The sequence below is a fragment of the Oreochromis aureus genome, linkage group 6 (genome assembly GCF_013358895.1).
Source record: "Oreochromis aureus strain Israel breed Guangdong linkage group 6, ZZ_aureus, whole genome shotgun sequence".
Taxonomy (NCBI): Eukaryota; Metazoa; Chordata; class Actinopteri; order Cichliformes; family Cichlidae; genus Oreochromis; species Oreochromis aureus.
Genome location: NC_052947.1, coordinates 37,736,063 through 37,806,097, shown reverse-complemented (window position 1 = coordinate 37,806,097; position 70,035 = coordinate 37,736,063). Strand labels below are relative to the sequence as shown.

The following is a 70,035-nucleotide window of genomic DNA, read 5'->3' as shown; positions in this document are numbered from 1 at the left end:
GGTTAATCAGTGATTCCTATTCAAAATGCTAATTGCAAACTTCAGAAAGTTTAGGGTCTTCAGGTCCTTGATGTTGTGTTTTGCTTTTGTTGTTCTTTTTGTTGTTGTTTTTGTTGTTCTTTTTTAAAAACTTCCTTTTTTAGTGCAAACTGAATATTCCCATAGAAAACGCTTTTAGAAACAAAAACAGACTCGATTAAATAAAAGCCTAAAATATAGAAGTCTTAACTTTCAACTTTGACTCCATAACTTTGCATTTAAAAAAAACAAACAAACAAAAAGAAAAAGAAAATATTTGTGAAGTGAAGAAAAAATATCAGCATGTTTAGCATCTCTGTGTATCTATAAGGCTATGCAGGTCCTAGCTGTGTTTGTGTATATGAATCAAATTTAAAATAGCGACTCAAAAACCAGCGTGCCCCAATACTACTAACTCAAACGAACTGACCTACCTAAACGAGACAAAGGGAAAACTTAAATAGTGGCTGATCAGCCCACAAGGACACAAAAGGGGTACAACTCACTAAAACCGCACTAAAACCAACAAATTCTATCCCCCCTCCCCCCATGATCCAGAGTTGTGGTATGACCCAATTTGCAGGTCTCCATAAAGGGTTGCTCCGCCCCTTTTCCACCTCTTAGCTCATCAACCAAGGGGCTGGGAGCAGCAGCTACTGAGAGACTAAATCATACACATAACACGATAAAATAAAATGTGCACACTTATTTTAGAATACAGTAAACCAAAACCAATTCTTTTTTACCCTGTAAATTAAATCCTATATTTAAAGGAAAAACAACTATGTGTAGTGTTATGTATAAGTCTATTGTAGCGCTGTGATGTTTGATAGATGTTACCCAATATGTGTGGCTGTAACTTCAGCCATCACAACAGTAAAAGGCAAACAAATGTGCCCAGGTCCTGTTACAGTCTCAGTTTTCCTGTCATTTTTAGGGGGGATTTGGAGCCTAAAGCTCAGGACTAGACATTTGTGTGCAGCCACTTTAATAAGGCACCAGGTGAAAGATGTTGGCTCTGGTTCACATACTATTATTTTCATTTGGTGCATATGATACACATTTATACAACTGCAGAACATAAAGAATCACTTATAGAAATCATAAATAAAAACTGGAACGTTGAAAAAAAACATATTCATATTCATGTTTTTTTTTTTCTTTCTCAAAGCAACAGGGAACCACCAGAGATGGAGACTACGTGCAGCTCTGGAGCCTTAGGTTTCTGACCATTGTTCATACTGGATTAATGCAGCTGCAGCGGGTATCTGCATTAATGGTGTTCCCTGTGTCTGCACCATAAATTGCACAAAAGACACCGATGTGACATTACACATTATTTCTGGGCACAGTATTGTGAAGCCTCACCATTAGAGCTTTGGCCACTGCCAAAGCAGAGAGTGAAATGATCACATAACCAAGCTTGGTTGGCAGGTGGCATAAACAGTATAAGGGCAAAACACAAACACAGGAACCGGTTGTTTAAAGGTTCCTAACAGATGAATCAAATATTAGAACATCGGTCTTTAAGAACGAACTGCAAACGTCTTGGCTGGTCTGTGCCACACAGCAGGCTTTATCATTGTTTATCATGTTTTCAGGACATACAGCACTGTAGGAATCTTTCATGAGACAAACCCTTTTTAATCTGTTACCCAAATAACCCAGCTAACAGCGAGCATTCCTACAACATTTGCAAATGTCAGCTATCCATTCGAGTGACATCTTTAAGAAAGCATTTTGATCTTTACCATTTCAGATATCGTCCATGTAAAAGTTTAAATAAGAGACAATATTTTGTGGGGGTATCAGATAATTTTTAATTTTTTTTATTATAAAACATCCCTTTAGTGTTATGTGGTAATACAGTTTCAAGGGGTTACTCAGAGCAGAGATGTTAGAATGTTAAACTGAAGTAAAAATAGCCATTTTAATAAAAGATCGACATTCTTCTTTCTCTGATTCATTCATTTCAGATGTACTTTTTCCACTAGCTGGAGGACTTTGAGAAACTACTAGCCTCAGCAGTGTTGGGGAGAAAGGGGCAGTAAAATACGGGCTATCAGTTATATCACTTTTGTCATTTCAAGAATATATTTATTTATGTTTTGAAAATATATAGTTTTAAGATTAACATTTAAGAGAAGAGAAGTTCTTTCTCACTGGTTTCTGGATGGGCCTCTAACTGTACATGGACCCCTGGGAACATGCCTTGAATGCCCACTGGATAATTCACCCAAGCTCTGGCCCGCAGGAAGTCTCCTAAGAACTAAAATGAGTTTGACCCCCCGGTCTAGTCCACAGACAGTGGACAGTGAGCTGCAGTGCTCAGCTTCAGCCACCAGAGTGCAGGATGCACCGCAGATTTGAGGAAACTGCTCTTTTTGTCGTCAAAGTCTTCTCATTTTAAGTCAGCTGAAGCCTTCGAATTTTAACCTCATGTAAATAAATAAATAAATAAAAACTGAGGAGCATACTGTCCTGAGTCACCGAGCTGGTGACTGCAGTGTGTTCACGTGGCTCACGATCCTAATTTGAAGATACTTTAAATGTGCCTCTTCGCTATGACTCCATTTCACAGGAGCTTAAACTTTGACCCCCAATAGCTTTCCCTGCTTGAGCAGTCTGTCCCGTGTTTTGGTCAAGTGGTCGCCATGGTGACCCATTCCCACGACAGCCACGTAATCGGAGCTGCCAGGCAGGTAGAACAGGTAACCGTGGCAAGCAATTCAAGGCAGCAGGTGTGTGTGAGAGAAGGCAGAGCCCGAAGGGGAGAACAGACAAACAGAAAGAAGAAACGGAGACTAACAAAACCCGGAAAGATCAACACTAATTCGTGACTCTGTGAGATAATCAAAGAAAGAAAGGAATAAAAGTGGAGGACGAAAAGCAAACTCAGGCCATGGAGGCCACGGTAGACGAGGACGATGGGACGTTCACTAACATCTCTCTGGCAGATGATACAGGTAATGCACTTCTTCAGATTTAGCCCTAACCTGTCCTTTATTTCTATTTGCACAAACAGCTTTTAGCCTGCAGCCAATCGACCAGATTGTAAACGTCGGTCTGTCAGTCACAGTTTTACACACATAGTCGCCACAGGAGCTAACCCCCCTCTATCAAACTGATTCCAGTGTGCAGCTCTATATGTTTTGAAATTAAAAAGTTGCTTAAAAAGAGCTTATTGTTCAAAAGCATGCGCTCTTTGGGTTTCAGGTGAGGTTATGTTCTGATTATTATTATTATTATTATTATTATTATTATTATTATTTTTAGCTGGAGCAAACGGTCAGAGACCGTTGTTTTTAATGTTACAAGCATGTGACTGAACAAAGGGTAATAAGGTAGAAACAATACCTCGCAAAGCCACAGTGTTTATATGAGTGTGTGGCATTACTGGCTGGGGTGTGGCTCCTTACTTCTCGGATTTCAGACTCTCCAATTGTTACTAATCTTCACTATGTACACATGAATCTCAAACTATAATTTTTTATTTAGAGTTGAAGTAAGTAGTTCGAGAAGGGCATGTAAGCAAAGAGAATAGACTCCACAGACTGTAAATAAAGATGGCTGCAGTCACCTTCAGAATCACCAACAGGTTTGTGAATTCCTGCTATGAAGCCCGGACTTTGAAATCCCCAGAATACTTATTGTGGAAGTTGATGCACTAATTAAATGGCCTGTGGTAAATGGCCTGTATTTGTATAGCGCTTTCTAGTCCCTAAGGACCCCAAAGCGCTTTACACAACCTGTCATCCACCCATTCACACACACATTCACACACTGGTGATGGCAAGCTACATTGTAGCCACAGCCACCCTGGGGCGCACTGACAGAGGCGAGGCTGCCGGACACTAAATTAAACTTTAAATTAATTTGAACAGTTATTGTCTTGTTAATATATGTGTTACTATTAAGGTACCAACATCAGCAGCTGTCTTACAGTTCAGTTACACAGTTTAGCCTGTTAGATGCTGCTCAGCTGCCTGTGTCAGATCACAGACAATATATAAGATGTCTGTAGCTTCTGGTTATGGAAAGTTTTGTAATCACAAGCCATTAGCCACTGAGTGTGTAATTTCACAGTGAGATCCATCCCTTGCTTTTCACATTCAGTTCTGAAACACCAAGAATCTCAGGCCTTCCTAAATATAATCTGTGGTCTGTGTGGTCTTTACCCACTTGCCAGTCAAAGCAGATACACCCTCAATTATGCAAACTGGAAACCTTAGTTGTGTTGTGTTTCCTCTTACAAATCCCCTCTAAAGACTCAGTTTCCTATTACCTAATAATCCTAGAATGCTACTCATAAAGACCCCGGAAGCCACACACACTCCACAGAGCAGAAAGGAACGCACAGGAGGATGGAGACAGGGTAAACTGGCCTCAGACAACTGTTGGCTGAGGCAGCAGTGCCCCCACAGGGTTTGGGTTTGGCTAACAAGCAGCAGCATATAGAGCTCTCAGAGCGGGTAGAGAAGTACAGAGGCCACAGGGGTGCCACACACAGACAGACAGACATGCAGGCATGTAATCATGCTCACACAGGTCAGATAACACTTCATTCATGCATTCACACAGAAAACTATAGATGTGCATAGATGTGTGTGTGTGTGTGTGTGTGTGTGTGTGTGTGTGTGTGCTGGGTTTTCTACCAGACGGAAAAGCACGAGCATCTGTTAGGAAAGCTGTGTGTGTTCAGAGCTGACCTGTCTCATTGTTAAGAAACAGGCTATAATTCAGCCGGATGGTGCGGCAGGAGGCTCACGTGATGTAACACTTATTGATTAGAGCTAAACGGCTAAAATATATTACATCTGGTTCTACATATAAAACCCCACACTTTGGTTGAGTGAGTCTTCTTTTTCATTCATTTATTTATTTTATTATACTTAGACTACATGCTGATTGGGTTGGTTAAGGGCACAGTCCCGGCTGGCTTCATGCCTGAAATCAAAATGGCAGGTGCCGTATAAAGTGGATTAGTGGCCTTGTCGCAAACCCACATAAAGGTATTTTGCGAGTCTAAAATCGAACTAATTCCAACATATTAAATAAAAATGAAAATATGATAAAAACCCACGAAATTCAACATTTCTGTTACATCACGAAACCGGAAGTATAGAGACGTTCTGTATGTGGTGTGTTGCTCCCCCTGTCGGTTGGTGTGGTAACACACACAGCGATGTAGCTGTCATCGTCATCCTCCTCCTCCTCCTCGTCATCATCATCACAGCTGTGTGTCTGTTTGCAGGGTAACTCCGCTAATCGGAGAAGACTTTTTTGTTGCTTTAGGTGAGTTCATACTCCTACATCTGCTGTGTTCCTAAATTCGAAGTATAAAAATTCGGGACGTATTTCTTTCTGAACTTAAAACTAGCCAACAATTTGCTTGTAGCCGTTAGCTGCTCTTCGCCCGGTGACACGGTGTAAATTTTATTTGTCGGCGAAAATTTAAATATCAGACAGACCAGATCGTTTTTTTTTGGTTTCTTCTTATGATGCGTTTAAACGTATTTGGTGTTGGAAGTAGTTAAGTTTCAGATTCCTTGGCTTGATTGACCACTGAGCTAGTTAGCTCACGGAGCTAATGTATCTACGCCCATTATCGGACACGTTTGTGCTGTTTTGGCTTGTGTTGTCGGTGAAAACTGCCTCCAGCACCTTGTCCGATGTTTCGGCCGTGGCTCCGAGTGGGAATCGTGATGTACTTGGAGGTGGAGCTTTGTGTATCTGTATGTGTTTTTTAGCTAAATGCTATGCTTTGGCGCTCATTGCTGCTTAATCGTTGCTTCAGTGTCAGCATCGTTTCGATTATTGGACGGCAGACAGGCGAACTAATGAGCGCCTTTATCCAAAGCAGCATTTGGCTCCTAACGCGCGTTTTATTGATGCGGTATGACCACAGCACTCTTAGCCTGGGTGCGGTGTGTGCTCCCATCATGCTATCATCACTCACTCAGACACGGTAACGGTTACCAAATCCCAACAAGGCAAACAAAATGACGCTATATTCACACAAACTATCAAAGTTACTTTGTTGATCAGTTAAATCAGTGATACAGTGTATTTAATTTGAATCAAAATTTCCCAAATTCTCTATAGTTTATAATAACAGTACAATAATAGTAATAAATGAAAGCTAAACATTGCTTTTAAGGTCTTATGATAGTCTTTATAAAGCATTCCCCGTATTAAAATAACTGTAACTGTTATTTCAGCTGCTGGTGTACTCATTGTAATTTTAGGGATGAGCTGAGTACATACTCAGTGTGTAGGAAGGTTAAAAATGCTGTCATCTTGATTCAGAAAAATCCTTTTTGTGTCACTGTTTGGTCTAGAAGTCCAGAATTACTGTAACAGTTAAGGCACTTAATCTCTGCAGACTATCAGTAAATGAGTGAGCTCTTTACTATTATGTAATAAATAATTTAATAGGTTTATTAAGACAAAGGCATCCTGACAAGAGTGCAACCCAGTCACAAGCCAGTGCTCCTAGTGTTGGTCTCAAGCCTGGATAAATGGGGAGGATTGTGACAGGAAGGACATCCCGCGTAAAATCTTGGCCAAATCAACAAACACAGGTTCTCATGTTGTTGGAAAACAGGGTGCTGGTGGATTCTGTGGTACTACTGGCCAAAAACATAGGGATAGGGAGAGATAGAGCGAGATGATCTACTGTAGTAACCCAGTTTCATTGCTTTAGGATTGGAATAAACCTGGCTTTACATTGCAGGGTGGAACAGGTCTTGGTTCATACCTCAGCTTGTGTTGTCAGGAGACATGAACTAACAAAGTGCCAGTGAGTGGACAGTATAGCTTCAAAGTTATGTCACAGTGATTCAAGAAAATTTAAGATAATGATATTTATGACAATATAGAAAACTACCCAGAAGCAGTTTCAGTATTTTTCAGCACTGTGACTTTAAACTTGAAGGGAATTTGTCTTCTATTGTAATGATCACTGATATCTACTGAAATGAAATTCATTACAGTTTTTGGACATATTGCCCAGCAGTAAGACTGAGAGTAAACAAAAGGGGGAATAATTACAGCTGGAAGTGTGTCATCTGTAGAGTATATAATAATCAACCTAAACTTTAATGTTCAGTGATTCTGCTAATAATTAAAATCACGGTCTTATATAGACTTTCCATTATATCCTCCCCATATGAACCTTGTCCGTGTGTTCTGTAGTGTAAGTAGGCCGCCCTGCCTGACACACCAACTCTACTGACATGAAAATGTAAACACTGATGGCACCATATTTACCGTTGTTTATGAACAGAGAGGTGGATTGTAGCACTGCCTCTTAAATATAAACTCCGTGTTACAAATCACAGCTATAACGGCGCTCTTTTTTGTCTCACAGTGGACGGTGGATCTGCAGCCCTGTATACCAAACAGGAGAACGAGCTTGTCACCATGAACTGCGACATAGATGGTACGTGTGGGTGAAACGGTCTCCCTCAGGGTTAGCTTGTGTAGAAATACTACTACTACTACTACTAATAATAATAATATGATAATAATGATGCTGACGTGTATTGTTGTTATTTCAGGAGACATGGAGAATCAGGTGGAGGTTGAGGAGAAGACGAGGTTGATAAATCAGGTTTTGGAACTTCAGCACACACTGGAAGGTAAAAATAAACAAAACAAACCCTCTAACACACAAATTAAATTTTACCAGACGGGAACAATGACCTCATGGATGAAACACGCTAAAATGATACAGCATAGTGCACATTTTCTGGTTCTATATCAGGAAACTTCCTCTGATATCCGAGGACCTTTCACTTTTTTTGTATGTACATCCTGCTAAAACAGATTCTATAAAACCCCCCAAAATCACATCTGTTTCTGATTTAACACGCTGGCCGTTTCTCTCTGTGCAGCTGCCTTTTCTCCTTTTACATATTCTTTCTTACTGCATGAGCTGTAAAGCATTGAATGTAGATTTCAATAAATCAAAAACTGGTTTGGGTTTAAAAAAAAAATCCTCATAGAGGAAAAAATACAGAAATAATTTACATAAGTCACATGTTGATCTTTTAGTGTGTATTCTGGGAAAATTCTACATCTAAAGCTTTAAGATTAACACTACTATTCCATTCTAACCATAACCATGTGTCTGGGCATGTCTGCTTAGACAGCTTCCCCAGTGACCCAGGCCCATTTACAACGTGGATGGATAAATGCTAATCTACTAAATACTAATAATTAAGTGATATTTGTGTGACAGAAATTATACAGGGGGTCAGTAAATGCTGAGAAAGGGGACCTAAGGGGGAAGAGTACGCCTTTTAGCTGCCCGTTTCCTTTTTTGTTCCAGACCTGTCAGCACGAGTCGATGCAGTCAAAGAGGAGAACCTGAAGCTAAAGTCTGAGAACCAGGTCCTCGGTCAGTACATTGAGAACCTCATGTCGGCCTCGAGCGTCTTCCAGACTACCGACACCAAGAGCAAGAGGAAGTGAGTTACCCTCAGTAGAAAGCTGGAGTCCTGGGCCAGCAGCTGGGAGAGGAAACCCATCATGGAGACGTGGAGAGGGGTTTGTTTCCTCAGCAGATATGGGAGTTTCTTTAACCACTTACCCAAGTCAAACTAACAAAATAAATATCAAATAACCCCATAAACGGACTTATAGATGTAAGAAATATGTGTATATAACATTCATTTGGACCAGGGCTGTTTTTCATCAGCTTCCTCTAAATACTACAGACAAAGTAGATGTCACCCCTTTAACTCAATAACAGTAAATTAAGAGGTTGAGGGACTTCTTACCTCGAGTTTGTCCCTAATGCTCGCTGTCAATCCGGTATGTGTAAAAAACAAACAAACAAAGCTGTGTTTCTGTTTGAGGCCAGTTCTGATTTCCTGCGGATGTCCCGCCTTTGACGTGTTCTGTTTAAAGGTGACCCCAAAACAAACCACAGATATTACAGATCCTCTTTGACCATGAACCTCATTATCAGCACTGGTTTAATTTATTTATTTTTGTAAAGTATTTTGTACGACAGCTGGATCTGTTCAGGTCTTGGATGTCATCTTGTCTCTGTAAAGCACGACTGTGTTCCTCCACTTAAAAGCTGGCAAGCTGAACAGTATTATGCAGAGTGTATTTGGCATGTTTGAGTGATTTCTGTTTATGTATGGGTTTTTTTGTTGTATGGTTTTTTTTTGTTTGTTTGTTTGTTTGGCAGATTAGCATATCTACTGAGATGTCAATAATTCAATACTCACTGAAAAACAGACTGTATAAAGTTACCAAGAACTTTTTTTAATCAATAGTAGGTGGATCCAGGATGTGCAGATACCTTTGAAAGCTTGTTAGCAATATAAATAAAAGCACAGATACTAAAAGTCTTGTAAACTTGCACTCTAGTACCAGATTTTGTCTTTATTAACTTCACTCAAGTCGAATTTTCTGTGTTTTTGCAGACCTGTGAACCTATTAGTGCGTGTTTGGTCCATATAATTCCAAAGGCCACTGGATAAATACTCTAAAAGTTGCATTTGTTCCCTGCCTTCCCCTTTAACTGCAGGAGCAAAAAGCTGCAAAGAGGCCTGGAGTGTTATCGATCCATTAATCCAGGCCTGCAAGATGGATTTGATCGTAAGATGAGTTGATGTACTCGGAGGGGGGAGGGTGCGCACAGTGTCGTCTTCTTCAGATAAAAAGGGACGAGAGGGGAGGGGCGAAGTGAAATTTACTCTGAGCAAAGATTTAATTTGCTTTTAAAATGAATTTTCCCAGTTATCCCAAACAGTAATGTGTCGTTTGTAAAGTAAGGAATTGGGAAGGCTAGGGGAGGCAGTGAGTGCTGTACATGCTGTAATTTAGTGATGTTATTTTGTACAGTTGTACAGTAGGATTTTAATTTGTTTCCAGCATGCTGCCTGTGCCCTGCCTGCACACGTCCTCGTATCATCCTGTATGTAGACGCTCTGCACCTTTGCCTTTAAACTCTTTCTGTTTTAATAAAATCCTGAGATCGAGCCTCTCGCTGGTTATTTTGTCACCTGTACAACCTGAAGTCTGTATATTAAGATGGACATAGCCACTGTGGCATCCCCCCATTGGTTGGTGCTGTGTTTCTCAGACAATAGAGCAGGGATGTAAAAATCATTTGACATCATGGGCTACACACACTTACACACTTAACTAAACATTTAACCCCTGAGACGTCTTAATATAAGACACAAGAACAATTTCAGCATTTTGTCTCAGAGTTTTTTTTATATGATAAATGTATAAAATTACAGAAAAAGTTTATTGCCCCGGTAGTTCATGGCCCAGACTGACGGGACTCCAAGTTTGTTTTCTTTTTCCCGTCTGACCAGATGCAGCTTTCTGCACCATCTCTTCGACGTCCTTATCGCCGCGTTGCGTTCGTGTGCTAAAAGAGTAATCATTTCCTTGTAATTAAAACAGATTCTGAAGTACAATTTCACTAACTCATCTACACGGGCATTTTATAGAAGGCTTTAATCTCAACTTTATTCTCAAAATGATCAATTTTTTTTCCTGAAGTGACCCTAATACTTGTTCGAGTGTCGTGCAGTTTATAAAACAAAGTTTTTATTTCACAGAAAAACAAGAACATGTCATTTATTTGTTTATCTATTAGTTAACTACTAGGTTTATGAAATTTATAAAGCTTATAAGAATACATAATAAATACATAATAAATATAAGAAAAGTTCTAAATCTCTGCACTCCACATTTTCCACAGGCTTCCAGCTGGACAAGTTGGAGTCTTTGCTGGGCCGATTCTGCCCCCCGGGCCTTGTGTTTGACACCCCTGCTGTAGCGCATGGCAATAAGGACTGTAGGCGAGTTGAATATGACTTAAGAACAGAAAAATATCTGAAAGCATTCACTGAGTCATCACACTGATTTCAATTTTATTTGTATGGATAAAACTGGGGGGGTAAGAATTTTCTTTGGTTTGCCATTTAGATAAAAAAAGGAACCACAGGGATATAAAAGCCCCAAAATGAGCGTGTCTACCATCAGCATTTGTTTGAGCTTTGAGAGCATCACCTAGTCCCCTGCCCATCAGCTGTTCTGACTTTAACACACTGTATACACAGCGCTCCATCGACCCCCAACAGCACCACGTCTGAAAAAATCCAGCCTTGCATTCTGTGCTGTCTCCATAATCAATTATTTACACAAACTGTATAATCAAATTCCTAATATTCATTGACAGCTTTAAACCAGAGATGGTGAGTGAGGCCTCCTCTAAAGCATATCCTGCTTTATCATTATTTTTGACTTTTATAGGGACCATTCATTTCTAAACTATTGAAGTCCATAAAGTCATCATAAAAGTGTTTACAGAGGGCGTATGCATCTTTGTCCAGTCTGAATAAATCCCAGAATAAGTTTTCTTATTAAATAAGTTTATTTTCAAGAGCAATGTACAATTTGCAAACAAATGTAAACAGGGATATCTGCCAGTGTGTGGCGAGAAGGTGAACTACAAAAAGCTTGAGACAGTAATAGAAAACAAATGAGTGTCACATCTTCCCCAGGCTGCAAACTAGATCTGGCCTCCGGCTAGCCGGGATAGATTCTGGGAAAGCACTGCTGAATGAAACATGTCCTCACAGCTTTTTGTTCTGTCTTCCAACTGATGGCTGAGACTTTAACTGTTACTTATTTTTGCTCAAAGCGCTGACAGTTTCACTTTGATGTCACAGACCTTGGCTCAAAGTAAGCACGTCAGAGGCATTTAGTTTCAGGAAATCTGCCTCGAGTCATTTAAAACACTGCAATATTAAATTTATCTGTACTGCAAAAGAAATTACAACCAAAAACAATAAATATGGTAACCAGTGCTAATCCTCAGTTCTTAAATGCTATAACTTAGTATAAAACACATGAAAGGAACTAATGCTCATTACAAACTAGCTGAAATCTAAACAGAACATCCATTTTTTTTATTTTTTAGAAGAGGTAATCTTTAACCCTAAGCTGAGGCGAATTTGTCTGTCCTGAAGCTGTAGTAACATCTCACACAGCCTTCCTCACAGCCCGGCGTCCTCTCCTGCTCTTCAAACCCGAACATTTTGAAAATCTGCCAAACAGTGTCCTTGAACACGTTCTTAAACAAAGAAAAAGGACACTGAGAGAATGGAGTCTAACTTGAGAGAATTAGCCCCTACGATATGCAGTAAAAATGGGACGAACAACGTACAGGCGCTCTCTGCTGCTCCAAGAGGAGAGGATGTGATGGCAGAAGAAACACGGTGAGCAGGAACTGTAGTGGAGGAGGGGCGGGGCTCTTTTTTCATTTTAGGGCTGACAAGCGTTTCGACAGCGATGGCTTATAGAAGGAGAGAAGGATGAAGTAGGTGGATGGAGGAGGAGGGTAAACAGCTAAATGCACAGACTCTCTGGGGAGCTTATCTGAGTAGACGGGAAGAGGGAGAAACAAGACGAGGGGATGGTACAGGATGTGGTGCGGGTGGGTGGATGAGGAGGAGTGGATGGGGCAGCCGGTGGGGTGAGAGCAGGCTACCAGTTAAAGGAAATGCATGCTGCTCCGCTCAGGGAGGAGGGAGCAGCGGCGGCGGCAGAGACGACCCTTCCACCTCTTCCCCGTTGGGGCAGAAAGGAGACAGCAGGCATGACGTTTGCCTCCTCAGTCTTTCCGTACCCTCCTCTTTCTCACTGCTTGTTTGTGGCTCTCTTCGGCAACGTCTCCTTCATCCTTCATCTGCGGGACAGAAAGCGAAGCGTCAGGTTTGATGCTGGAGCTGTAAAACAGCACTCGTGCAGCTGACACGTTATTAAAATGTTAAAAGCTTTACGAGGTGTTGGGGGACATGTCAGGTTGAGAGTTATTGGGCAGTTTTGACCATAAAGCCCGTCTTGCAAACGCAAACGACAGTTCCCAAGTGACCTGTAAGATTAAAGTTTTATTCTAGTGGCTGTGTTACAATTCTGCAGCAATGTGGAGTTTCAAGGTCCAGATTTGGTTAAAAGGTGAAGAAACAGGTGGTGTGTACTGTATCAAAATCTCTGTTCTTTGTGTAGCTAAAAAATAAAAAACCTGTCAGATGTATCGATCTCAGCTGAAGTGAAGTTTGGAGTTTGAGGCTGTTTGGATTTTCATATTTTGCCCCCTTAGGGTTACTGCTGCTTGCACTGCTCTGAGTGAGGACATTAGCCCCTCATTAAGGGATGCTTTGGACTCATCTCATGAGGGAAACTGTCACCCCTACTGGCCCACCTCTACTGCAGGATATCTATAAGGGCAAAGAGAGCCCCAGACAGCAGCAGACTCGAGTGTGCCGATTACAAACGTGGAGACGGGCTGAGAGACACCCTGAGTGATCCAGAGGCAAACAATCCTTCCACCAGTTCAGCTACGGAAAATCTTTTGGATCTACTTTCTCTAAAAACGTATTTTGATCTCATTTCAGTCATCTTGTAAACAGAGAGTGAGCTTGCGCTTTTAGCAACACAGTGAGACAAATCAAAACAGTCACTGCATTAATGGCTGTAATTCCTCCACAATTTACGCAACTGTTTCTGTTCAACCCCTTAAATTGAAGCTAAACTTAAGTCACATCTTGATAGTTTCATTTTATTCTCTTCTGGTGGTAAATAGAAAGAAAATATGTCAAAGACTTGAGAAGTTCCCTGATTGCACAGCTGTTAATTTTTTATCATTTCCCCCTGTTGAACAGAAGACACCAACCTCATCTTCTAATGTTCTCCCTGGAGCTTTGCTTTCCTCTTCTCCTTCCTCCTCCTCCTCCTCCTCTTCTTCTTCTTCTTCTTCATCATCACCCTCTACATTGTCCCCTCCTGCTTCTGCATCCTCCTCAGCTTCTTCTGTTGCATTAGGAAAAAAAACCCAAAGAGGACAGTAAGGGGAGAAAATATGATCCAGAACAGTGCAGTATAAATGTATCCATAGGTGAATGTGTGTCACCTGCAGCTGGTGCTGCTTCTGTAGCTTCAGCTCCTTTGTCTTCCTCATCTACTGCTGCCTCCTCCTCCTCTTCCTCCTCCTCCTCTTCTTCCTCTTCCACATCAGCCTTGGGCGGATCCACCTTTTTGTACACGTAGTTATCATCCGATTTCTGGGATGCAAATACGAGACATCACAGCAAAGTCAGGAAGCCACACCTATGATCTGAAGTGTAAGTTAATAATGTTTAGCAGGCTCTTGGTACCTTTGGCCAGCAGAAGAGCACGAGCAGTCCCACAGGCAGGCCTACTGTCAGAATGTAGATCACCCAGAGCCACGGCCGCTCCTCTGCTGCCATCATCAGCTGAGCGAAAATCCCTGGCTGTTGAGATAGAGGGACCAGAGACAAAGAGTAAACCATGAGAACTTCTGCACAGAAACGTGACAGCTCTGTGGTACGTCACACGCACACAGCAACCCCGCACACGTGCTGCTGACCTCGTTAGCACTGGCCACCAGTTTCTTCAGCCCCCAGCTGTCAGACGCCCAGCGGTCAGCAACCTCCTTGTGAGAGGTGATAATAAAGTTGTCAAAGTAGATATCTGAGGTCATGGACCACAGCTCCAGTCCCAGAGCCTTGAATGGCGTCATCCTGAACGGCTGCAGGTCCTCAAAATAGTCTGGGTTAAGGATCTTACGAGGCTTCCACACTCCCTTAGGAGACAACACAAAGCATGGAGGATACAGTCAGAAGGACCCACAAATACAAATATACTGGCCATTGCTGTTTTACTGATAAGATGTGCTAATAATACAAACATCACGGTTTTAGCTTTTGTCTAGAGATAAAAAATAATAAATTAATTTAAAAAAAAAAAAAACAACTATGAAAATCCTAAAGTACCAGCATTGCAGGGGCCAACTTGGTGGACACTGACATAAATTTAAGTTACGTGTATAAAACCACAGAACAATATTTACCTGATAGTTAGGATTGTCCACCAGGGGGGCTTTCCACTTGCCCTTGTACTGAGGATTGTTGATCATGGGGCGCTTCCACGCCCCGCAGCCAGGAGCCGTCTCACAGGCTGGGTTAGGGATCTGCGGCGCCTCCCATTCTCCATCCATCTCCTCGTCCCTAAGGAAACACAGCGACAAGCTGTCACCCTGAACCATTCCTCATTCCAGTTAGCATGACTGTAAGACCAGGGTGAAAGAGTTTGTTTACCAATCTTCTGGTTTCTCTGCATTGGGGTCAGGGACAAACTCCGACTCATCATCCAACCAGCCCTCAGGCTTCAGTGCATCAGGGTCTTCGATCTTTGCAGGTGCATCCTCATCCCTTTGTTACACACACACACACAGCAGGATTTGTTATTTGCTAATATGTTTTTACATTTCAGCTCTTCTACCCATAAAGACCCCATCTGACGACCTCCGCTGTACTCCTAATGTTGACACCCAATATATATCAATAAAGATTTGGTTTAAAGACCAACAAAATAGTTTCTGGATTTGTTCAAGCTTAGCTGCAAAGACAGAGACCAATGAACAAAATGGACAGAACTGAACTTTCAAAATAAAAGCAAGGAAGAGTTTTCTGCCTGTCAATTGTGGATGGTGTTGTTCTGACAGACAGCCAGACTGAGAATAACTGAACATTCTCGCTCTTCAGTTCTAGCCTCAACTTGTGTGTCACTCTGTACACTAGTATGGAGGCTATAGTCACCAGTCATCGGGCTTCACAGCCTCTGGGTCAGGAATCTTGGCCCTCTCGTCCCAGTCGTCTGGCTTGGAGTCATTTGGGTCGTCCATCTCTTTGGGCGGGTTGACTGGAGGCACCATGTCCTCCAACAGGTTGCCACGGCTCACGCTCGACTGATCGATGAACAGCTCGTAGCTATTGTCCGGGTTCAGGACTGATGACAGACAGAAGTGAGGAAAGTAGAAGAGTAGAGTGGATTTTAATGTCATCTGATGAAATCTGAGTCTTACTCCAAAATGAGATCATACTACAAAGCAACAACACCGAGTGCTAAATCTCTTCAAATTAGCTACATACGCAGCGTGTAGAGGTGAGTCTTCTTGTCAGTGTAGAATTTCTTGAGGTCGACGTCGGCTCTCTTTGCGTGCTTCTCCTCCATGTCTCTGTTCAGAGGATTCTTGTGGCGGAAGATGAAGTGCAGCTTGTAGTCCTCGCCACATTTGTCCGGTCCAAACATGATGGTGTAGGATGTACGGTCATGGAACTGCTCCTGTAGTGCAGAACAGAGAAAAAAAATACTTAAGCATTTGGTGGATTAGAGAAATTCACCCAATTCTACCACAAATATGAGATTACAGCACAGAAATCTGGAGGTTTTGCTAATTATGGTGGATTATAGAATGTATACAAACCAGGTTGAGACTGCCAGTGTCCGAAAGCAGTTTGATGTACGCTCCACCACAGTCAATACCATCTTGGAAATTCACTTCATACCTACGACGCCACATAACAAAACTGTTTAATGGGTCCAGGTTGCTACTTCTCTACATAACGAGGGACAAAGTGTGAACTCACTGAATGACCAGAGGTTCATCCTTGAACACAAAGGGCTTGTCCAGCATTGCAGAAATGGCATGGTGTTTAGCCCGGGACTTCAGCACCAGGCCCTGGTCTCCTGGAACCTTGTTCTCCTTCAGCTGCTCCACAGCCCACTTCCCTGCAGCCACGGACACGGTAAATGGACAGTAACACTTATTATTATGGACGATTCTCTCTTTTAAACCAGTCTGAGTTGTATTTTTACTGCCACAGCTTTTAGTCCTGTGGGTTATATGGTAACGTTTTTCATAAAAACTTTCTGGGATGTGTGGTGGTGCTCGCTCTGTGTCAGACAGCTTTAAGAGGACCAGTTTCTGGCTCAGGTATCGTAACCTCATGCTACAGCAGTTATGTTGCCAAATGAAGTACAATTAGTACCAAAAAGAAAAGGTGGCCAATACTATACAAGTTAGACCAACTATTATAAATATCATCATAATTTAAAAGCACAATTTCTGCAGGTTTTAAGAGGTTAAATTTAATAACTGACTGAGCGAATTGTCAGTCAGTTATTAAAAACTGCCAACCAGTCCCATTGGTTAGAAAATTTGTTGTGAAGAATCAAGCATTTTTGCCATTTTGCCGATATGAAAAGATGGAAGCAGAACTAAACGCAGAACCCAGAGAAGTCAGACTTCTTCTTGGAACCACTGAAGTCGCCCCCTGTTGGCCATTAGAAAAAAAGGCTGGTTTAGGTACTAATTTGAACGCTTACATATGTTACAATGAGCCTGACTAAAAGTGTGGTTTGCGTTAATTGTTATAGGCTTAATTGCTGTGTTTTTTTGTTATTTCAATACACTTGCGTTACTTTGAATTCAATGCAACTTAAAATAAGATTTTCAGACCTTTCAAACAATGGAATCATGCATGAGGAATATGTGATGTGAGGAAAACACCCACATGCATCTTGAATAGGAGGAAGAGAACAGCAACAAACCGTCATATTTGGCGATGTCACCATCCGCGTCCTCCTTCACTGTTTTTGACAGCTGCCATCTGTGGAGATCAACATCATGAAACACTTCCTCTCACACACACAGAAACACTCTTTGATCCGCTAAATCTCTGTGGGAGACCATATAAGTTTGGGCTGTATTTTGGAGGTTTGTGTGTTAAGCAATACCTGTCCAGTGAGCCATCATCAAATGTCTCTGCAAAGTACACATCTCCAGTGGGAACAGGAGTCTTGTATGTTACCTGGTGATATAATAAAGGATACAATAAGAGGCTTTGCAGCCATCAAAAAATCTTCTGATTCAATTCCTTTTACTAGATTTCCTGATTTGTTGCTCTGCTCCAGACCTGGAAGGAGACATTGGAGTCAGCATCCTTCTCACTGGCTGTGCTCTTGCTGTGCGTCTCTTTAACCTGCTCTCTCTCATCCTCCGCCATCAGGACCTTTAACTCCTCTTCATCTAAGCCCATATCATCATCGTCGTCATCAACGACGACGTCCGAAACATCGGCCTCCGACTCCTTCTCGTGGGCCGCCACAGCTGCCACAGCCAGGGCGGATAGAAGCAGCAGCAGGAGCCACGTCCAGCCTTTTTCCAATTTCATCTGTAGCAGGAGGGTTACAGAAGTGTGAGATAAGGGATGAGCATGGTGTTAGAAGCAGAGTAAAAAGGGGCGCGGGAAGGGGGATGGGAAGAAGAGGCAGGTGTGAGTGAGATGGATTTTATTTATGGAGAACAACGGGGAGTGTGTGTGTCGTGTCAGGGATAAAAATAGAGGAAAGACAAGTGGGTGAGAGTTAGAGGAAAAAAAAAAAAGACTACAGACATGGAGGTTACATTAGGACACAATCCTACAAGATCAGGGACGTGTATCCTTAGATCATGACTCTTAAAATAAAAAAAATCTGCACATTATCTGCTGTGTTTTTCCACCAGAAGAAACGCACCAGACTCCTTAGGAGCAACACCTCTGCTTCACCACACATCCTTTAATATCTTTCTTATTTTTCGCAGCACACGCACAGTATGAATACGCATTTGAAACCTAAACAGTGGCGATTTAGCATGCTGAACATCAGCTTCAATAACCTCCCATTGATCAGCCCACACCCGCTCGCTCTTGTTGCGAGCAGCAGGAAATGAAAAGCATCACTGGAGACAGCGCAGCGGCATGCTTTCCCTTAATTCCTAATTAAGTTTAATTCCCAAACTGGTGTTGTTCTGTTTGCTAACAACAGAGTGCAGGAGGATCAAAAGGATTGTGATGAACATACGGGAGAGATGATGAAAGAGCACCATAGTGAAAAAGCTGTCTTATCTTTAAAGGCATTGTGCTGTTGCTCATGTGTTTGCATCTTTGGACTGAAAGCGAAGCTCAGTTTGAAAGAGAGCTCGACATTTAAAAATCAGGTAAATTTGATGGGGTGGAACCATTCTGTTTTATCACGGTTCCATCTTCCCCTGTTGTGACAGCCATGTGGAGATGCTAATGCCTGGTTGAAGTGCGCTGGTCTGGTTAAAGGTGTGATGTTTAATGAGCGTTGAGTTAACGGGTAAAGTGAAAATATAGCAGGATAAATTAATTTATTTTCCTTCATGAACCAGTGATGAGCAACAGATCAGGCTTACGGTAAAAATAATAAAACTGAATAGGAATGCACCAAAGATATGGCCCAGATCCTCACTCAAAAAGCTGGATGGGATATCCGCAACAAACAGCCCATAAACAGCCCAGTACTATGTCCTGTATTTACGCTGAAGAGCTAATTTAGACTGGGGGAAGTTAACAGCAAAGGTTCAGCAGTCTGGAGGTATTTCACACCTTCAACATCAACTGATTTTCTTCACATGTTTGAATATGTTTTTTACTCAACTATAAACTGTGGTGCCAGGATTAAAAAGCTTAGCAAAGACTCATTTGTTTGTTTACTATATCTCTGTACATTTGTTCAGAGGGACATTATATTTGGTAGAAGCTAGGAGGACACTGGTTCCACTGTTGTGACTTGTTGTGAAACACTTGATGCACCATTTCAGCTGAACAGTAAAAGGTCTCAGACAGAAAGGAAATGGAAAACTACCACTACAAATACATTAAAAAAACCAAACATCGTTTGTCTTGTGCCTGCTGTCATGCATTATTCTTCTCACTGAAATAAACAGTGTAAATTTCTAAACTAAATGATCAACTATTATTAGCAAATTATAAAATCTTGTATGAATGTGCCTAATTTTATTTTAAAACGTCAGTATATCAGTGTTAAGTTGAGCCTGATGTTGCCTTAGCACCGAGAGAATGATTCCTAGTTTCTTCCTCACAATGACAAATACAGCTTAATCGAATACTGGCATTAGATCAACACTCTATCTGCAGACTTGTGAGGTCTTGGAACTGGAAAAATTTGGATTGGAGCATCACTAGGTGTAAGCCACTTCCCCACTGGCTTCCCTTTTCAAACCAAGGAGCTACACCCATCTTTTATTCTGTCTATGGTTTGGGGATTTAGGCTTCAGGTGTCCCAACTTGCCCTGTCATGCTTAATATACAAAAATGCGGAGCTGACACCTCTAATACCCTGCAAGGACACATCGACCATATCTTACCTGGTGTCAGTCTATCAGTTATGCAGGTAACTCCCCCCTTTAGCAAACAGATTTATTAGTGGACATAATCTAGTACTCAACAGCTGTCATTATCTTTAACCCACAGTCAAGCTTCAGTCCTCCTGCTGAAGTGTGCAGGGGCTACATGCCTTATCAGCATCTGGTTGACGCTAAACAGCGCCAATGTGGCATTTTTCTATTTATAACCATTGTCATAACATAAGTTTACACTGTAGGAATAAAAAAAAACAACTAAAAAATAAAAGGTCACAGGCGCTAACATGGCTGCCACCAAACACAGTAATGTCCAGGCTCTTTCAGAGAGCAGCTCTGGCTGCAGGAGCTGCTCGGCTAGCTGATGTTAGCGCGCCAGTCACAAACGGCAAACGTTAGCACAAGATAAGCTCAGCCAGAAATAAACTAACGGGCTCGTACCAGGAGCCCGCTAATTCAACACACACTGGTGTTTAAATTGGAAGATGCTAATGATTAATTTGAAACCAAAAGGCCGCCGAATATCGCATTCTTCGGTTGCAGAAATGAATGAACAGCAGCGGTTAGCTGGCTACATTAGCAGTGATGTCGCACAGGGAGGATGGAGAGAGATTGAATGAGCGCAAACAAACCTTTGCGCCTTCTGGATATCACGGAGAAAAGAAAAAAAACTCCGTCGATGAAAACTGCTTCTCCACGCAAAAACACGAGAAGAGTTTTGTGGGGTGAGCCCGCTGAATACTACTGGGATACAGTCGAGGAGAGCACGGTTATCTGCTGCAGGAGATGGACCGTGGATGACAGCTCGGCCCGGATAACGGTGCGCCGCTGAGGACAGGTTCCTTTGCGACTGAGCATGCGCACCAGGGGTAGTTGGAAGCGTAAAGGGTGCATTCGGGCACCGCAGAAATTAAGAGCATAGCGGTATTCATAAGTATGAAATGACTGAAAAGGAACACTCAACATTAAGCACATAACTAAACGAATCTTGAATATTTAAAAAAAAAAAAAAGTAAATGAATTAATATATAAATAAAACAGCTTACAAATTACACAAATGAAAAAGCTTAATAACATAGAAAATTTAGAGAAAAAAGTAAAATAAACAAGTTCAGAGCTCTTTCTTGTCTGTCAGGGTAAAGGTCAAGCTGAAAGATGATGTGAAGGAGGAGTCTCCATGAACTATGATTTGCAGATTAACCTGTGATCTGAGAGTAGGGAGGAGTGAGAAGAGAGTCTGAAAGGGTGGAAGTATTCTCTGGAGTGAAGAGGAATGAAAGTCGGGAAAACCAAGACTAGAACAGGGAGGCAGACCTAATAGTGAAGACAGAAGAAACCAAAGCTAGTGAAGGCAGATTAGTTTAAATATAACATATAACATAATTTCCTCTTGAATGAATAAAGTATTTTAATTCCTGGAGTCAACCATGCAAAGCAACACACGAAGAAGAAAGTGCAGGTAGAGGGGATTTAGACATGTGTTAGTGATGATTTATGGTAGAAAGACAGTAGCAAGAATGAAAGTGAAGGCTTTCGTGATGGTATGAGACCTGCTGTGAAGGTGGTCCTGATAAAAAGACAGGAAGCCGAGCTGGAGGTGGAGTTAAACATGCTAAAATTTTCATTGTGAGCCTCCAGGATGGACAAGATTAGAAATGAGTACATCAGAGGAAGAAGTCAGTTTTGGAGCAGTTTGGAGATAAAGCTAAAGAGGCAAAGCTGGGATAGTTTGGACTTGTGCAGAGGAGGGTGTTGAAGATGGAGCTGCCAGGCATGAGGAAAAGAGGACTCTCACAGAGGAGGTTCATGGATGTAGTGAAGGTGGACATGTAGAGGGTTAGTGTGTCAGAGGTGGATGCTAAGGACAAGATGAGATGAAAGCAGGAGGTCTGCTGTGCTGAAAAGACAATTTGAAGGAGATATATGAAAGCTTACATGCAGCATATACTCATATAATATTACACATAATATTGACATTTATTTCTAGTTTGTGAGGCCGCAAATCTACTAATATTGAGCTTAATTCCATTCACAAAAGCCTAGAAAGGACTGAGAATTTTACCTTCTTTAAGTGAAACCTTTCTATCAAATATATTTCAGTGTAACTGAGTGACAAAACATGAATTTTATTATTATTTTTAATGCATAACATAAAACAACATTTAAAGAATGGAATATCCTCATACTAAATACATTTTGCTTTGTGATGTGTTTTCCAAAATTTCCAAATTCCTCCAAAGCAATAAAAAGCAGCTACTGAGTGCTATAAAGGACGAGCTTTCAATATGTCACTAAAGGCATCAAGCCATCACACCGCGCTGGGATTTCAAAATAAAAGACCCTTATCAATAAATTCTACGCCCAACATATCAAAAATAATGAAATACGACACAAATAAAAATTCTGAATGAATTTAAACGAGTGTAATAAAATACTTATTAATTTGAGATACGCCAATTATTTAAAAAAAAAAAAATATTCTAGCCGCTTTTACGTTCACGTGTCTTCTGCACTTCCGGGTTAGAGTTAAAAAAAACATCGATGGCGGCCACATGCTTGTTAGAACGGTGAATCAGATCAGTATATTATAACAAAAACAGAATGAAGGACACACCGCTGTCCAACTGCGAGCGGGACTTCCTGCTTAAAGCCATCGAAGAGAAAAAGGTGGGTGAGATAATCAGCACGCGCTGTCGTGTGTTTGTGTGTGCGCGCGCGCGAGGATGTACATTAAGGACATACATCGGTGTCCTATCCTGGCATCATTGCTCTGTTTTAGAGAGGATTGATGTGTATTATAGTGCCTTACCATAGCACACCTACAGGCTTTCATCCGCACTCACGTGTCCTGTTTCTGTTCTCTTCCTTCAGCGCCTGGATGGACGGCAGACCTATGACTACAGGAAGATTAAGATCAGCTTTGGGACTGACTATGGGTGCTGCTTTGTGGATCTGGGACAAACCAGGTGAAGTTGCAGCCACATGTTTGCAATCGTGTGTCAAACTGAGCATCTGTGTACACTGAGCTCTGTATTCACTGTACGGCGCCCCGCAGGGTCATGGCGCAGGTGTCGTGCGAGCTGGTGGCTCCTAAAGAAAACCGACCGAATGAAGGAATCATGTTCTTCAACATCGAGCTGTCCCCGATGGCCTCACCGGGATTTGAGCAGGGAAGGTGAGGACGAACCTCACTCTTTGAATTCAGCTCATTCATTTATGTTCACTGGAATATAAAGAAATAAGTATGGTGTGTTTTTTATGGAGTGTAGGGACATTGTTCCTGAATTTAATGAGATCTGGTGACTGGAAAGCATCCATAATAAGCTTCCATGTTCTGAGGCCGTGGTTCTCAGTTGGATGAGGGTGGAGTATCGACTGGGTTGGGGATGTATGCAGCGGGACACTGATAAAAGGATTGGTGGCACTTTTGTTTTGGTGAGGAGAAAGGTTACCATGAAACGATAGCTGTCCATCTATGTCACCACGAGCTGTGGTTAGTGACTGAAATTGTGGATGCCAGCGACAGACATGAGCTCCTCCAAAGGCAGTGTGTGCTCAGTCGTAGAGACAGGGTGTGGAGCTTGTTCTTTCAGGAGGCACACAGAGTACAGCTGCTAACATAAGGAACTAGCTGAGGTGGCTTGGGCATCTGATCTATGGTGCTCCTGCTCCTGGCTTCTAAGTGAGGTAATTAAGGGTTGATCTACTGTACCTACCTTAGCTTACCAACAATTCTGATTTACATGGAAATAATATGTAAGAGGACCTCTGTGTTTGGAAAATGATAGCTGGTGAATTATAGATGACCTCTGCAGTTATTGTAAATTACAATAAGTTCCCGAGTAGTGGTCCTCCCCTGGGGCTGACTGATTCATTTAGACAGACTGCTGGAGCAGAGAGTGTAAATCATCTGTGGGGTTTTCTGTGTTTCCAGACAGTCTGAGCTGTCAGTGAAGCTAAACAGACAGCTGGAGAGATGCCTGAGAAACTCCAAGTGCATCGATACGGAGTCTCTGTGTGTGGTGTCTGGAGAAAAGGTAATGCACACACACACACATGACTGACAGAAAGAAGCTTCATCTATTGATGATGATGATGATGGTGGTGGTGCCTGCTTGTGGGTTTCTAGGTGTGGCAGATCAGGGTGGATGTTCACACACTGAATAATGATGGAAACCTGATGGATGCCGCCAGCATTGCCGCCATCACTGCTCTGTGCCACTTCAGGCGCCCTGACGTCAGCACCCAGGGACAGGAAGTCACAGTGGTGAGTCAGCTTCCCTGGACCTGCTGGGAGAAAAGTGATGATGTTATTGTTTTCATGAGAATTCTGCTTTATGTTAGCTGTATTTTTTTTTTTTTTTAAATTTCTGTCTTCAGTACAGTCCAGAGGAGAGAGACCCTATTCCTCTGAGTATCTACCACATGCCCATCAGCGTCAGCTTCGCCTTCTTCCAACAAGGGTAAAACATTGCTTCTCACAAGATTTTTTTCTCCTGTTTATCACAATTTTAATGTCATGTTTACAGGTGCAGCAGGTTTTAGTTAACTCAGTATATTCAGTAGTGTTTATAGAGAGTCACTTCAGACCTCCACCAGAACAAAACTCGTGGAGGGGCAGCCCTCATCAGCCTGCCACGACCAGCTGGGGAGTGAGGGGAAAGCAGGAGACAGAGAGAAGACAAAAGTATTAGTGGTATACACTCACTGGACACATTGTTAGGTACACCTGTTCAGCAGCTTACTAAGCAGCTCAGTGCATTGAGGCATGAAGACAGTGCCGTGGTTGCTGGTGTTACACGGGCCGGGGTATTTCAGAAACTGTTGATCTTCTGGGACTTTTCCCACATGGAAAAACATCACCTGGTCTGACAGCACCTTGATTTCTGCTGTGACATTTGCATGATAGCGCCTGAATTTGGGGTGAACGATATGAAAGCATGAGTCCACCCTGCCTGTGATGATGTGATAGTGTGAGGGACTTTTTTAGGGGAAACTCTGGATTCCTCCTTGTTTCAACTCCACAGCCTGCCTGTGGGTTGTTGCTCACCATCTTTATGATCAGTGCACACATGATAAAACTCAGATCATCTCAACCTGATACTAACGAGGTGTACCTAATAAATTTGCCAGTGAGAGTGAATATAAATTTGACTTTAGCGGCACAACTGAGTGAGGGTTCAGGGTCACCTGATCCAGCATTTAACTGTAGTAACATGCAGGCGATCAGGCGAGCAACTTAACTGAACTCGGGCTGTTTTCTTAAACAGTCCACTTATTTTCTGCGGACCTTCTGAGTACCTGCAGGTGACCACTTGTTTGAACGTTAACAATCCTCATTGTGTCCTTGCAGTACTTACCTGCTGGTGGACCCGTGTGAGCGGGAGGAGCGAGTGATGGATGGCTTGTTGGTAATCGCCATGAACAAACACAGGGAGATCTGCTCCATCCAGTCCAGCGGAGGAATCATGCTCCTTAAAGAGCAGGTGAGCTCCTTAAAAGCTCTTTGTTACTGTGAGTGAGTGAAAATGGGCTGATTTCCAAAAAGCATAAATTAAGAAATTAATTACTTCAAAAATTCTGTTGTTTCTTTTTCAAAATGCAAAGTTTCGTGAGGACTTATGAATGGGAGATATGACATGTGCTGAAGACATCTGCAGAAGCAAAGAGTCCTCCTTGTTCGGAGTTTTCCAACTATTTGTCCTGCAAATGTTGTTGCATACGCTCACCGCTGAGGTCTGTCCACAGATTTTCTGTGATTAGGCCACAGAGGTCTGTAGACATCATGGCAGAACCTCATGAGGTTTAATTAAGATCATTGTCCAGTTGTCTGATCTTCAGCATTGTTTCAAACAGGCTGCTCCCAAAATCTGCTGGAATATAATTGAATCAGTTCATCTCTCTGCCAGTGAAATATTTTTTTGCTTACTATAATATTAACAGATACCAATGCTTGGCTGATATGTTGGTGAAATAACTGTTCAATACAATAATTCTTTATCAGAGTAACTGATTTTTTTCTGTGTTTTGTTGAAGGTGATGAGGTGCAGTAAGATAGCTGGTGTCAAAGTGTCCGAAATCACAGAGCTCATCAGTGAAGCCCTGCTGAATGACAGGAAAGCCAGGTGAGCAGAGACTTAGTCTCACTGCCAAACTTCAGTCTTAAACTAGAATCATTTTCGAAGCTAAATTAAAAACAGATTAAGGAAAAAAATGTGTCTTTTAAATACAGGAAGGCTGGTGGAAAGTGTGGATTTGCAGAGTCCATGCCACAGGAGCGAATCACAGCTCTGAAAAAGGATGAGACTCCGGTTGAGATGACAGATGTGACAGAAACAGCCAATGGCATCATCCAGAAGGGCGAAGCTGCACCTCAGACGTATCCTGAACTGAATTACAAGCTTAGATATAAAGCATGTAAAAAATGGGACACAGTGTTATGGCATTCTTTCAAATGGCCAGCAGGGGGCAAATGCTAAAAACAGATGCCACTTTTCACTGGATTTGTTACGTCTATAAATGCATTTGTAATGAGTTAGTGGTCTTAAATGGCAGTTTTAAGTCAACAACATGAAGTTTATTTTTATGACTGAATGACTACATCCAGATTTTATATAGAGTCTATGACAGCAACAAAGAAAATGTGTTTCACTTCCTCGTTAGTCTCCTTAACCACTCATGCAAGGGTGCCATCTCCAGTGGTGCCAGTCCCTGGTGTTGGACAGGTGGGGCAGGGGCTGCAGAACAGCTGGGGACTGGAGGACGATGATGAAGATAACTATGAAGAGGAAAAAAATGACAACAGTGGTGATGAGCAAGTGGAAGAAGTGACAAAGATGGATGTGGGCGAAGGTGGTTTATTATTTATTTATTTGGACAGTTTAATGTAAAAGTGATGTTTGCTGATTAGAGGAAAATAATAAAAATGTGCTTGAACTGGGAGTTTGTTGTCTTACAGGAGATGTGGTTGAGATATCAGACAGTGAAGAGGAAGAGGTGGTCATACTAAACCCAGAGGTGCCAGAAAAACTAAAGTAAGCACAGCTGTTCTTTTCAAATGAATGTAATTAACAGACAAATATTATTTTTATATTGATGTGGTTGTTCTTAATTCATTTTTTATTGCTCTCAGAAATACAGGCTCCAAGTCTCACCAGAAGGGGGCAGCAGCATCCAAGAAACGGCAGAAAAAATGAGGAACGACTGCAGATGGAGATTTGTTCCAAAACGTCAAAACGTCAGAACGTTTTATTATAAACACTGAGCTGGATTTCAACGAGTCCCACCTGAAATGACTGCAACTCAGAAACAAAACATTAACTTGATGTTTGTAACTGTTTCAAACAAACGTACAGAAAGTGAAAATGTTAAAAGATAGTTCATCTGTGCACACCAGACTTTTATATTTCAGTTTGTTTGCAAGGATGTATTTCCTACGTCGATTTCAAATAAAATTAAATAGCTTTTTTCTAACAGTGTTTCTGGCTTCATCTAATAAGTTTTATGAATGATAAATGCAAACTGAGAATCTGTAAATATCCTAACATCGTTTCAATGTGTAAACTGACTAAAGTAAGCTCGTGTTGTCAATGTCATTTACAATTATAATGTTAAGGAGTAGCATCTGGAGAGAAGTAAAAGTTTAGGTTCCACCGAGATTTGAACTCGGATCGCTGGATTCAGAGTCCAGAGTGCTAACCATTACACCATGGAACCACCGTTGTGACACTGCGAGAGGGTTTGATTCATATAGACAGCATAATGGTGAACGCAGTGTGGCATTTCGTTAGAGACTATGAAACTGCTTTTCCTCACTGAGAACGACACAGTTTTTCTAAAAAGAAAAAAATTCTTGCTTCGCTAAGCAAGTTAGCTGAAGTTAGTTAGCATATTTGTGATGAGATAGCCCTGATCTGAACTAGCATGCGAACAAGACCTCGATAAGTGGAAGAAAACTGCCGGATGACCAGTATTAGCGAAAGAATGCTTGAAACGAGATAAAAGAAATTAAAGTTGGCCCGTACGGGGATCGAACCCGCGACCTTGGCGTTATTAGCACCACGCTCTAACCAACTGAGCTAACCGGCCACGCTCAAAATTCCTATCAGTCATACTTAAATAACTCACAGGTTTCATACCAACTGGCAGCTACACAGCACCAGTTGCATAACCTCTGTGGCGGATGTAGAACACTCCTCAAACCGCTAATGTGAAATCAGATTTAAATCACTTTTGGTCCTTCACCCTGGTGTTCACACTTAAATATAGGCTGCTGAGTACTGACTACAGATTTTTGGTTATTTGCTCAAACCTTTAAACCATTTAGAGCTGCATATGCTCCTATTCTTCCAGTTACTCAATGACAACAGGTCATCTGCTCCCCATCTCACCTTGTCCTCCTCTGTCACACTAGCCCTCTACATCTCTTCTACTTGTCCATCCTGGTCACTCCCAATGAAAATTTAAGCATCCTCTCCCTACACCACAACTTCCTGTCTACTGTCAGTGTCATCGTCTCCAATCCATACATCATAGCAGGTCTCATTACCATCTTGCCAAACTTACCTTTTACTTTTGCTGGCATCCATCCATCTTCACTTCCTCTGCTCTTCTAATTCCAATTGCACATCCTCCGGCATATCCTGCTCATGAAAATGCTCTCATAAAACTGAAATAAATAGATGTGAAACTGGTATATCACACACTTGTTTGTGCAATTTAAAAAAACTGTGCACATGAACAGAAAACCTAAGAAAATCAACACAAACAAAGATCAGAATATCATTCTAGATTCATAAAAAAAACAACAACAAAAAAAATGAGAGAAATCCTAAGATTCTGTTTGACAAAATTACTGCTATTGTGTACCCAGATGTGGTACCTATAAAGCATACGTGCACACAAGCAGACAGAAAGAAACTCCTTTGATTTTTTGTTGATAAGATCAAAGAAATAAATGCCAAAATCTCTCCAAAGCTTTCTTATTCTGCTTGTGAGGCACTCCCAACTTTTACAACTGTGACATTTGTTGAAATATCAGCCCTGATGGACAAAATAAAGCCTTCTTTAAGCCCCTCTGATATTGTCCCCACTAAGCTTTTCATCAACGCCTTTGATACAATTGGTCCTTGGGTTGTAAACCTCAAGGACCACCCCAATCTCTTCAGACTGGGGGTGTTCCCCACCCTTTTTAAATATTCCATTGTAGAGCCAAGGCTCAAAAAACCAACCTGGATCCAACACTACATCAACATTATAGACCTATTTCCAAACTCCCTTTGATGTCAAAACTTTCTGAGAAGGCAGTTGCTCTCCACCTTACAGTGTACTTGGATAAACACAAACATCTATGACCTTTTCCAGTCTCGTTTTCATGAAATGCATTCCACTGAAACAGCACTACTAAAATTACTAATGATATTATGATGTCAGCAGACTCCAGAGAATACACAGTTCTAGTCTTGTTAGACCTCTCCTCAGTTTTTGATACAGTTAATCAGTGTGTCTGCAAACCAGATTATATCTGAACCTATAGAGCTGCTATATGGAGTTCCTCAAGGCTCCATGCTGGGACTTGTTTTGTTCTTAATATACAGTCTTCTTTTAGGCCAGATAATACATTTTTATCTCAAAAGCTTTTACAGTTTTTCCCAATTGTTTACACACATTTTCTGAAAACATGCTCCATATTGTCAGAACTTTACACACAAATCAAAAAAGACACACACAATGGGCAACACCCTTTACTCTCTACACTTTACTCTCTACACTTTACTCTCTCGCTAAAGTTGTAAATGGTGCTGATCCCACCACAGATACTGCTCTGATTGCTGGGAGACACTACGTTACAATAATTAAGTGCACATTTGCACAAAAGGAGAAGAAGATAAGAAACACAGTGATGATGCTTCAAGACTAAAAAAATGTCAAATACAGTTTGTTGCTCAATGCCTTCATTTGTTCCCGGAATCCAGCTGTGGTGTGTGTGTGTGTGTGTGTGTGTGTGTGTGTGTGTGTGTGTGTGTGTGTGTGTGTGTGTGTGTGTGTGTGTGTGTGTGTGTGTGTGTGTGTAGCTTTATCTGTGGAGTAACTGAATCACTCCAAAGTAGGTCATTTGCAAAGTAGAGTCATTTGAATGAGGATCTACATTTTCGCTTCTCTATCTATCTATGGCAAAAGTCCATTCCAGGGTTTGCAGGCAGCCATGACAGGCTTCAGTATTACTTTAAGGTCTTCAGCATTCGTATTCCCCACACTCACATTTCTCTATCTCCCTATCTCCCTCCCTGGCTGGACATAACCTCACTGAGGAGGAGGCATCCTCATCAGACGCAAATGACCACATGACATTTCAATATCATACGTAGCCCAACTCTTCTTCTTCTGGTCACTAGTGAGACCAGTTTGACCTTTACCCTTAACTCTCTCTTTCTCTCTTAACCCTACTTCTAAACTCATGAAGACATCTGTGAAGGTTCTCAGTCGTCCAGGTCATAGTAATCCAAGGAGCTTGGAAATAAAAGTAACTGGACTTCTTTACGTTGAGGACCCTGAGATATAAGATCTAAACAGACTCAGTGGCAAAAGGCAGCCGCAGCCTAATTGGGAAAAACTGTAATATAAGACTGAAGATTTAAACAGTTTTAGGTCCATTACACTCACAGAGCACTCTACAGCCTGCTAACATGGAAACTTTAAGTGAAAACCGCAGCACAAGGTTTCATAGAAGTGTAATTTGTTTTTTCATCCATCCATCCATCCATCCATCTTCGTCCGCTTTATCCGAGGCCAGGTCGCGGGGGCAGTAGCCTAAGCAGGGAAGCTCAGACCTCCCTCTCCCCAGCCACCTCCTCCAGCTTATCCGGGGGAACACCAAGGCGCTCCCAGGCCAGCCGAGAGATGTAATCTCTCCAGCGTGTCCTGGGTCTGCCCTGGGCCTCCTCCCGTGGGACATGCCCGAACACCTCACCCAGGAGGCGCCCAGGAGGCATCCTTGTCAGATGCCCGAACCACCTCAACTGGCTCCTTTCGATGTGGAGGAGCAGCGGCTCTACTCTGAGCCCCTCCCGGATGGCTGAACTTCTCACCCTATCTCTAAGGGAGAGGCCAGCCACCCTTCGGAGGAAGCTCATTTCTGCCGCTTGTATCCGCGATCTCGTTCTTTCGGTCACTACCCACAGCTCGTGGCCATAGGTGAGGGTAGGGACGTAGATCGACCGGTAAATTGAGAGCTTCGCTTTTACACTTAGCTCCCTCTTCACCACGACGGACCGGTACAGCGTCCGCATCACTGCAGCCGCAGCACCAATCCGCCTGTGTCGATCTCCGGCTCCTTCTCCCATCACTCGCGAACAAGACCCCGAGATACTTGAACTCCTCCACTTGGGGCAGGAACTCATCCCCAACCCGGAGTGGGCACTCCACCCTTTTCCGGCTGAGAACCATGGCCTCAGATTTGGAGGTGCTGATCCTCATTCCCGCTGCTTCACACTCGGCTGCGAACCATTCTAGTGCGAGCTGGAGGCCTTCACCCGATGAAGCCAACAGAACCACATCATCCGCAAAAAGCAGAGATGAGATTCTGAGGCCACCGAAGTGAAAGCCCTCTGCCACTTGGCTGCGCCTAGAAATCCTGTCCATAAAAATTATGAACAGAACCGGTGACAAAGGGCAGCCCTGGCGGAGCCCATCACCCACCGGAAACGAGTCCGACTTATTGCCGGCAATGCGAACCAAGCTCTTGCAACGGTTGTATAGGGATCGAATGGCCCGTAGCAATGGGCCAGACACCCCATACTCCTGCAACACCTCCCACAGGACACCCCGAGGGACACGGTCGAATGCCTTCTCCAAGTCCACAAAACACATGTAGACTGTTTGGGCAAACTCCCATGCACCCTCAAGTATCCTTGAGAGGCTAAAGAGCTGGTCCAGTGTTTTAGCGACCAGGACGAAAACCGCATTGTTCCTCCTGTATCCGAGGTTCGACTAGCGGACGAACTCTCCTTTCCAGCACCCTGGCATAGACTTTCCCAGGGAGGCTGAGGAGTGTGATCCCCCTGTAGTTGGAACACACCCTCCGGTCTCCCTTCTTAAAGATGGGGACCACCACCCCGGTCTGCCAGTCCAGGGGTACTGCCCCTGATCTCCACGCAACATTGCAGAGGCATGTCAACCAAAACAGCCCCACAACGTCCAGAGCCTTCAGGAACTCGGGGCGGACCTCATCAACACCAGGGGCTCTGCCACCAAGCAGTTGTTTAACTGCCTCAGTGACCTTGCCCCCGGAAATTGGCGGGTCATTCCCCTCATCCCCAGACTCTGCTTCCTCCTCGGAAGACGTGTCAGTGGGATTAAGGAGGTCCTCGAAGTATTCCTTCCACTGCCTGACAATTTTCTCAGTCGACGTCAGCAGCGCTCCGCCAGCACTATACACAGTGCAGGTAGAGCACCGCTTTCCCCTCCTGAGACGCCTGACGGTTTGCCAGAATCTCTTCGAGGCAGTCCGAAAGTCTTTTTCCATGGCTTCTCCGAACTCCTCCCACACCCGAGTTTTTGCTTCAGGCACTGCCCGAGCCGCATTCCGCTTGGCCTGTCGATACCTGTCGGCTGCCTCCGGCTAACCAAGCCCGATAGGACTCCTTCTTCAGCCTGGTGGCTCCCTTCACCTCTGGTGTCCACCATTTGGTTCGGGGATTACCACCACGGCAGGCACCAACCACCTTGCCACCGCAGCTCAATGCAGCAGCTTCGGCGATGGAGACGCTGAACATGGTCCATTCGGACTCAATGTCCCCAGTCTCCCTCGGAATGCTGTTGAAGCTCTGCTGGAGGTGTGCGTTGAAGATCTCGCGGACTGGGGCCTCTGCTAGACGCCCCAGCACACCCTCACTACACGCTTTAGGTGCACCGGGTCTGTCCAGCGTCCTCCCCGCCACCTGATCCAACTCACCACCAGGTGGTGATCAGTTGACAGCTCAGCCCCTCTCTTTACCCGAGTGTCCAGAACATATGGTCGCAGGTCTGGTGATACGATTACAAAATCGATCATCGGCCTGCGGCCTAGAGCATCCTGGTGCCACGTGCACTTATGGACACTCTTATGTTCGAACAAGGTGTTCGTTATGGCCAAACTGTGATTTGCACAGAAGTCCAATAACAAAACACCACTCGGGTTCAGATCAGGGAGGCCGTTCCTCCCGATCACGCCCCTCCAGGTCTCGCTGTCGTTACCCACGTGAGCATTGAAGTCTCCCAGCAGGACAACAGAGTCTCCAGGTGGGGCACCTTCCAGCACCCCCCCCCAGGGACTCTAAGAAGGCTGGGTACTCTGAACTGCCACTTGGCGCATAAGCACAGATGACAGTCAGGACCCGTTCCCCGACCCTGAGGCGCAGGGAACAAACCCTCTCATCCACCGGGAAAAACCCCAACGTACCAGCAGCAAGCCGAGGGGATAATAGAATACCCACCCCAGCCCGCCGCCTCTCACCAGGGGCAACTCCAGACTGAGACAGAGTCCAGCCCCTCTCCAGGAGACTGGTTCCAGAGCCCAAGCCATGCGTAGAGGTGAGCCCGACTATATCTAGCCGGTACTTCTCAACCTCACGCACTAACTCAGGCTCCTTCCCCACCAGAGAGGTGACATTCCATGTCCCTATTGCCAGTCTTGGCAGCCGGGGATCAGTCCGCCAGGGCCTCCGCTCCTGGCCGCCGCCCGGCACACAATGCACCCGACCCCTATGGCGCCTCCTGCTGGTGGTGGGCCTGCGGGAGGATGGGCCCATGTCTCCTCTTCGGGCTGTGCCCGGCCGGGCCCCATGGACTAAGGCCCGGCCACCAGACGCTCGCCTTCGGGCACCCTCCCCGGGCCTGGCTCCAGGGCGAGGCCCCGGTAACCCTATCCCGGGCAGGGTAAACTGTTCCTTCGATGTTCTCTTCATAAGGGTCTTCTGAATCGCTCTTTGTCTGGTCCCTCACCCAGGACCAATTTGCCATGGGAAACCCTACCAGGGGGCAAAAGCCCCCAGACAACATAGCCCCTGGGATCCCTGGGACACACAAACCCCTCCACCACGATAAGGTAGCGATTCACGGAGAGGAATCTTAATAATAAATTCCATATTGTTATCAACAGCTACATCCACCCTGGAGGGAAACTAGTGATGGGACCATCAGGATCAAGCTGGGTTTCCTTGGTCCACAGGTTTGGAGAAACTTCTTCCCTTTCTTTCATCACAGCTGTCCTGTGCCGGATGTTCTGTTGACCCACTGGGAGAGGCATCATTTCAGAAACATCAGAAAGACTGAAGTTCATTGCAAGGATCAAGGAGGAATCATGATCTTCACCACCAGCTCCATCACTGGGAAATCTTCAGAGCTCCACTGTAGGCCCACCCCAGAAGATGAACAAACCCAGCAACATTTCATGAACACTGTGATGGAGAACTTTGGTTTGTGTAATGTCATAAATACTTGGATAATCCTCAGAGGCTCTGAACTTTTACATAAAGATATTATATTCAGCCATGTAGAAAGTTATATATTTAAATATATATTATGCTCTCTGGTTACTCTGGTATGAATGACTCTGAATTACTTTATGGCAAATAACACACTATTAGCAAAAAACAGTGAAAGAATGAGGCAGTCTCCAACATCAGCTGCAGACTCACCCACCCCCACTGCTGCTGTTCCACCTCTGACACCTCAGACACTTCACACCTCCTCTATTCACCCTGCTCACTCCTCCCCACCCCCAACAATAGCATCCAATACACACTCAACACAAGGCTCCAGCCTGTCTCTCTCAACCACCCAGGTTAGGAGGGAACTGAGGAGGATTAATGGCAATAAGGCAGCGGGCCCAGATGGCATCAGCTCAAGGGTCATCAGGTCCTGCGCGGACCAACTGTGTGGGGTGATCGAGCACCTCTTCAACCTGAGCCTGAGGCTGGGAAGAGTCCCACAGCTCTGGAAAACCTCCTGTATTGTTCCAGTGCCAAAGACTTCACGCCCCAAGGACCTCAACAGCTACAGGCCGGTGGCTCTGACATCCCACCTGATGAAGACCCTGGGCGGCTGGTCCTGGCTCAGCTTCGGCGCCTTGTGAGCTCGTCACTGGACCCACTTCAGTTTGCCTACCAACCTGGCATTGGAGCGGATGATGCCGTCATTCACCTCCTACATCGTTCCCTCGCTCACCTGGAGACCGCTGGGAGCACTGTGAGAATCATGTTGTTTGATTTCTCCAGTGCCTTCAACACTATTCTTCCCTCGGTTCTGAAGGACAAGCTGGAGAACTCTGGAGTGGACCATCACCTCACTACCTGGATTCTGGACTACCTCACCGACCGACCACAGTATGTGAGGACTCAGGGCTGTGTGTCGGACAGGGTCGCCTGCAGTGCGGGGGCCCCACAGGGAACACGGTTCTGGCTCCGTTCCTCTTCACCATCTACAATGCAGACTTCTCCCACAACTCCACCCAGTGCTTCCTGCAGAAGTTCTCTGATGACTCTGCAATAGTCGGCCTCATCACTGATGGGGACGACAAGGAGTACAGAGGACTGACTCAAAACTTTGTGGACTGGTGCCAGCTGAACTACCTCCAGATCAATGCCAGTAAAACCAAGGAGCTGGTGGTAGACTTCCGCAGGCACAAACATCCTCCACTGCAACCACTGAACATCCAAGGTATGGACATCGAGGCTGTGGACAGCTACAGGTACCTTGGTGTTCATCTGAACAACAAACTGGACTGGACACATAACTCAGACGCCCTCTACAGGAAAGGGCAGAGCAGGCTGTACCTGCTGCAGAGACTGAGGTCGTTTGGAGTGGAGGGCCCACTCCTGAAGACCTTCTATGACTCTGTGGTGGCCTCAGCCATCTTCTATGGTGTGGTCTGCTGGGGCGGCAGCATCTCTGCTGGGGACAGGAAGAGACTGAACAGGCTGATCCAAAGGGCCAGCTCTGTTCTAGGATGCCCTCTGGACCCAGTGGAGGTGGTGAGTGACAGGAGAATGGTGGCTAAGCTGTCATCCCTGATGGACAACATCTCCCACCCCATGCATGAGACTGTGACAGCACTGAGCAGCTCCTTCAGTGGCAGGCTGCGGCACCCACGGTGTGGGACGGAGAGATTTCGCAGGTCTTTCCTCCCCACTGCTGTCAGACTCCACAATAAAGACTTTTGTAGCTGATCAAACACACAAACCCACACATGTGCAATAAGACTGCTATATGTGCAATTCTTCTTCTGACGAAGTTGTATTTTTGTATTTTCCTACTCAGTTGTATATAGTATTTGTATTTCTATTTTATTCTATTGTATACATTATTCTATTCTACTGTATATAGTATTTTATTTTATTGTATTGTATTTTATTGCATTCCAGTGTTTTCTAATTTCTGCTACATAACTTTGCACTTTTGCTGTAACAAAACAAATTTCCCACCTGTGGGACTAATAAAGGTCAGCTTATCTTATCTTATCTTATCTTATCTTATCTTATAATTTGCACCGATGTGTGCGAGGGCCCTCGGTGCGCCTGCTTGCTGCTGCTGCTTACACGGAACCTATCGAAAGGGGAGGGGGCGTGCTGCTTCCAAATAGTGGACATTTCATTCATAATATTGTCAGTGCAAGCCCATTATGTGTTAATTATTTTTCCTGAGTTGTGTGAAATCTCAGAAAAAAACCCCTCTACAAACCTAATCTCTGCACTAAAGTGTAGGTCTGTTTGGTTATGTTGTGGGGTTGGGTGTTGATACTAGAGTGCAAAATTACTGATGGAAGATGGACAAGAAAAGGTCAAAGCCATCAGGTCCTCAGTTTAGAAAAAAAGAGAAAAGAATCCATTTGCATACTCTGTTTCTCTCACTATGTAAAATATTTATCTGGTTAAATTTGGTATGGTTTTGACAACAGTTTTCACAATAAAATATGCCTATGTACAATCCTTAATATGTTTTGTGTGTGTGTGTGTGTGTGTGTGTGTATCGGGGGGTAGGGGGGGCAGGGGGTGACAGAGGGATTGTTTGCCCAGGGCACCAAACAAGCTAGGACCGCCCCTGGCTGCATGCATTTTGTCCATTCCTAAGTTGTGAGTCTTCACCAGCCAAATATATGAATCACTCAGACTAATGTAAAATTTTCAGTTTCTTTCTTTATTGAATAAACTCTGGCCGAGGGTGAGACAAAATCCAAAATACTGTTTTTAGTTATTAACATTTGAAATGACGAAGGCCCTTGAAAAGCAACACAAAATTAGATACCACCCATCCATCCATTCGCTTCCGCTTATCCTTTTCAGGGTCGCGGGGGGCGCTGGAGCCTATCCCAGCTGTCATAGGGCGAGAGGCGGGGTACACCCTGGACAGGTCGCCAGTCTGTCGCTGGGCCCAAAATTAGATACCTTTTCAGAAAAACACAAAAACTTTTTAGTTTTGCGAGTTTTGTCCAAGCGCCCTCCACTTTTGGAAGCACTGGTCTAATGGTTCTCAGACACACCCACGTCAGGGTCGGGGAAAGCCTGTAATCATGGAAAGTGGGTGTTTGTGTCTCTAGACTAACTATTAGTGAGACCGGAGAAGAAGACGACACCGTGTGTCTGAGTGAGACCTTTTCTGTCTCGCTCAGACATTGTTTAAAGAGCCAGCAGCCAACTAAAGCCTCGGGTACAGGGGTCCTGGGATGTGGTAGTTCCTGTATAACCAACTGTTTGCCCGTCTGGAGATTCACTTTCACAAGACGGACACTTCCAAACTTTTAATTGTCGGATAATGAGAGGGTAGCTTGCAGAACGCCAAGCTGCCTTTCTGCTTCCTGTCAACATCCATATATCACGTTACACTAACAGTGGAATAGTTGAACGCTCATTTACATATTAAACACTTCTGAAGGGTTCTTAATTGTGCACCAACTGTTATAATGGGCAGTGAAGACAGTATACTGTATAGAAATGTTTCACAGCAGACAGGCGATCGCATTTATCTCCTTGAGGTAAAGTTGAGCACAGTGAAGTTATTTATTAACTCCTCTTTTCAACCTCCAAGAAGAATAAATAAAGTTTTGATTTTGTCACTTACCATGGCTATCAGTACAACATATTCATGCTTAGTTAATATTAAACTGGACCTGTTACACATTTCCTTGTTAATACAGGAGACTCGCTTTAAACATGGTCAGGATTTCGAAAAAAGCCAGAATCTCAGGTTTAATACTGCTCTGAACACTTTTTTCTGCTTTTGGCTTTTGCATGATGTCGCTGAAGGCAGAGATTCCTAATATGGTCATCTTTGGCATCAGATGACCATATGAACCACCCACCTTCTGTTTAAATCTTTTGTTTACAAGAGGCAGCCAATCAGAAGCAAACAAGCTATTGCATTTTTTCTTGTGTTTGATTTTTAGGCTAGGCTATACTAATGCTGAGGGAAAAAATTGATAGCAACAAAGAAAATGTGTTTAACTTCCTCATTCGTAATCTCCTTAACCACACATGCTAGGATGTTATCCTAAGTGGTGCCAGTCCCTGGTGTTGGACAGGTGGGGCAGGGGCTGCAGAACAGCTGGGGACTGGAGGACGATGATGAAGATGACTATGAAGAGGAAAAAAATGACAACAGTGGTGATGAGCAAGTGGAAGAAGTGACAAAGATGGATGTGGGCGAAGGTGGTTTATTATTTATTTATTTGGACAGTTTAATGTAAAAGTGATGTTTGCTGATTAGAGGAAAATAATAAAAATGTGCTTGAACTGGGAGTTTGTTGTCTTACAGGAGATGTGGTTGAGATATCAGACAGTGAAGAGGAAGAGGTGGTCATACTAAACCCAGAGGTGCCAGAAAAACCAAAGTAAGCACAGCTGTTCTTTTCCAATGAATGTAATTAACAGACAAATATTATTTTTATATTGATGTGGTTATTCTTAATTCACTTTTTATTGCTCTCAGAAATACAGGCTCCAAGTCTCACCAGAAGGGGGCAGCAGCATCCAAGAAACGGCAGAAAAAATGAGGAACGACTGCAGATGGAGATTTGTTCCAAAACGTCAACACGTTTTATTATAAACACTGAGCTGGATTTAAAAGAGACTGCAACACGTTAACAAAACATTAACACGCTGTTTCTAACTGTACTTAGTACAGATTTTTGGTTATTTGCTTCACTGAAGATTATCAAACCTTTAAACCATTTAAAGCTGCATATGCTCCTGTTCTTCTGCAAGTCATCTGCTCCCCATCTCACCTTGTCCTCCACTGTCACACTAGCCCTCTAGATCTCCTCTACTTGTCACTCCCTAGTCACTCCCAATGAAAATCTTAGCATCCTCACCCTACACCTCAACTTCCTGTCTACTGTCAGTGCCATCGTCTCCAATCCATACATCACAGCAGGTCTCACTATCATCTTGCCAAACTTACCTTTTACTTTTCCTCCCATCCATCCATCTTCCTCTGCTCTTCTAATCCTCACTGCATAACCTCCTGCAAATCCTGCTCATGAAAACACTCATAAAATTGAAATAAATAAATATGAAATTGGTATAATACACTTGTTTGTGCAATGAAAAAAAAGTGACATGAACAGGAAACCTCAGATAATCAGCACAGGCAGCAATGGGACATACATAGTTTAAATCAGTACAGAAATTGCACAGATCCTAGAAAAGGATGACCTGCGAGGTGTGAGTTTTAAATCTAAAATATGATTTTACTTACTTTTTAAACATGATGTAATAAATGTAAGAAATTTATGAAGCTTGCAGCTGACATCTGACAAGATGAAACATGGCAAGTCAACTTATTATGTAAATAGTGGGGTGTGATTCTTTTCTCTTCGAGTAACTGGTACATTGTGTGCCTAGGGCTTCTAATTGGGATAGATCACAGCCAACATTTAATACCTCAAACACAGATTCAAACTCAACCCTTTAGTCTTTGTACCCTTGTGCTTACAGACGTGTTTCTGTTTCAGAAACATTTCAGAGAGGTAAGATTATATAAGCGGCTTCGAACGACCTGGCATCAAAGGGATTAACAACAATATAGCAAAATAGTTGCTCTCAGACCACAGAATATGGAGTTCAAAGGGCGACAATGCAGTAGCTATGTCCACCTTTTAAATACAGCCTACGCTTGCAACCTAAAAGATCCACAAAGGATCCGTTACAAACGTCAAAGCGGAGACACCCAGAGGTCCGGTACCCAAGCCCTGGGAATCAGAGCAATTTTGGCTGTGCAAGGTCGCCTAATCAACATTAGGCAGGTAGTTTTAAGGTTACGTCTGATCAATTCAGCATGTGCATAGAAGATTATATAACGATGTATCTGTATGTATTTTGTATCTTAACAAAGTCACCAATCCTGTTTGCTTACTGATGGAGTGATATGTAATCACTAGAAAAAAAAAAAAGTCTTTTAAGCCCCTGTAAACCAGACGAACAAGCTGTGAACATCACATATGTGCTGTTCCTGGAAGCCTCTTGGCATCTGATGCAAATGCCCACATGACTTGAATTCTCTTTTCTTGTGCGTCTGCATGCTTTTACCCTTATCAGCTTGATCACCTGTGCAGCATCTTTGTGTACTAGTTTATTTGATGAATCAGAGGTCAGGATTGTGAAGCAGCTCGGGACTTGTTCCCTAGTGCACCAGTGCATGGTGATGAAGGATCTAAAACCCATCGCAGAGCCACACCTCTGCTTTCCAAAGTTATTTCCTCAAAACAGAAACACATGATTAACTGCTATGTAACTCTGTCAGATTTGCTATGGTAAAGTCCTGTATGACTGTGTAATCCTCTAATTATATTCCTCCTCAATTCTTCATTAAAGCCTACTCAGTTTTTTAATGTCTTTTTTCTTCTGGTTGGCTGATACAATACAGCAACAGTTCCTGTCTTTTTTTTCCCGGGCAGACACACAAGGCTTACACACAAATACACGTGCACGGCCTGGTGTCTCAGTCAGTGGAAAAGTACTGAACAAAGCAGTGACCGTGACTGCTCACCACCCCTCATCGCTGCCATCAGTGGTCTGACACACAAAGTCAAGGTGGCCTAGTGGGTGTATTCAGTGACACACAGGGATACTGTGTTAAATCATACTCGTAATGTGACCACTCAGTGCACAAGCAGGGTCACTATTACTCCAATAGCAGACACTCCACCAGATTATTTAATAGCCAATATTGTGTTACAGTGCTGTAAGAGGTAAAGTCTCTTAACTTGGCTAGATTTATCACAGGGTTAAGTGTACCTGAGCTCACTCTTTTTACAGCTTTTTAAATATACATAAAAAAGATGCAAAGTTGCCATGACTCTTCTGCTATTGGCTCTGTATGATGTCAGTGAGAGCAGAGATACTAAGTATGGCCATCGCAGGCACACAGTTCTGGCCGTGAGCGTAGAAGCCCCACCTACCTGCTGTTTGATCATTCTGTTTACGAGGGACAGCCAATAGGAAGAAAGTTGTTTAAAAGTAGAGGCACTACGAGGAGCTGCATCAAGACCCAGTGTAGGGTAAATAAGGATTATTTTGGACTGTGAATAATGCAAAGCTATTCTAAGCATAAAGATATGGAGTAAAAAGCTCCCCTTTAAGTTGTGAGCTTAGGCAATACTGCAACGCTTCCACTGAGGCAGGTAGGGCTGGTGGTAACTAATGATTGTGTGCATTCGGAGTACAGGCACCACCACCTTCACACATGTAGAGTAGTGCCTTTAAATGACTTCATGCAGGGTAAGCTGAGACATACCATATTTAAAGGTGAACCCACTTTGAAGATTTTTCAGAAAATATGGTCTTTTTCGTCTTTTTGTGGAGAAGGATTCATACAGCATGATAAGGAGCCCAAACACATCTCAAAGCTTCCCAAGAAGACCAGAGAAGACCAAGAATGGCTGACTGTCATTTACTTTCCTCCACAGCCACATAACAAAATCCATTTATGGGGCACTTGAAGACTGAGAAAGCCAAACATTCCTGTCATCATCAGTAGCTCTTGGGAAGTTCGTGCTGAGGTAACATGGGTTATCAGGTTTGGGTTAACACTTGTTGAGTGCTGCTGCCTTGAAAACAAAAGCTGGGGAAATCAAATTTGCATATTATTCACCATCACTGCACCTTTTACTCTTAGTTGATATTGACATTTCTGATGGGAAATGCTGTACTGACTTTAAAACAAATGCAAATTAGAAGCACCTTTTTGCAAGTTTGCAAATGAGTCTCTGCTCACATGCCAGTGTGTTTGCATGGTAAAGAAAAAAAGTCATATTTAAAAATTTCTATTAAAACTTGTTGATAGCAACTCCCTGTGAGTCATTTTAACACATTCAAAGACAAATGTTGTTTAGAGCTGGAGTTTATTTTTTACAGAAATGATCATCACAGATCAGACTTAACCAGTTTGGGAGGAATGAAGCACAAACTCCACATGCAGTGAAGTGCTGCAGTTTAATGACATGAAGCAGTGGACGTGGGACCTGCCAGACAGCATGTGTTTAGACACCTGCTTATCAAAGAGGCCACAATATATGTATATATATATATATATATATATATATATATATATATATATATATATATATATATATATATATATATATATATATATATATATATATATATATATATATATATATATATGTATCCGTGTGGATGAGTTATAAAAAGTTCACACTACTCTGAGTTGTTATGAAGGGAAAAACTATCCATCGAGGCTAAAAGATTTTTTTTTTTTTTTTTTTGGTTGGAGCTGTTGCAAGAAGGATTTTCTGCCCAACATGAAGGTGGCATCAGTGTGTTTCTCTGTTATCTGTGAAGACGTTTTCACACTGGCTTCAGGAGCTGAGTGCCAGTTCTTGTGTGACTGCAGAGGGAGATTTTTCAGACCCACTGCTGAAGACCAGAACTTTACTCTGAAGTAATGAAATGTGGATAAAAGCAGAAACCAGTTAACACAGAAAAGCAACTTGACACTGACTCCTAACTACTACTAAATACATGAAGTGGGCCTTTTGGCAGGCTGTGATGCAACATAAATAACTTTCATTAGATCTCCTAGTGCTAGGTCTTACTTTGTTTGGTTTTAAAGTTAAAAGTCTAATTTTTATGATGTTTCATGTTCAATCTTTCATGTCCCTAGAAGGAATATAATTTTTTCCTGGAAACTGTCTGCAATGATACCCCAGCTAGCTGGAAAACAGCTATTATTAAGACCTACAGCATCCTTTGCTCTGAAACCTGAGCTCCTTTGTCCTAATTAGAGGAGTGTGTTAATTGCATCCACCTGCTATAGAGAGTGAGACTGAACCAAGACCTCAGCTGAACCTGAAGCTTATTTCTGTGGCAAAGAGGATTTTGCTATAAAGCACAACTTTCACGTCTTAGTAATCCATTTTGACTTGCCTTTTTTCAAATCTATGGAGTTGTGCAACACTGGGTGGAGCTAAACTCAAACACCACCCCTAAATTGTGCTTCTCCCGTTTATATGGACTAAATATAATGCAACCCACATATTCTTATGGGCACTCCTTCTTTAGTGATTCGTTTTAACCCCATCTTGCCCCATCTTTGGTAGATATATATGTAGATGTATATGGTTGATTGTTTTGTATTTCTTTAGGCTCTATTCCAATCATGTCTACAAGGATGAAGAACAGAAGCCAAAAATGTGTCTGTCAAACTATTAAAGTTGTGCCTTTGGAACCTTTCACTCACTTTACCCACTTCTCCGTGCATGGACGTTGTGCCAGAAGCTTCCACTCTGTTTAAGCAACAATATCATGGTGGGCAGAATTTGTCTGCAGTGTCCGTCAGTCACTGCTGAGTTCTTTGTATAACCCCATCCCATAGTGCTTCCAGCAATTTCGTGGTGTCATTCTGCTGCCAGGCTTTTGGCAAGGGCACTTATCTTCATTTGTTTTTGGTTCAAATGAATGGAACTGGGTTTAGATTAGGCACAGGCACTGCATGAGTGAGGAAGCGATATCTGAGACTTGAGGCTCGGCCTATCAAAGAGCTCCCTTCAACTTTCCAGTCCTTAGCGAAGTCACGAAGGCGATGCATGTGGAAGTCACTCATCATAGCTGGTGGTGTAGCTGCAAGCTCAAATGGCGTTTGAGTGGCAAACTGTTGGAGCAGAAGCGATGAAATGAAACTTGGTCACATGAGAGCGTTTGCACTTGTGCAGTCTGTATTAATAGTTCTGGTTGGGGTGCTGGTGGCCACAAGTCAAAGTGCAGGACTTTGTGTCAGGGAAGTTACAACATAGCCAGTTTTCTAGCAGTGCAAACGTGATGGGTCTTCAAAATGATCAGGATCGCTCTGTGTGTTTTTACTTATATACAGCTGTTTATTTCAAATATAGCCTGAATTTACTGGATTTGATAGAAATCCCCAAACTACCACTTGAACTGTTGAATGGATCAGTTTTTGGATATCAAAGGAATGTTTAACCAGCCATAGCTATGCAGAAGAACTCTCACGTGTGGGGTCCAGGGCACTTTAATGCTGACACAGGGAGACAGAATATGTGCTATCATAAAAGCACTAAATGTTTTAGTAGTGTAATAAGAGTAGCTGTGTGTATAACTGAGGTATATTTCCATGTAACAAGCAGTCTGCTCCAGCAGATTTACATGGCTCTTGGGTTAAAGCCCTAAAAGTACCAGTTTCACTGAACCATAATTGGTTCTTGAAACAACAGCTCTGACCATGTTTCCAGCTAATTCACCATCCAGTCTTATAACAACAAGTCAAACAGACACTTTCAGGCAGTTGGTGGCAGTGTGACGTGTAAAGCTTATGAGGCTTCAGTCTTTTAAGGCCTTTACTGTTCTCCCCTTAAGGCATCCGGTCTGACTTTTACCAAACAAAAGGTAAAATAAACTGAAGTTTATTTATTTAACAGAAGTATTCACACAACTAGAAACTTGCAAATATTCCTCTGACACTGACACTAAAGAGCATTTTTCTAAACAATACACAGAAAGTCATTCAGTAAAAACGACTCTCTGTATTTAAAACCTCAACGTTAGGATTTGGCCACTGGCTGTATGTTTTCAGAGCCAAACATAACCATATTTGCACGAGAGGCTGGAGTATTATATTATCAGGCAACAAGCTAGCTTGGTTAGTAAGCTGCATTCATAAACTGAACATATGCAAAGCAGATGTGCAGATAATTGGTGCTAATAAAATCGAGATTCAATCAGCAAAAATTAAACACAGAAGCTGCTTCTCACATAATTACATCAAAAAAGCCCAAAAATCACAGACATGACCGAGAGGCTGACCGAGAGGGATTTGAACTAGCAGAGGTGAGGCCTCCCAGATGTCAATCAGCTGCAGCTACCTGTCAGTCAGTCACACCTGTAACCTTAGCAGTATTACCTCCAATAGACATTTTTTTTCAGGGAGTGTCATACATGTGCATGTCTTCATGAGTGCATGCACATACAATTTGCACTTGTCTGTGCAGCGCCCAACCAAACCGGTTGTTAGTAAAACTTGAGTGGTTGTGTCAGTTTCACATGTTCTTATCCATAGTGGTTAATGTTCACACAAAACTGAAGCGTACCAATAGACTTGGACACACACTTTAATTTTCAGTATGCGTGCGTTACTGAAAATACAAATTTTGAAAAACAAATCTGTGGGATTATTAATTTGTACAACACTGATGTTTCACTTGAGCACTAACAAAAAATAGCTCAGCAAAAGTGTACTGTTCCATTTTTTGTAAGAAAAAATAGTTTCAGTTTATCATGATTCAGGTTCAGATGTCTAACCAAAACATGATCTGCAAAGATGACAACTTTCACCAGAGTGGCATGCGTTATCTACTCACTGACAGCTCCATGTGCATGTACGAGTGCTCTGATCATCTGGATGTTTCACTTTCAGAATCGTTACAAGCCAGCAGTAAACACACTGCTTGTGAACTGGCAACTATTACTTCAAAAATCTATTTAACCTTTACCTCAAAGATTAATGTTGTTAAAACTATTCAAAAAGAAAGAATATTGTACATATATGTGTAATTTAGGCGTGTTGTACTAGAGGCCAGGGAGTATGTACCTGTTCAGCTTATTCTTATAACCTCACAGGAATATTATAATTAGGCGACCACTAAAATTCAGATTGGCAGACGTTGAATTAAACGTATAAATCGTAATAAAATCAGTCAAGAGTTGAGAAAGTATTGAATCAGTTTGCCTTGCTTTTTCGAGGTCTGTTCAGCAGCTGCGTTGATTTAATGACTACGAATATTGTTTATATTGTTTGTCACTTCAGTTGATTAATGACTTACTTACTGCTCTTTATGATTTTAAATATTTAAATTTGTTTTTGACTCGATGGGTGTTTTTGTCTATTGCTGTTTTTTTAAACTCTTCTGTGTAAGGTAACCTTGAGTATTTTGAAAAGGTCCCTAAAATAAAATGTATCATTATTATTATTATTATTATTATTATTACTGTTAAGTTAATATTTAAGTATCTATTTATTCTCAGTTTGTTAGATCGGGTTTAGTCCTTTCAGCTGGAGTTTAGCTTAATTTGAACAATTAAATTGTTGTGTTATGTTTTATTACTTGAAGTTAGTTAATATGTTATAATATGACCTTGTTTCATGGGCCTTGTCATCAGACCTTTAAAAAATTGTTCCTATTCATCTTTTTTGGTAAAAACTTTAAAAGTACCTGTGCTTCTCATGCTTTAAGACAAGACCTGACCCCAGAGGCTGTAGGGCTTAGCGCCTGATCCTGCTGATACACTGTTTGTGTATACGAGGAATGCACAAACTGTTTGTGTGTTTCAACTTTGTTTCCCTTTTCTGTTACTATTTTATCTTTTGCAAAGCTATTTGTTCAGTGTTGTCAAATGACTGTTTCATGCTAACCACTGAGCTAACAATAATCACAGCCCTCTGCACTGAGGCCTTAACGAAATTATTATTTTACATTCATGTCATAACTTCTTCTTTCAACTTGCTCCTCTTGGGTGGTTTTCATCTCCTTCTATCTTTTTCATCTTCATCTTCCTTTGTCATGCTAGCCTCCTGTACATCCTCTCTTACCTCATCCTTAAAACACTTTTTCTGTCCTCTTGCCCCTCGGCTGGCAGTTTCACCATCAACACCATTTTCCTGTTGTACCCAGCATCTCATAACTAAACATTTTCAAACCATCATCTATATTCAATTTACTCCTTACTTCCAACACAGGTACGAATAACAAAACCCAACAGAAGTATCCTTGGGCAAGACACTGAGCCCCGAGTTGCCCCTGATGCATCGATGGACGTGCGAGGGTGTGTGTGAAGGTATAGACAAAAGCACTGTGGATGTGCGCGTGACTGCGTGGTGAGCTTGCACTAAAAATCACTCTGAGTGCTCAAAATTATGTAGTACAGCACTTTATAAGTACCAGTAAGTACCAACATAAGTAGACGTAAACGTATGTGTGGTGTTGAGTTTGAGAAGCACAGATGATTGAGAGGATGATTTTGGAAACTTCTCTGCTGAAGCAATTTATTTTTCCTACATCAAAACACTGAGACAAACTTTCTGGGCAGACTTTTTCATTTTATACAATGAGGCTATTCTTTTCTTAGATGTGCTTTACCACTTTGATTTGATTTGATTTGATCCCAATAAATGGCAACAACGTGGATGAATGACCTTTTTTGTGGCGTTTGCACATTATTGTGCAGAGATTCTCTGAGAGTCCTCTGTTTTCTTTCTATCAAAACATACATGTGGCCCAGGACTCTATCACAAAATGAGTTTTATTACCAGGAAAATAATAAAGTAAAGGGAAGCAGAGCACAACTAAAGGTATCAAAAGCCTTAAGATGACAAATCATGCCACCGACAGAGATGATTTACTTCAAAATCTTATCAGCAATTTCAGTCTTCAGTCAGTGTCACTGTTGCTGCAAGCACCCCCCCAGTAAAAGCACCCTTCAAATACTCTGCAGCAGTGTTGTGAGCAGGTTCATGGAGGAGCTACACTTACCAGCTACTGTTCTAGGTACATGTTTTGTCCACAGAGTTAAAATACAAGGACAACCCAGGTTTGTCAATCAAACACAGAGTTGAAGTGGAAGACAAGAAGAAAAATGGCAGCATGTTACATTATCAACAGCTAAACGATGTTTGGGGAGAAGACACATGGTGAGGCACACTGGCACAAGTTCAGAGGAACAAAAGCAGAACCTGAAAACGGGAATGTGTCTTTACAGTGAAACAGGTTTGGACAGGGAAACTGTGCCAGAGACTGACAGGTTAACAATGACAGCAACCAAAGATTAGCAGCGCAACAGTGCAAAGATGGAAAAAAGGGAGAAATCCCTGCTGAAGGACATATCAAGCTTAGATCTAAGAGATGCCTGCTGGGTATCTGTTGAAATATGGAAATAGAATATGGGTAAAACAAACTGACTCATGAATAACATTTAAGCGGATAATACAAACAAAAGTTTACAACTTTACAAAAAATGCAAGAAATGAATATGCCAAGAAGGAAATGATTATCCATGGTACATTATGATTTGAGCTTGAAAACCTGAGCTGTACCTATGCTTTGTGCAAGTTTGCAAACAGATCTGTACAAACTAGTTTAACAGCAGAAAACAATAATTAATGTACACATGAAGTGTTGAGGTTGGAGAGGGGTAGTGGTGACTCTTTTTCAGGAGTTTGAAGGCTTGTGGGTAGAAGCTATGTGAGAGTCTTTCAGTCCGTGATTTCAGACTCCTGTATTATCTACCTGAGGGCAGAAGTGTGAACAGGGGGTGTTGTGAGTGTGGATGTTGCCCTGCAAACCCTTGTGACAAAGATCTGAGTTTTTTTGGGTGCAATTTTGCATACTTTTTTTTTTTGTACAGTGCATTGTGTTCTGCGTCCTGATTGGCTGTAGACCATTGTGAATCAATCTCATGCCGTGTCTCCTGTACAGTACAGAATGCATTCAGCTTGTCAAATTTACCTAAATATTCGATTGCTAGCAGTGTGACTCTGAAGAGCTGTACTGTATGTTTGTAAGTTTTCTCCCCAACAAACACAATGAAACGTTTTGCACCTTAAAAACCTTAAAAACCAAAGGCACCTGCGGGTGGTTTCATTCTATAATACTGGACTTATTTTTCTACGAAGCTTTGAACTTTGTATAAACAAGAAAGAAAAGTATGAAAATGTCGATGAACTGAAATCTACAAAACTGAGCCCCCCATTCCAAACAATCCAAATGAATAAAAAGCATTAAAGGCAAGAGGAAGATGTGTATATTAGATGCCTGGTTGAAGTGTCCCTTTAAGATTTTGCCAGCAGTCTTAAAAGCGTCTTTGAGCAGTCTAACACACATGAATCATTTTGTTTTGATTAGACCGTTCTGTTTCTGTTCTACATAACTGAATGTTCCATCACACAAACTGTAAAATTATATCGTCAAGTATGAAAAGAGGACTGAAGTCAAAATAAATCTAAAGCTCAGAGACAGAAAATCTTTGACAAAACAACTGAAATAAAATCAGAGCTGTTCATTGTCTAATATTGAGGTGTTACTTCTGAAATTGTGAGATACACACTGCATGTTTGGGTTGTAACTGTGCAAGGAGTTCAGGGAAGACATTCAGTGTAATGGCTCTGAATGGCTCTTGGACAGAATTCATGGTATACAAACTCTTATGAAGAGTCACACTGAAAATCTACACTGTGGACCTGTTGTATTCTGATTTTACCGCCTGCGTGCTTTCACATCATTAAACAGTGCAGTTGTCTAAATGTTTGCAAAGTCTAGTTGATATTTACTTGCTGGGAGGGCTTAACCGTTCAGGACGTGTTGGAGAGCGGCGTGTGTGTGTGTGTGTGTGTGTGTGTGTGTGTGTGTGTTGCTTCTGGCACAAAGATGATTCAGACAGTAATTTGGTTTCATCCTTTATTCTGACAGAACATCACCCCATGGGGATTTACATTAACTGATAACAAAGTAGGACCTTGCCAAGTGGCAAGAAGAACAGTCTTCACAAAAGTTCAGTATACAAACAACTCAGTAAATGACAGTCGACATGCATGATAATATAAAACCAAATACATGTTTAGGGGACAAAATACAATATAGAACTCACACTGTAATACAAACACAACTGTCCAGCACTTTTAGAGCTGTCTGACCAACCCGCAACGGAAACGAAAGCTTTAATTGCACAGACGACAAACGTACGCAGCATTTTTAAAACGTTCTTTTTGTAAGGCTGTGCCACCCTTCACTGAACCAGAGACAGCCTGTCGAGGATGGCTGCTGAGTTTCCTTTCAGATCATGTCGTGTGGACGTAATCTGAGGCTGTCGGGACAGGAGTGCTCATGTAGGCACGTACAGTAACATGTTTCTCCACACGTGTTCACAATCAGTGCTCTCCAAAGTTCACCAACACCTGTTGAAATTCTATATTATTCATGTTCTGCAAAATCAAAGGTGAATTTATTTATTATTTTGCTAACTTGAGATAAAGTTTTCTACTCTGCACATAAGCAAACAACTGATAAAAAATAGAAAGTGTAGAAATACAAATTATGATCACAATTTACAGCACAAGAGTATAATACAAGTAGGAATCACAATCGCACGTATAAAAAGACACATGCATCATATCCTGCATGTCCTTATCTGGCTTTGATTTTTTACTTCTTTTTGACGGCTCGTTCACATTCACACTGTTGGATAGAAGCCAAAAAACGTAACGTTTTGTATACTTGAAAAACAACAATACCACTATGAGGTATCAGAGCAGTGACTAGAGTATATGAAAGTTTTAGTCTGTAAATTACACAATCAACAATTTAGTAAAACAGGTTTCCAGTGACATTAAAGGCAACAGCATGGCAGAGGAAGGCTTTCTGATACTACCAGGCATCTAGTGCAATAAAACACACATAAGGAAAAAGAAAAGAACCAACAAAAAACATTACACAGTCTTAAAAATCAAATCATTAATAAAAGGGAGTAGAATTTGTACTGCTGTAAAACTTTCAATTCTCTGAATCTCAGCTGCAAACATTTGCACTGCCTCAGAGAAAAAAATGATCCCATAGTAAACTACAGCTTTGCATACAGTTACAAAAAACTACAGTACATTAAAAACAATAAAAGGGAAAGGCAAAAAAAGTGAGAAAGAGGAATGAGCGAGGAGGAAAACGAGGGAGATGTTGGGCGACCTCTCTGCGCAGTCATGGAATAAACTGCTACACTCAGTCATTTTGTGAAATGCATTCGAGCGAAGCGGGTGTACAGTTTCATCTCCCCCTGTTTTTCTTTACAGCAAAACTCATCATTCAGCAGACAAGGAGGGGGGAGGGAAAAATGGGACGTTTAAAAAGCACGAGATAGTGTCGGTGTCACTTCCATCAGTGTTTCCGTTGCCATTTTATGAGTTTTATTATTTCTCACACATCAGCACCTGCAGCATTGCACTGCAGTCGAGCTTGCAGCTGACTTATCTGTACCTGGGTTGTTTCAAACTTTAAAAAAAAGTCCTAAATTTGTTGGTGTCTACTTGCATGTAAAACATTTACACGTAATTGTAAAGCTTCACATCTTAATTATGTTTAAATGACTTGATGACTCAAATCATTTGGCAGACAGAACATTTTGGTGACCAGGGTTAATATTTCAAATAAATCACATGGTGCATAATCCCTCACAAGAGGAAAAATTAACCTAACTAGCAAGATGAGGAGAGCTGCTGTTGCTGCATTATTGGACTTGAGGCAGCCTTAGTGAATAAAGGAAGGAGATGATGATGAAATGAACTGTCTAAACATCTTTCACATATGAAGCCGTGCAAAACGTTCACTCGTTCTTTGTTCTCAGGGTGACATTTCTTTGTTCTATGTGAAAGAGCCGCGTCCTGCTGACAGTCAGAGGAAAGGTGGCGGCACCCGCTGCAGAGCGCTGCGATGCAGATCATATGATCATATGATTATGTGAAATGTTAATAAATGACAACATACTATTTGTGTGTTGTTATAATTTTCAACATTCTGGAGGACTGATTGTTCCTTTTGTGCAAAGTCTCTTTTTTTGTGCAAGTGTCTTTTTACCACAGTGCTGGTGGTCGTTAGGAAATGAAATTCAGGTCTGGGCAGAAGCTCAACCTGCCAAAGTGTGTTTGTGAAAGTGAACTACTGTAAGCTTGTAGCAAAAAAAGAAAAAATGAAATGGCTTTAATGAACTGTATGTAATTTGTTTCTATTTTAAGTGATGACTGATGATTTAAATAGAATGCAGCACAAACTGCGACATTTTATTCTGGGTCTCTGTGAATGTTTTTATTGTGGCTATTTATACGACACAGGCGTATGGCTTTTAGCCAGGGAGCCTATCTTTGTTTTTTTTTTGTTTTTTTTTTTTACTGTATTTGCTTTAGAAGACAACAGCTCATAGGTAGGGTACCAGAGAGCTCAGCTCATACCTGCTGCTGTTGTGTCAGCAGTGCTGTACAAACTGTAGAAAGCATCCAGCCTTTGCTGCTGTTCCCCCTCTGTGAAATCGTGCCCAGCCGGCACACAAACTTGCCTCCGGCCGGCGCCCACCCTTTCTCCCCCTCGTTGTGAGACTTCTCAGCAGCTGGTGGTGTCCAGCAGCTGCTTGGCCACGGCAGCCTCTTCTTTTCCAGAGTTGGTCCTCTTAACGTCCGCGACCTTGGCTGCTGCTCTCTGCCTGCGCTTGACATTGAACACATCCCACTTCTCCGGCAGAAGGCCTTTGTTGAAAATGATGGACGCCAACAATGAAACAAGGAGAATAGACATTAGAGAAATGAGCATGATGGCGGTACGGAAGGGAAAGTACTGGGTTAGCTTTCCCTCCTTGTCCAGCCGGCATCCGGGGAACTGGATGGCTGGTGGGAGGCCGATGAGGGGCTCGCCGCTCAGGACCCTCATGACGAGCCCCATTATGTAGCCTACAATGGCGCCGTAACCGTTCGAGACCTTGAAGAAGAGGATGCAGACCAGCTGAGGGAACATTATGGTGTAGGACATGTCCACGCCGACAAGCCAGAACACCAGGACGCTACTGTCCAGGAAGGTGAGGCCGGTGCCAGCCAGACCCACGACCACCACGGAGATACGGATGACCCACTGCATCTCACAGTCTGAAGCCTGAAGGAGCAGAAGAAATGACAAGACAGACAAACAGAGTTAACAGCTTGTTGAGCCCTCCTTGGTGAAGAGACCCACTTACAAAGACGCTGTATATCTAAGCCACTGTGCGAGACGCCAGCAGTGAACAGTCTCACTGTATGAAACACTGGGTGCAGCTGAAACAAAACAGGTCGTTGCTTTCAAATAATTCTTTCTGCACAGTTAAGAACTTTTTTTCACGCTGTCTGTTTCTTTAAATGCTACTGTAAATTAAGGGATAATTACGGCTTAAGTACAGAACTCCTGCATAGAAATGGCTGCACATTGTGTTCCATGCCTTTTCAAATGCAATTGATGATTAATCCTGGTGAATCATCATTTGCATCTCCGCAGCATGCCAGAAAATGAAATCTCTTATGAAGTGAAATTGCTACTGGCACATGAAAAACTATGTTTTACATCAACCAGTAACAGTGTTTTATCTACGCTGACCGTCATCGTGATGACAGTGCGAGATCGGGGGATCTTTTTACCATCTGAGAGGCATAAATGAAGACAGTTTGCTGAATTAAAGTCGGCAAATTCAGCAAAACCAAAAGATGGTGAGCACTACAGCTGCTGAGCTATAACTAACAAGATGGCATTGTCAGTTGAATTGATGGAGCCTCCCTATTGGATGACTGCTTAGCATTACTGCAGTTGTCAATACCACTGGGATGACTCATGTAGGAACAAAGTGTTCTTGAGCAGCAGACGCTGACACGCCTTTTCTGCAAGAACATATTTTATCCCTAACGGAACTTTTCCTTCACATAAACAAAAATGGCATTGTATTACACCTGAAGGTGGCAGCACAATGGACCTTCAGACCAGGATCAAGTAGTAATAGGACACTGCAAACTGGTGCTGTGGTGTCGTCTCACGGAAAGAAGGTTCTAAGTTTAAATATCCCCACCACCTCCTCTGTGCATGGGTGAGGTTTCCTGCATAGTATAAAACCACATGCTTGTTTGGTAAACTGTCCACGGTTGATATGATGCTACGATGGCTCCAGGTCCCATGACCTGGAGATAAGATAGGTAGTTAAAAGAAAAGGATGCACGGACATTATAATGCTGCTTCAATGCAACAGAGCAGAACACACTGCTGCTTTTACAGTCTGATTAGTGCTGCTAAAAAACACTCACCTGCTTCCTGATGATGTTCTTGTAGATATTTGAGGAGAACAATGAGGCAGAGGACAGCAGGGCCGAGTCCATGGAGGACATGACGGCGGCAGCTACAGCCCCAATGCCAATGACAGAGATGTAGGGGGGTGTGAGGTACTGCAGAGCGATGGGGAGGATGGATCCTGCCTGGTCGCGCTCGTACGGGGTGGGCAGTCCATAAGAGGTTGAGTTCCAATCTAGCAGGAAGCAGGGGAGATCAAATTTCCCCATTAAGGAGATGGACACAGTCGTGTCAGTAAGGATATGTGGTAAACTGAAAAGCTGATGAAGGAATTTTCCACAGGTGCAAGTTTAGAAGCTTTACCTGTAGATGCAGCCACAGCCCCGATCAGGACTGAGGGGATACCGAGCACCAGGCAGCAGGCCGAAGAGGCGAAGCAGGTCACTTGAGCCTGGGTGTAAGATGAGGAGGACAGGATCCTTTGGTAGAACGCCTGGTAGGCCAAACCGCCCAGAGCCTGGCACAAACACACACACAGTTCAGACACGATGACAGGAATCGGCTTGGATTGTGAAACAGGACAAGATCAATCCTGCAATGAAGACGCTGCTGTTATTCTTGGCCAAGTTTAATTTAACTCGTTTGCTTTACTGAAAAATAATGTTGAGTACCATTTCCATGTGTGGCTTTTATAACATTCACACTCACCAGCAGCATGAAGTCATCGAACCACTTGCCCGCCTCATCGAGCTCCACGGTGCCGACCCAAGGAGCCTGGAAAGTTGCATTGTATGCTGTCAGCGAGATGTCCACAGAGTGAGGGTTGGTCATCATGAAAGGGACGCACACCCACTGTTTACACAAGCAAGAACACAGATGATCTGATTATTAGCTCAGCAGGGGATATTTTTCATCAGACACTGAGGAAATGAGGCTTTAACGTCAACTCATTTTATTCCCCCGGGGTTTTTTATTCTGAGTGAAATACAGTCAACAAAAACAGTCAATTCATTTGCTGTTCTGGACATTCATAATCACATAAAATCTTCTCTGTTTGCAGACTTAAATGGTTTAACGTCTAAGTCAACACAGACGGGAAGTTCTTTGTAGAATGGAAAATTCTGTAACCTCCGAAAACGCCACTGGCAGCAGAAGATCATGTGACATTAGGATCAAGGAACAGATATTAAATGGCTCGTGATGGACGCCTACTTTGTCATCAGTTTCTAAACTTTTAAGCCTAATCAGCATTTAGCGAAAAGGTTTCAGGTCCATTTTTGCTCATTTCCAGCTGTAGCCACGAGGGCTGTCCTTAAGTTGCCTGTTGGGAGCTGTTGTGGCAAATGGGGAGATCTACCCTTGTAAAGGTAGACAATAACAACTTTTGGGGGTGTGGCATGGAGTCTTTGCGTGCAGACAGAGCCTTGACAAGCATGGGGCTTCCCAACAGTAGTACATGAAGTTGGTTTCCTACATAGGAGCCTTTTAGCAGTTGACAGCATAACATCTAGCACCAGTGTGCATTGTTAATAAGCTACCTGTTGACTCTATATTGAAATCTTATCCTTCTATATTCTTTCATGCAGCAGAACGAGTAACCTGATAGGATACATGCTTGAATAATATTTGTCATTCAGCTGGAGCTGCTGAGTTGCCATATTAGTAGACGGTTACGCACCAGGCTGATGAAGATGAGGATCAGCTGGATGACGTCTGTGTAAGCCACAGAGTAAAGCCCCCCCAGCAGTGTGTAGACTATGGCCACCACTGAGGAGATGATGATGGAGTAGACATAGGGCAGGTCCAGGATCACGCTCATGGTTCCACCTGGAACAACAGAGCAGAGCGATGAGCATCGGAGGACTGACGGACACTCGTGTACAGATGAGTGTATCTATGTTTACATGCAGCTTCTCACTTTCGTTGTTTAATTAGATGGTTTTAGGTTCTCAGTCTCTCTTTAAATACGTTCTCTCACACACCACACGCATCCACTCTTATTTCAAGTTCTAATAAGAAACTAGGCAACGACATTGTCTGGTTATACTGTTCACATATAGAGATGCAGTATTAACACATTACTCATAAGAGCAACATTACATGTGTAGCCGTTTAAGTCAGTTACACTTAAGCATGGGTGACTTTGGTGTAAACCTTATGTTAAGCAACGATACAATGACAAAACTAACAAAAACCATAGAGGAACACAAAAGAAAGCAGCCTATTGATTGTGACTCCACTATGTTGAGTTTCACCCTCTTGTTTGGGCGAGTTAGCACCCTTTGTAATATTGATGTTTCATTTAAAAGAAAAACATTAAAGACAGAGGTGTAGAGAAGTGTGTTCTAGTGTGAAACAAGTGTAAAAAAGAAGAAATGAAACAAGTACATTTAAATAGGTGAATAAAAAAAAAAGACATCTTGTTACTCAAACAAGACAAGCAAAAACATCACTACCTTCACCGTCTCTTCTGCCACATTGCCAGGGTCCCCCCAGCCGCAGCCTGCAGCCACACCACAACAATGCCCTTAAACAGAGAAGTGTCAGATCGGCACCATCGATCGCCACTCACCACCCCGCTGACCTTTCACCCCACCCACATTACAGCTACCTGACCACCCCTTCTTTACCACCCCGTCTCAACTACCCCACTAGCTTTGCATCATTATGAACTGAGACATGAACGCTTTAGATTGACCTTTAACCCTATTTGTGTATTTTATTGTAATATGATCCATTTCTCTGACTTTATCAGGTTCTTATTGGAAAATATAAACTACTGGACTAGGTGTCAGCTATCTAAGACTTTGTGGCCCTGCAAAGGAAGATTTGTTATACAGGTGTTCATTTTTTTGCACTTAGGCTTCATTTAACGTTTTGGCATGAACTCTGAAACTGTTTAACACTTCTGCGATGGGTGGGACATGATGCAACACAGTCGCTGCATTGTAAATAATTCCTGGATGGCCTGTTTTCCAGATATAGTATCAGAGCTCTTATGCGTTCTGTGCTGAACTGTGCCTTTCCCCTCAATGCTAAATTTAGGAATAGGAAAGGTGGAATGAGATCCAGGGGCCTCTGGGGCTTAATGAACAGCACCAGGGATGGACAGGGGCAAAGAGCATCCCAAACACCCCCCAGGTTGTTATTAGATCCTTGTCCCACTTACAAACCTCAAACATGTGTGCATGCACACACACACGCACACACACACGCGCACACACAGACACTCTCCCCTTTCCAAGCTGTCCTGTTCCCAATTTTTTCCCGGCAGAAATTGGACCGTGACAGTGCCGTTGATACTCCACTGCTAAGTGACAGCACATCGAAAGCATGTTTTTAGTTAAGCACCCACCCACACACACACACACACACACACACACACACACACACACACACACACACACACACACACACACACACACTCAAGCATAAAGCAGCTCAGTTTATGCTATACATACACACACACAGTCACTCAGCAACATCGCCCTGGTGGGTCAAGCACTCTATGGAGTATCAGGTGTTTGTGTGTGCGCATGTGATGCGTGCACATCAGGGAGGTTTGCATAACCTTTCCAAAAAAACACTGCAGGACGTTGTTAGACTGACATGTTAAGGAGGGGTGTCCCCTGATTCTATATCAGTTTGTAGGTTTGGACAAAAAAAAAAAAAGTCCCAGGAGCTTTCCCGCCTCCCCACCAGTCCTTTTGTGGAGCACCGGCACAGCTTAAAGTGACTCAAACAAATCTCATTAGATCTCACTGCTTCTCTTTAAATCTTTAAAACTACACACAGGCATTAAACTTTAATTCAGCATGTAACATTTACCCGTCACTCACAACTGGCACAAACTTTGGAAAATGTCTCTAATGACACAGCAATCTGATTGGAATAATTGATCACCTTTCACAATCAAAAGGCTGCTCGATGTCTAACCCCCTTTTTCAAATAACACTGGAAAAGAAAACAACGTTAAAAAACACAAAGGAAAACATTATACACACACAAAGGCGCGCGCACACACACACTTTTGCCTCTTGGCAAACACCCATGCGCATACACACTTGCGTTCACCATCTCAGCACGTAACACACACAGATACACACGACACCATCAAAACAGTATTAACAATGTTACTAAACAAGCAGGTTAAATAAGTCACACCATTCCTATTACTTTATGAACATTTCAAAGTAAATTCAATCCATCATAAAACTTTGTAAGTGAACTTTTACTTACTTTTACAAAAAAAACAAAGAGACCCTACCAGCAGGAGTAGTGAGTTTTTAGATCATATGACTGTTAGAAATAGAATTGTTACCTAAACATGAGTGACAATACAAAGATCCACATTAATCTTCAAATAAGTCAGGTGAACACTGTGTAACAACAATAACCCAGAGCTGCAATTATTTTTAGTCACTCATCCTCATTGTGCCTATAATAAGGGTCAACATTTGTCTTTGCAGAGCCACTAGGATGACCTCACAGCCGTGCACGAGAGCAGGATGCTCGGTTCGCTCTGCAATGTTTAGGTTTTTTCGTCTTTTTGACACTGACTATTAGCTACACTGGTGTTTATATTTTTGGGGCTATTAATCCTTCATTTCAGACAAGGCCTTTATTTACAGCCAGTAATCAGGATGTTTACAAATGTTGCTAGCAGATACCTGTTGTAGCTAATTATTCAAGCTAAATGAGTTAGTCTGACTTTAAACTGAGCTGTATGGCTAACTAGATTATAACTAGCATGCATGCTGGCGCTAAAGCAGCATAAATAAACTGAGAAATGTTCTGTTCAGATATTGCAGGGTATAAACAGCTGGTCCTTCTAAAAAAGGCATAGTTGTTTTAAAAATGTAAAGCTTATCTACTTGTTTGACGTTTGAGATGCTAACGTATTGTCTTCTGTTAACTTTAAAACGATTGTGAACCTCAAAATTGAACCAACAGTGGGACAAAGCTGATAGCATTACTCTACCCAAAGTAGTGTACCTTATATTTCTATTTTTTGTGGGGTTTTTTTTGTGTTTTTCGCCCATTCTTTAAACTTCTTTAAGCTACGTTAACACCTGGTGAAGAAGTTACAAGCCAGCGACTGTTTACAAAGTCGGCTGTTCATTGATAACTTTTGTTTGCAGTTTTCTTATAGCATTGTTTTCTTCACCTGCTTCCTTCCTCTGCATTATTTACAGCATTCAAGATGTTTGCCAAAACAACATCCACTATCAGTATCCTGCTGTTGTTTCTTTTTTCCCCCATGTATTCTATTGGTTGCACAATTATGTGCGTACACATTATATTGCCAGACCTTTTATAAAGTGTGAAGTAACTTACCCAGGCTGACAAGTGTGCGTGCCACCCACAGCACGTCTGCAACCAGTGCAGGAAAGATCAGTGCACTTGCAAGGACATTCCCATACTTCTTTTGGAAAGGATCCATCATTGTCACGTACTTGTTTTCTCTCATTGGCTTGGCAAAGAAAAAGCCACCTGCAGGAGGAGGAAAGGGATTTAGCAACACATCTGATTACCTCCTTGAAAGTGTTGTCAAGTTTAGGATACATCGTTTACATATATCTTTCATTAAAGAGAGAGAAAGGAAGCGATTTAGTGGCCGAGTGAAAGAAAAACGCTTTTGAACAATAGCAAAAACAAGTGCTCCCTCCAGACAGCATAATAAACACCTTCAGACAAACCCATGGGGCCATAAGGCCAACAATGGGGCATGTTATATTTCCTGATAAGAGGCTCCAATTCACATTACTCTCACGATCTGTGGGCTATTGTGAAAGAAGTGCCCGAGTGTCGATGACTAAACATGTCACGAATGTTTTTGGATGCCCCGCCGAGTTTGTCAATTTGGTGAATTCACAAGAAGGCAACCCAAGCTTAGGGGTAAACTCATCTGTTTGCACCTGTTGCCTCCAGTTAAAATGCTAAACTGATTTATCACAGTACTATTTTTAACGCGAGCGACACTTTTATTGGTGCAGTCAAACGGGGTCTGCGGCAAAGGGAGTTGGACGGACGGCGGTCAGTAACACTTCTGCTGCAGACAGACACTCATTTTATGAATGCATTTTACACACTGTGGATAACTTAAAGGTGGTTATGGTAAAAATACTAAACCTATAGCTGCACACTCTTAATGGTTAAATCTCTATCATCTTTCCATAGTTCTCTCATAGTTTTCAGTTTAGCATTCTTTGAGTGCCCTGACTTCCTCTAATAATAGCACCTCTCGTACCCAAAGGTCATTGTACCACAGGACCTTCATTAGCTCCTCCTGGGTGTAAAATGAAGCATACAAATGTTAAACTTTCTTCTTCCAAACACTGGAGGGGACTAAGCTCTGTTGTTATTAAAGCTGACATCAACTTTGTTTCTATTTAAAAGTCCACCCCTGGAATGTGAGGATAACAAGCACCAATCTGACCTGCACAGTTGCATCCAATTAAATGGAGCCTGGACTAAAATCATGTAAAAACACCTACCTGACCAAACGGACACGCTTCTATTCTAATCAACCCAGAGCGTGCTTTGAGTGCTTTGTACTTGCATTGCACACGCCCTGCTGCGGCTCGGTTTGTTCTTGTTTTGTAAATGGGTTCCACTCACCTAAGAAGAAGGTCAGGACATAGGGCACAGGCATGAGTGCCCAAACTGCACCTAGCGTTGGGTTGTATGTTGCTTCAGCTATACCCAGGATGAAGCCTCCACCAACCCATGTAGCTACAGACGAAGAAAAAACAACTCACTTTTCTTATTCATTTACCACTTTCAAAGATCAAAATTTAGTGCACTATACAAAAGACTCAGTGTATATTTATTCACACCATCTGACTGCCTTACCAGTAAGTGTGAAGATACCAACTAGTAAGTTGATATTGCGTCCAGCCAGTAGTGTTATCTCCATGCCGTCTCCTGTGCATTTTTTCTCCTCCTTTTTGGAACGCAAGGACGCCCAGATGCCCGTGCCCAAGATGAGCAGGTAAAACAGCGCCATCACCACCAGACCTGGTATATTGAGAGCCATCTTGAACTACTTTTGTGTCCTGCAGAGAGACATCAGAGGCTGGTGAAAAACTGAGTCGCCAACAGCTTCAAAAGGAAACATGCAGATGCTGCTTGCAGGTGTTTTAATTGTAAAATGCAAATAAATCACATCTAATACTCTCTTTTTTTGTGTAGATAAATATTTGCAGGACTGTAGTGCAAGGAGGACGGGGGAGGAGCCAGGTTTGCATAAATTTAAAAGTCACCTGAGAAGAATCTGATAAAAACGTGCATTCATAATGTGCAGGGAGAAATTAAGCACAATGAAAAGAAAACAGAAGGATATGTTTGTATTAATGAAACCTGAGCAAAGTGCAAAGAAACCATCTGCCTTCTTTAAAAAAGCAAAAAAAGGTTAGAGTTTAAAAAAACAAAAACATAAGAAAGGAGCAGTAGCATCTGAGGGCCTGGCTCTTGGTGCAAAAGGGAGGGGGGGGTAATAAGAGGCAAGGGGCATGAAGGATGAAGAGTCAAGGAGGTGAAAGGGGTCTCACCATAACACTCGGCAGCACTGATGAAGATGGTGGACAGATGTTGTCCCCCGTCTTCAGTAGTTGAGTAGCCTAAATTTCAACCCCAAACATTGGGAAGTGAACACATCTGAGAGCCACATTAATACGTACGTGTGTGTGTGTGTGTGTGTGTGTGTGTGTGTGTGTGTGTGTGCGCGTGCAGTTACTGTGAGCGGGCATTGCACCGACGCCTTCTTTGAAAAAATTAAAAACCAACTCTCACTCATAGACTCGCTAGACTAAAGTTTTTGTATTGAACACATCACAGTAAAGCAGTAAGGTTTCTTATTATAAACCAACTCCTTTATTTTAAACACAGCCAGTTCATTAGTTAAAAGTTTTTCATACAGAAATAATTGGTTAAAAAAAAGCCTATATACACACACACGAGAGAATATGTAAGAGGGAAAAAAAAGAATTTTGGTGCGAGTTAAATCCGAAAAAATATTTTTTTTAGGAAAATGTGTTTACGTGGAAGCATGGAAGGAACGAGCGAGGTGGAGACGGGCTGTGTGGGCTACTGGCTCGCTGCCAGAGTCAACTACAGCCTCAAAAGCGCACTGACACAGCCCATGTGTTTTATTCCTCCTGTTGTTCGAGTGTGCGTGTGTGTGTTTGTACACACTGTTATTGCCTATAAATAGAAAACATGGCTGGGTTCAAACTGCATCACTGCTACATTAAAGTGCTCATGTTTTCTATGCAAAGCTGTAAAGGTTTAAAGAGAACAGAGGGCTGCAAACAGAACCCTGAATCATCTGAGTCGGTGCCTCTGCACTGTGTGAGGAATACAAGGCTTTCTGGCACTTTGAATGAAAATGTGAAGTGCGAAGAATAACAAATCTTCGTGGGGCGATCGTGGCTCAAGAGTTGGGAGTTCGCCTTGTAATCGGAAGGTTGCCGGTTCGAGCCCTGGCTTGGACAGTCTCGGTCGTTGTGTCCTTGGGCAAGACACTTCACCCGTTGCCTACTGGTGTTGGCCAGAGGGCCCGGTGGCGCCAGTGTCCGGCAGCCTCGCCTCTGTCAGTGCGCCCCAGGGTGGCTGTGGCTACAATGTAGCTTGCCATCACCAGTATGTGAATGGGTGGATGACTGGATATGTAAAGCGCTTTGGGGTCCTTAGGGACCAGTAAAGCGCTATATAAATACAGGCCATTTACCAAATGTCTTATGAGTTCTTCTGATATGCATTAATGTGTGTATACAGACACCACCTGTGGCTGCATGACTAACATTCAGCATGCAATAAACTTAAAACATCTGCACCATAACTGTCAGTGCAGTTTGTTTTAGGTACTGAGCAGCATCTCAATTTGCTTAGAACTCTGTCCTTGAACATGTATGGGGTTTTATATGACTGTTTTCATATTGGGTGATATGAGATTTGGGAAGATTTATACTAGTTAATCCTTTTCCTTAAAAAGCCTCGGTTCTAACTAACTACAATTTTAACTGACCAGACTATTTTCTCAACCGGCTCTTTTCCTCTCAATCAGAGCATGCAAGACATTTCACAGACCAGTGAGAGGCTTGGAGTCCCTCTTTCCGGATATATGTTTACTGACCTACTTTAGAGTTGAAAAGCATCCCAGTATGTCTGCCTTGCTTACTACACAGAGTTTCGTTGCCATCTGAATATCGTGCCCCTACGGACTTGGTCAGTGACGTGGATTGTCTGCCTTTTCTTAGCGAGACTGGCCACTCTCATGTTACAGACCTCTCTGGTCCAAATGCAAAAGCAAAAATTACTTATTTCACATATTTACACTTTTCACATTCACATCATTCACCCTGTTTCCTTTTATTGTTCACTTTTGAAAGCATGGACACAACACCATCTGACTTTAGCTCGTATTTGATCCTGGATCACACTAAAATGATGTCCAACTGAAAGGATGCCAAGATATGTGTGCTGTAGGCAACTCCCAACCAGGCAACTAAACTCTGTTAAGTAAGAGGCAACAAAAAACCAGCTGGCTTTCTTTTAATAACTCCTGACAGGTCAGCTTATGCAGCACACAGTCACATGCATTTCTTTCATTTTGCTGTCATAATATGTAACTAAAGCTCTAATGATAGCTGCTGAGCAGCATCCAGTGCCCCATATGTCAGATGCTACTTGCATGTTTAGGGTCTGTATCCATACATGGACCAAGTAGATACTGTTGGTCTGCAATTCATTTGCTGGCTTAATTTAACGTCACACTAACTTGACATGTGTTCCCAGTCCGCTTTGCTTAAGCATTGGACTTGGAGCATGGTTTAAGTGCAATGTGCCACTTTTGGTGCAAACAGGGACTACTTATTCCTATTTGTACAACTTCCAGGAGCTCTGGAGTGAAGTAATAGCTGTCTAATAGTTGGAAATGCAAAACTTCTCCAACAACAGCAATTCCCTTCAAGCAAGCTGTAGGAAATTGTTGCTTTTCCTTGCACTAAAGTCCAGGCTCACTAAAGCCTGGACTTTAGAGTACCTACTCTGCAGAAGATAAAGAAAAAAAACCTCTAAAACTTGAGTTTTAGGAACCACATTGGTCCTTAGTTCCTCTGGGGCAGACAAAGACAAAAAATGCGGTACCACCTCCAACGATTACCAGAACCATTAAACTATTACTATAGGAAAAGTACTAGAGGAACATGTTAGAACATGCTAGAGGCCCAAGATGAAGAATACTGAAGAAATCTTTTGCTAAACAAATGTTCTGCCAACAGGATTTATGTCTGATATTTGTGAAGTTGCGTGTGACCTTTCTTGGTACACAAATGACACTTAACGTTAAAACTGTGTTTCAAAAAAAGATGTCTTGATATGAAAATAAATTTATTAGGCAGCTGTAAGTAACAGTTTAATTATACTAAGATTTTGAGAGTCCTCTCGCCAAAGCAACCTATAATCAACTTTTATCATCAGGTGTTTGCTATATAGAGAGCTAAAAGCCATAAAAAGCTAAAACTGGCCTTTGCTGTTCAACACATGAGCGAAGAAGCTCTGTATGACATTAACACTCAGTTGCTCAATCATAAAGCTAAACTAATTCATATGTATGACTATAAAAAAAAAAAGGGGATTAGCATTGTTGCCTCACAGCAAGAAGGTCCTGAGTTCAATTCCACCATCAGGCCAGGGTCTTTCTTTGTGGAGTTTGCATGTTCTCCTCGTGTTTCTCCCATAGTGGGGTCGAAATTGCCCATAGGTGTGAGTGTGAATGTAAGTGTGAATGGTTGTCTGTTTTATTAATGTGTTAGCCCTGTGACCCTGAAAAGGATAAGTGGAAGAAAATGGATGGATGAACTAAAAACAAACAAACAAACAAAAAAAAAACATATTACATAGGCTAAACATTCATTTATCATTGGCTTGAATACTTTCAAGGCAAGGTCTATAGAGAATATTACTTTCATGCCTCATTGAGAAACCACTCTAATGACCCTTTTCACACAATGAACGGCTTCATCGTTTTATATCACCATCGAGACCTTCTCCTATAAATGTCACGTCAGCAGGCTGACGACTCATCACTGGTAATTAGGGCCCGAGCACTAAGAGTACGAAGGCCCTATTGTATCTGCTCCGTTTCTTCTTCTTCTTCTTATTATTCAGGCAAAACAAGGGCCTTTTTGAGGGCTTTAACATGCTCAAAAACTCATGAAATTTTGCACACATGCCAGGTCTGGTGAAAAATTTCGTATTTTAATGGTTTTACATATGAGCACTGGGAAATGGCTGTAGAGCGCCACCTATGCGTTGTTAAATACAGCCCTACGACCACATCGTTTGAGCTACATGTATGAAATCTGGCACACGTGTATCATCCCAAGACGAACAAAAAAGTCAGTGGGACCACTGATGCAAACCCAACAGGAAGTCCGCAATTTAGAGGTGAAGGTGACATTTTGGCTCTAATTTTGCCATTTCCATGCCTCGAACTTTTTCGAACTCCTCCTTGGGATTTGGTCGTATAAGCTTCATCTTTGGTCAGTGTCAACTACACACCCGGGCCATGTTAAATTGCGGAGCTTTTGAGTTTTGGGGATACGGTGAAGCGGTGGCACCACGGCGAATTTCGATGACTCGCCATGAAAATCTTATTGCCTCTCATTCTGTCATACATGGTCCAACCTGGACCAAAGAGCACACATATGATAAGGCTCCACCCCTGAACATATTCCAACTGCCATATTTGACATCAGGGAGAGCGCCACCTTGTGGGGACAGGAAATGTCATGTTTTACACTTTGGGGTATAGTATAGTGATGGGTGACATCTGCAGCCTCAAATTTCTCCAGGAAAGCCTTAAGGAGTTGGTCTTGGGTTACAGTGAAAACTGTGACTTTTCACGAAAGGGTGTGACCCCAGCAGCATGGCGAACTTTGATGTCTGGCCATGTAGAAACAAATTAGTATAACTCAGTGAAATCCAGACTGATCAGTACCAGACTTTACAGGCGTGATGTCAGACCCGCCCTGAACAGATTGATGTGCCCATTGTCAGGAATACGCAGAGCGCCACCTAGTGGCAACAGGAAATGTCATGTCTTTCACTTTGTTGTACTGATTTTCACAGGTTCATCATGGCCACCTCAAAAGCGGTGAATATCACCATCAGTCCCTCATGATGCTTCAGTGAGAAAATTGTGACTTTAAACTGAATGGCGCACCCTGGTGGCAACGCGGTTCACTATGAAAGATGAAGTGGCTTTTGAGGGGCTTGGAAAGTTTAAAAAGTCTTGAAATTTGGCGCACTCCTCAAATGTGATGAAGGCTTTCTTGTTATGTGATCATTTTCCTTGAATAGCACAAAATGGCTCCACAGCGCCCCCTACAAAATTTCAAAACATCAGCGCCTGCTCTGCGTTTCGTCTAGGAGTCTGAAATCTGGTAAGCTTATGGAAGATATCAAGATGTACAAAAAAGTCTCTTGGAGCAATATCCCAAATCCAACAGGAAGTCAGCCATTTTAAAATTAATGTGTAAATTTGACGACATTTTCCCCTCTTTTCTGGCACCGTACTTTGACGAACTCCTCCAACGGATTTCGTCAGATTGACACGATCTCCAATGCGTGGAATCCAAAGACCTTTGTGATGTTAAATTGCGAAGCTTTTTACGTTTAGGGAAACGGGGTGGTCATGGTGGCACGTGGAGTTTCAATCACTTGCCAAAAAGCAGTAATCTGCTGTCACTCAAAAACACAATGTCCAATCTCTCCCAAAGGTCGCAGGGATGATGAGACTCGAGCTCGGAAATGTTTGTTATGCCATTTGTCAGTAATGGTTAGAGCGCCACCTAGTAGGATGACTACAATCATGATTGAATGAGATGAGATGTTAGCTGGAGGTTGAATGCATGAATTCCATCAATGTGACATCAGATTGGACGTGCTGGTTTTAGGCGTTGGGCTTGGCTCGACGCGATGGGGTGCGAGGGCACTCATAACGCTGCTTGCAGCTTTAATTTTCCATTACTCTTGCTACCTGGTCTAAGTGTGAATACAGCGCAGACATGAGTCTTACGGCCTGTAGCTATCAGTGCAGTGTATCTATACACACACATTAATCTGTTATTAGTTTACATATACAACACAATCATACTTTCAAAGTTGGATATACTTTGTAGTCGTGTTTTCTCTTCTTTATGGTGCAAACCAAAAGCAGAAAAGAAATCCACTCACCAAAAATTCCCTTTTGATTAGTGTCAGCTTACAGAAATACAGAAAGACGCGTTAAACAGTGCACCCACAGATGAACTGCTGTGCTGCTGAACAGCCGTTTGATATGTCGTCAGTTATTAGACTCATTTTTACAAGCAAACAGCAACCAAGCCTGAAAAACCTGTTGTTTTAAAAACACAAATTTCCGTTCAACGTTATTTTATGTCTCATTTCAACTAAGTTAAAACGACACAACCAATTCGGTTTGAAAATATCTTAAGATCTAACAAACTGACGAGCAAACTTTTTAGATAGTTCTCACACAGCATAAAAAACAAACATTTAACACTCACAGCAGATTTACTGCAGGTCGGGCATCTCACGATACATCAGCGCTTTGCCGTGAGCTAAATGCGGGTTCAGCTGACAGAAAGCAGACTTGTTGCTGCCTTTTTTCTCTTTCTGTTTTTATGTTTTGTTTTGCGTTTTTTTTTTTTTTTTGGTCCAACATTGTTTTACATTCGCTTTCATACATGTGCAGACGCCTGTCTAGGCACTGGAACAGTGGCATTTTACGCATGCCTCCGCCTTCCGCTCCCATCACAGACACCAATACACGCATCTAATTTGTCAGCCTGTCAGTACTTTTCCGTCACACTGGCTCTGGGGTTTGCAGCCTTTCCCTTCTACGTCCCCACCCCCCTGTGTGACTTTGTGATGCTGAGACAGTGCTTACGGATATTACCGGCGTAAAATTATTTATCTTAAAAGCGGATACAGCGCTTAGATTGCAGTTGCAAAGTAATATCAGGACACGGACTTGGCATGAGGCTCAAGAGTCAATCCTCAGCGAGGATAACTTTGACTGAGAGAAATAGGAACTACTTGGATGATTAAATGCTTAGAGGAAGAGAAGACAGGGAAGACCAAATAAGTAAAATTGCACGAGGTGCGGACTGCCTATTAAAGCAGCCCACACACATCGTTATTACAGTATAAATCCCCATAACACTTTCTTCTATGAAACACCACATCGGCATTAAAAAATCATTCAAAGTCATCACACTCTGACACTAGAGCCCGGTATCGTTTCAGTTTCTGCACACTAGAAAATTACAGCTTAAAAAACGAAGATATGCTTCATTAGTCACACAAATTAAACCAGAGAGCCAATTTGGCTCTGCAGCGGAGGTCCTCGATGCTATTTCTAGGCACCGGCATGCACTCCACTAAGTGTGTCCCAACTTGACTGAGTTTGAACAACTTTACAAACAGTCTGCACACGGACTGGACACGGACACAATAACATGTGGAATTTTAGGGAATGTCAAAAAGTCTGCAGAAAGTAACACAAGGTGGCAACAAAGAAAAACAAATACACATGCGAGCATATTCAGTGACTGAATACATACCTGAAGTGCACAGTACGACTCAGTTCTTAGTGATGAAGAGGGGACAGAGGTGTTTCTCACAGGCCAGGTGATAAACTCAGTCCAGGATGACACTGGTCCACAGTGCTGAGGGAATGAGAGACTACCAGAAAATGTAATGAAAGTTCTTTTAAATTAAAAAACAAAAAACAAAAACAAAAATCTATTGGAAAAAAAAAGAAGCCTGGAAGAAAGAGGTGAGTCAGAGATGATGTTCAAAGAGAGGCTGGGGCCACCGGAGAAGGATGTAAGTCTCTAAAATCAGCAGCCAGACTTCCCCTGATTTTAAAGCTCACGGGGTGGGAGGGGTTAAGCACAACACAAAGGAGAGGGAAGCTGCCGCTAGTGCTACCTGATTGGCGACTTGGCCCCCTGGTTCTGTCTGCAGCCAATTAGCAGTGGTCCGAATCTAGGGGCAGAGCAGACTCCTCCTTAGCTTTGGCCCACACGAGGATGGCTTTCGGTGTGGGTTGGCACTGCCACATCCAGATGCTCATTATGGCTCATTAACCTGCCCACCCTCTTTCCCCCTCACTGACACCCCCCCCCCCCTCCCCCAACCCTTCTCAAAAACTTTATCATCTCCCAACCACTTCTCCTTTTCTGTCTCTAACTGTATCTGTCTGCCACCTACCTGCAGCCAAGGCAGCTGTGCAGCCAGGCTGAAGGATGCAGTACCAGGATCCTCTCTGTCCTTCCACATGGAGACAAAAATAACCTCTGTCTGTGTGCTGTTTTTTCCCTCTCTCTTTGGTGTCATTGGTGTGCTAATGTGTGGCCAGTACTTTCATAAACCAGTGCTTCTTCTGAAATATGTGTTTTAGTGTATCAAGCAATCAGTAAAATAAAATCACATGGGGAGATGCATTCAAAAAAAAAAAGAAAAAAAAGAAGAAATTACAGAGTCGAGATGGTATTAAAACACAAAGAAAATCAAAGTTTGTTGTCAGAACTAGCTCCAAGGC

At 42.6% G+C, this 70,035-nt stretch overlaps 4 protein-coding genes, 1 long non-coding RNA gene and 2 other non-coding genes across 10 annotated transcripts; 3 read left to right on the top strand and 4 right to left on the bottom strand.

Annotated features, from left to right (window-relative positions):
• Positions 1-2,697: 2,697 nt before the first annotated feature.
• scoca (short coiled-coil protein a) lies at positions 2,698-10,020 on the top strand. 2 transcript variants are annotated; one of them, XM_031754239.2, is made up of 4 exons: positions 2,698-2,984; positions 7,391-7,462; positions 7,581-7,661; positions 8,354-10,020. In XM_031754239.2, the coding sequence occupies exons 1-4, from the start codon at positions 2,921-2,923 to the stop codon at positions 8,494-8,496; spliced, it is 360 nt and encodes a 119-aa protein (XP_031610099.1). In that variant the 5' UTR covers positions 2,698-2,920; the 3' UTR covers positions 8,497-10,020. The 2 variants fall into 2 exon arrangements, with proteins under 2 accessions (XP_031610099.1, XP_031610100.1); XM_031754240.2 differs by lacking the exon at positions 2,698-2,984 and adding an exon at positions 5,159-5,313.
• A 1,398-nt stretch (positions 10,021-11,418) lies between these two features.
• clgn (calmegin) lies at positions 11,419-20,947 on the bottom strand. The gene is made up of 15 exons (XM_031754219.2): positions 20,725-20,947; positions 17,841-18,098; positions 17,662-17,735; positions 17,476-17,534; positions 16,512-16,653; positions 16,349-16,430; positions 16,014-16,206; positions 15,681-15,870; positions 15,180-15,293; positions 14,933-15,089; positions 14,450-14,665; positions 14,217-14,333; positions 13,973-14,123; positions 13,736-13,872; positions 11,419-12,748 (listed from the first exon to the last, which is right to left on the bottom strand). Exons 2-15 carry the CDS (start codon positions 18,096-18,098, stop codon positions 12,674-12,676), a joined length of 1,965 nt encoding a protein of 654 aa, XP_031610079.1. The 5' UTR covers positions 20,725-20,947; the 3' UTR covers positions 11,419-12,673.
• A 1,651-nt stretch (positions 20,948-22,598) lies between these two features.
• Positions 22,599-27,570, top strand: exosc9 (exosome component 9). The gene is made up of 12 exons (XM_031754246.2): positions 22,599-22,759; positions 22,964-23,058; positions 23,148-23,267; positions 24,027-24,129; positions 24,222-24,359; positions 24,473-24,555; positions 25,446-25,578; positions 26,129-26,217; positions 26,325-26,471; positions 26,778-26,944; positions 27,051-27,126; positions 27,225-27,570. The coding sequence occupies exons 1-12, from the start codon at positions 22,694-22,696 to the stop codon at positions 27,286-27,288; spliced, it is 1,281 nt and encodes a 426-aa protein (XP_031610106.1). The 5' UTR covers positions 22,599-22,693; the 3' UTR covers positions 27,289-27,570.
• Positions 27,571-27,736: 166 nt separating this feature from the next.
• On the bottom strand, positions 27,737-27,808 carry trnaq-cug. Its single transcript has one exon. It is a non-coding gene; the product is annotated as a tRNA-Gln (tRNA).
• Positions 27,809-28,106: 298 nt separating this feature from the next.
• trnai-aau lies at positions 28,107-28,180 on the bottom strand. The gene has a single exon. It is a non-coding gene; the product is annotated as a tRNA-Ile (tRNA).
• Positions 28,181-38,560: 10,380 nt separating this feature from the next.
• On the top strand, positions 38,561-39,586 carry LOC116331526. The gene is made up of 3 exons (XR_004200296.2): positions 38,561-38,772; positions 38,879-38,954; positions 39,053-39,586. It is a non-coding gene; the product is annotated as an uncharacterized LOC116331526 (long non-coding RNA).
• Positions 39,587-50,025: 10,439 nt separating this feature from the next.
• On the bottom strand, positions 50,026-69,297 carry LOC116331510 (high affinity choline transporter 1-like). 3 transcript variants are annotated; one of them, XM_031754223.2, is made up of 9 exons: positions 69,053-69,297; positions 61,275-61,477; positions 61,041-61,154; positions 59,757-59,912; positions 56,098-56,246; positions 55,128-55,271; positions 54,783-54,936; positions 54,437-54,654; positions 50,026-53,267 (listed from the first exon to the last, which is right to left on the bottom strand). In XM_031754223.2, the coding sequence occupies exons 2-9, from the start codon at positions 61,456-61,458 to the stop codon at positions 52,725-52,727; spliced, it is 1,662 nt and encodes a 553-aa protein (XP_031610083.1). In that variant the 5' UTR covers positions 61,459-61,477; positions 69,053-69,297; the 3' UTR covers positions 50,026-52,724. The 3 variants fall into 3 exon arrangements, with proteins under 3 accessions (XP_031610083.1, XP_039470009.1, XP_039470010.1); XM_039614075.1 differs by lacking the exon at positions 69,053-69,297 and adding an exon at positions 67,994-68,099; XM_039614076.1 differs by lacking the exon at positions 69,053-69,297 and adding an exon at positions 61,973-62,206.
• Between the last annotated feature and the right edge of the window lie 738 nt (positions 69,298-70,035).

What these genes read in the sequence shown, in the direction of transcription:
- LOC116331510 (XM_031754223.2), bottom strand. Translation starts at nt 61,458, where the DNA reads ATGGCTCTCAATATACCAGGTCTGGTGGTGATGGCGCTGTTTTACCTG. An exon ending in TGGTATCTTCACACTTACTG is followed by an intron (nt 61,155 to 61,274) that starts GTAAGGCAGTCA and finishes CTTCGTCTGTAG; the next exon opens with CTACATGGGTTGGTGGAGGC. An exon ending in AGAACATCATCAGGAAGCAG is followed by an intron (nt 53,268 to 54,436) that starts GTGAGTGTTTTT and finishes CTGCTCCTTCAG; the next exon opens with GCTTCAGACTGTGAGATGCA.
- exosc9 (XM_031754246.2), top strand. Translation starts at nt 22,694, where the DNA reads ATGAAGGACACACCGCTGTCCAACTGCGAGCGGGACTTCCTGCTTAAA. An exon ending in AAGCCATCGAAGAGAAAAAG is followed by an intron (nt 22,760 to 22,963) that starts GTGGGTGAGATA and finishes CTCTTCCTTCAG; the next exon opens with CGCCTGGATGGACGGCAGAC. An exon ending in AAAGATGGATGTGGGCGAAG is followed by an intron (nt 26,945 to 27,050) that starts GTGGTTTATTAT and finishes GTTGTCTTACAG; the next exon opens with GAGATGTGGTTGAGATATCA.
- clgn (XM_031754219.2), bottom strand. Translation starts at nt 18,098, where the DNA reads ATGAAATTGGAAAAAGGCTGGACGTGGCTCCTGCTGCTGCTTCTATCC. An exon ending in GACTCACCTCTACACGCTGC is followed by an intron (nt 15,871 to 16,013) that starts GTATGTAGCTAA and finishes GTCTGTCATCAG; the next exon opens with TCCTGAACCCGGACAATAGC. An exon ending in TGCTCTTCTGCTGGCCAAAG is followed by an intron (nt 14,124 to 14,216) that starts GTACCAAGAGCC and finishes TTTGCATCCCAG; the next exon opens with AAATCGGATGATAACTACGT.
- scoca (XM_031754239.2), top strand. Translation starts at nt 2,921, where the DNA reads ATGGAGGCCACGGTAGACGAGGACGATGGGACGTTCACTAACATCTCT. An exon ending in CTCTCTGGCAGATGATACAG is followed by an intron (nt 2,985 to 7,390) that starts GTAATGCACTTC and finishes TTTGTCTCACAG; the next exon opens with TGGACGGTGGATCTGCAGCC. An exon ending in CATGAACTGCGACATAGATG is followed by an intron (nt 7,463 to 7,580) that starts GTACGTGTGGGT and finishes TTGTTATTTCAG; the next exon opens with GAGACATGGAGAATCAGGTG.